The 72,089-nt window shown below is 45.8% G+C and overlaps 1 protein-coding gene across 1 annotated transcript; it reads left to right on the top strand.

Moving 5' to 3' along the window:
* Window positions 1-32,480: 32,480 nt before the first annotated feature.
* Window positions 32,481-58,991, top strand: LOC119463353 (exocyst complex component 1-like). Its single transcript, XM_037724163.2, has 7 exons — window positions 32,481-32,966; window positions 34,248-34,431; window positions 36,545-36,742; window positions 40,728-40,907; window positions 42,199-43,152; window positions 51,956-52,171; window positions 56,494-58,991. The coding sequence occupies exons 1-7, from the start codon at window positions 32,671-32,673 to the stop codon at window positions 57,001-57,003; spliced, it is 2,538 nt and encodes an 845-aa protein (XP_037580091.1). The 5' UTR covers window positions 32,481-32,670; the 3' UTR covers window positions 57,004-58,991.
* Window positions 58,992-72,089: the final 13,098 nt, after the last annotated feature.

Raw genomic sequence — 72,089 nt, 5'->3', positions numbered from 1 at the left:
CTGTCTCCTCTCGCCGTACGCGTGGAGACAATTACACGCGACTGAGTCGCCGGCACGCGTTTGTTGTCAATATAGACTGTCGCCCGGAGCTCTCGACGCGCACTCCGTCGTCGTCGCAGCTTCAAAAGTGGTCGATGTCACGGCGAGACCGGATTTGTCGGGGTGGTGGGGGAACGAGGTGTCCCGAAGCCACCCTAAAGTCGCTTGCGCGTATACGTCGACGTCGCGGCGCGCGCGCCCCAGCCGAGTCGCCTCTGAGACGGTACCGTCCTTTTGTGTCTTTGGCGCTCCTGTTCTGTTTCGAGCAAGAGGGTCGATGGTCACGGAACGGCGTGCGCGTCAGACGGGCTGTCATACGACACCTCGCTGGCGGCGAGCGGTCGAGGAATGTCGCGTATTCGGGAGTGTACGGCGAAGCGACGCTGTTCCAAGTAAAGGGGGACCTTTGAACAGTACACATTGTGTCTGGGACACAATGTGTCTGGGATTGAACAGTACACATTGTGTTCGGGATTGTTGCAAGCATGCAGGTGTCGAATGTGAGTCTCGAAGCTCCTTGCATTGCCCGCTTGCTTGCAAGAGTCCGGAGAATGTTGTGACGGCCGTGCAGAGAAATCGCGTTAGTAAGTTTTCCCAAAATCCTGGACGAACTTCTTCGCCATTGTTTTCTGCGTCGTGGTATAACATTCCCATATCGCACCCGTCTTTTGTTATTGCTTCTTCGCAGGCTAACCTGTCCTTCTCTCGTGGTACAATGCTATCGAAGCTGAGGAATTTGCTAACACAGTTTAACTTAATATTCTTTAACTTCTTTTATACATGCTGTAGTAGCCTCAGTGGAGGCTGCAGCAACAATTGGGACATTACATCGGCACACAGGTCCAAACAATAAGACACAGCAAAAAGTAAAGTTAAATTCGATCAAACTCCCATAACAGCTCAAAAGGCAAACGTGCGTAGAAAAGTAATATATAGTACACTTGCAATATAAACATTTCACACTTATGAAACTAAAGTAACAATGAAACTGTACGAACAGATATAAGAAATTTACATGTTGTGTAGCAGTTTAGGGTGTACCGAAACATAGATGGGGCAGGTGATGGGGATGATGATTTGTTAATGGCATCCCCTTTGAAACGGGACGGTGACAAACAGTCATCCAGCCTGCTTGATTTAATCAGGTATGCTATACAATTTTTTATCTAGCATTTTTGTGTGCATCTCCTCAATCTTATTCTTTTTTTTTTTTGCCAGCAGAAGCACTAGAAGCGTCACCTTGTGGCTGTCTGCTCAGCCACAAAGTGTCAGATACATTTTCTTTTTATTTCGTGCTGTCCTTGTCGGAGGAGAGTTAAAAAAAATGCACAATTACGCATCTGCCGACACCTTTGAAACCGGACTTGAGTGGCAGATAGCCCGTCGTTGCAACAACAGTTTTGTACGCTCTGGTTGAACTAAACATCGCGAGAAGGCGCCACCAGCGGTGCTGTTCATGTCTACATCAAGTCAAACCTTCTATAGTCTATTAGATGTTGAGCAAGTTGGTAGGGATTCGTGGCATTGAAAGGAAGACGCACAAACATGTAACACAAAGAGGAACGGAAAGGACAACACAAACGCCCACTTTCAAATGCAACGTCGCAGAGGTGGGGGGGGGGGGGGGGGGAGGAGGTAAAGGAGGAAGATGCAGAACTTATCTGCGCATGCTCGAGGGAAGGCAGCGCCAGCTCGTCAATCATGAACACGAGCGGGCAAATGCGTAAGATAACTGTTTAGGCGTGACAATTCCTCTTCACGCGAGATAATTGAGGGCTCACTTACGCACAAGCTACCGCCATTATTGAGATATATATCATGTCTCGACCTTTTCTTCGTTCTTATGTCTGAACAGAACTTTACTGTCAGCAGATTTTTTACTAAAATTACACTCACGACAATGTAATGATAGGTTACTGATGTATTCTACTGACGTTTGCTTTTGATATTGCTGAATATTTTTCCATTGTGATCCCCTGTATTGTAACACCCCTACGATAATTCCGTACAGGCGATGCAGGTATACCGAATAAATAAATAAATAAATAATAAATAAATAAATAAATAAATAAATAAATAAATAAATAAATAAATAAATAAATAAATAAATAAATAAATAAATAAATAAATAAATAAATAAATGATTGATCCAACACCCTGTCTGGCCTAAATAAAGTGACCACAGCTAAAACGATCTTTATAAACTGTGCCCATACGAAGCATTCTGCGAACTTGCTGGTGGGCTTTACGTGACACCTGTCAGGTATTTTCTCGCAGTTATTCTGGTCCTTTCTCTACGCAGCGGCGCCTATATTTCCTAACTTATTGTCAACTGTAGACACAACACTGAGCCCGTGTTGACTACTACGTATACTACTAGAAGCCTATGTGACAGAAAGTGAATGAAAGATATATCCACGTCCAGTGGCGTGGCCAAGATTGTTTTTATGGGAAGGGGGGGAGGGGTAGGCAGCATGCACTTGACCGAAAGAGGGTTGCGGGGGTGCTTTCGCATGCTATTTTATGCCAGGTATCCCTGGTACACAGAAATTTCGGAGAGGGGGGTTACGTAGCCGGTGTGCACCCCCCCCCCCCCCCCACCACCCTCCCTGACCCATACCCTCTTTTTCTTACTCTCAATGCATTCAGCAACCACGCGCGAAAACTGGACAACATGATTTACCTTTTTAAAGATTCTCAAACAGTGGGTTTGCCCACCCAAGGCAACACTGCTTTATAATAAACGAGTGACCTGCATACTGAGGCTGATGCTCATCTTGTACACATTTACGTGCCGAAACCACAATCTGATTATGAGGCACGCCGTAGTGGGGGACTCCGGATTTACTTTTGCACGCATGACTTGATGAGGGAGGACTTAAGGCGCAGCATGCTGTTCCATTTTCGATGATTTTCAATGCTTGAGGCAAAAGTTCGACAAAGTTCATGGGGGACAGTTTTCCCAACACACTACTTAGTGCCCTAAAGAGTCGAAGTTACGCTAGTTACTTCCTGTATGTCCTGAATGTCCATTACTTACGTAATGTCCCGAAAGCTACGCTAGAAATTGGGTACTGTTTTGCAGAGGCAATCCTTTGATTGACATGCACTGTAGTTTTTTGGGGGTTTTTTTTGTGCGTGGAAAAAAAAAAAACAGTATCATTATTGGCAAATTTCTGTTTTCGTTGTTATCTGTTTCTTACAGTTTGTGTAGTTTGAATTGCCATTTTTGTTGATGGCTTTTCCCGTCATTTTACAGAAAAAGAACTTACGCCATGATTACTCCCTTATGGAAGTCACTTTTACGCCCCTCATGAAAGAGTCAAACGCTGGGATGCGGTTGTACCAGATCATACAGGTACAGATAAGCACGCTACATAGAACATATTAGATTTGACACGACGACCGGCGACAAGACACCCATCACTACGCGACACATCCAAGCATCATCTCTAACAGTACCGTATAGACTCGTGTAAGGGCCGCACTTCTTTTTTTTTTTTTTTTGCAATTTTGACGAGTGGCGGCCCTTACACGGTACCGACCCTCTTGGTCAAAATGGTGGCGGCGCAGCCGGCGACTTGTGCACACCCCGGATCCCCGGATGTAGCCTTGCATCTGAGGTCAACTTAAGGTCAACGCACAGCTCTTGCCATCTAGTAGCGGCACGCGGAAGTACGCGGAGCGCGACAATTTAAAATTTGCCGATGCACGGGCGCGCAATCAGGGCACTTTACCGCGATAGCTTCTCCTTTGGAACTTTTTGTTCTTCAAATTTTAGGCTGCCAACTTGGGGGTGCGGCCCTTACACGAGTCTATATGGTATATATCGTAATAGTATAATGCCATGCTCTGTGTGACGTCACTCACACAAAGAGCAGCTGCATCTTTTTCCATAAATTAAGACCTATTGGCTCGCGTATATGAAATTTATCTGCGCATATTTACGTTGCTGGTGAAACATCAGGAAAGAAATATTAATTGGGAATAGTAAACAAACGAACAAATATCATTTGGCCCACAATACCGATGACAATTTTTCTCACTTTACCGTACAGAGACCAACTCTCTCAAGATCCAGTAAATCTTTGTCTTTAAGCATAAGCAGAAAAAAAGTTATTAAGTCAACAATTTTTAATGTTTTTTTTTCTGTTGAAATAAATCGTCTGTAGCAACAGTCCAAGTCTCCCAGCTTTTTTTCACACAGGGGTGGCCGGGCGCAGGTGGCGACCAGAACGTAACTCCAGGTAGGGCATGAACGCAGGAGGAGGTCGGGATCGTGACGCACCTCCAACACTTTGAAAGGCGGAAGACGACCAGGACAGGCAGCACTGGCAGACCCGTTTATTCCGCAGGCACGGCCCAGGCTCAAGCCCGAAGAAGACGAAGAACAGGGACGATGATGGCTATATACAAATGGGAACGATGAAGTACGGTAAATGTGCTTACAATATTTTTTTACACTACAGCCTCCCATACTTACTTCGAAATTTTCAGTCAAAAAAAAAACAAAAAAAAAAAACGATGCCACTGCCAAAGGGATCACTAGAACATAACATCAAGTAATCGTCCCCGTAAAACGATCTTGTTGACACCGTCACCTCGAGTTATGGTCAAGCGCGAGTTATGACGTGCCGTGGTTGACAGTATATTTCTTTTGTTGTCAGTTAAATTGTCTAAGAGTTTAGCTCTGCGAAGACCTGAGAATGAAGACGTGCGCCTTATGGTCGAGGCATATGGTATATCACTGATAGCGCTAGTGCATCCATAGGTCAGCCTTACATTATTTCGCACAAATAGGAATTGTCATGCCTAAGCAGTTATCTTTCGCGAGTGTCCGCACGTGTCCATGTATGACGGGTTGGCAATAGCTTCCCTTGAGCATGCGCCGTTAAGTTTTGCATCTTCCTTCTAGTCCCGCCACTGTTCGACCTTTCACTTCAAAAGTCGGCGTTTGTGTATTTTCCTTTCCTATTTGTGTTCACGCCTGCCTTTCAGTAAATTGAATCTGTACCGACTTGATGAACATTCATTCATTCCGTATTTCTTCATTTCTAGTGCATTGAGTACTATTACACGCACTAGTACATTTTCTGCTAAACGCCTGTACTTCCCAACTAATCCGCGCAATCCTTCAACTTTGGCTTCATTCATTGCCATTCGCATATGTGCCGTGCCAGGAATTTGCCCTGGTTTGCCCGGGACCGTGTCGCTTGCATGAAGTTAATTTATACATTGCGTGGCTCTCTGCTACCATCGACTGGTTCTAATAGAAGAATATGTGCAATTCTGTCCTAAGAACTGTGGCGACAAGTTATATAGATTCTACAAGGAGCGCTTGGGAGTTAATTGTAAAGCTAAGGGGGAGATGTTCGCCACCTATGGAACCGTTCATATACGCCGAATGGTGCAAGATCCCTGACCGCCATGCCAAGTTTCTTTTGAAGATGAAGTTGCGAGAGCTCCTACCAAGTAAGAGGAAATATTTTTATACTTCTGCACCGGGTGTGAAACTCCGTCGTTGTCGGGAACGCCGTCATTGATGACAGGCTTAGCCGAAGTTCACCTCTAGATCCAAATACTTGAAAGCACGCTTGATACACGTAGATGTGCTAAGCCTACAAAGCCGTATTACTAGATTTGTTCCAGAAGAACAAAGAACGCATTCGTTGTGTTTCAGAATGCATCGCCAGCATCAGGGCCTCCGCGGTGCCCAATTGAATGGTTCATAACCTGTACGGCCATTGGGGACTTTTTGTCTTGTAGAGAAGTAGGTTAGACCCTGTTATATCGAAGAAGGAAGATCACTGCAGTCATTTATGAGTATATGCTTTCGGAAAGAGCATTGCCGGCATTTCAGAGGAATTTGAAGATCACGAAAACACAGCCGCCTGTTGTCAAGGAACGGGCTACTGATCTCTCAATGAGACATAAGGTATATAATGTGTATATAATGGGTAAATAAGGCCAAATCGCTCACTTTAAAATAGTTTTTTTTCCTTGGTAAGAACGCATAAGCATGGAATTCTTTTTCATGCAATTGTTCATAAGAAAGGCACTTGGCAGCATGTTGTAGCTGGTTACTTACACAACTACTTAGCTTACTAAGCTTTCTGTGCCAATTCCGCACACCTTGTTCCCAAGAACTAGTTCATACAGTTTTTGAAGGAAGAGAATCCTGGCGCAGATTGCTTAGCTTTAGAACTGGTTCATGCAGTTTTTGAAGGAAGAGAATCCTGGCGCAAATTGCTTAGCTTTAAGTACGAATATATGTATTGAAGGTCTGTATTTATATCTGTCGTATGACGGGTCATTAAAGTTTCTTAACGATTGTAATGATGTAATAAATTCAGGAATTCAGGGTCATTAAAACATGGCTTCTTCAAAACAGCATTCAATTGTTCACGTTACCTTGACTTTTGTGGATTTGTGTCGGCAGTACTGTCCGAGATCGTCGAAACCTATGCTAAACATTTTCTTAAAGCATTCTAAAGTTGTAAAAAATTGAATGGCCATGTCGTGCATTAATTAGATCCGCCATCACGAAGTCATGTGTCCCCAAGATGAGCATCAACTTCTGTATGCAGGTTACTCGTCTATTAGAAGCAGACTTTTCTCGTGTTGGCGTAGTCAGTTTCAGAACACTTAAACCCTTTCTGCGCCATTGATACCTGTAGCAATCTATCTTTTGTAGGAGACATCGGAAATCAAGAAAAACAAACAACAAAGTTATTATCAGGAATGTGAGTGCCAGCAATGCTAATTCCATATTTTGTCGACTTTGGGCCGCAAATACATATGGCTCTCCCTGTTATCTCACAACTGCCTATATGTCACATCACGCTGAGGTTACGCTTCTGTGCTGTATTACTGAAACCTGCTGTATAATGCGTATTACTTGCCTTGGGTGGCCCAAAAAATGGTCTTCAAATATTCTGTGGCCATATATATGACAGTGTTATGGTTGCGAATTGGAAAGCGTGAATAACCACGTGTTGCTTAGAACACCTTGGGCTGTGGGTCGCTTATGAGAAAAACCTTTGATCGGTGTGCAATAATTACATTACTTTTTTTTCTGTTTTAACAGCGGAGCTGTTTAAGCTTTTCGTTTCCCCGCGTAGCGTTCGCAAAAACTCGCCTAGCGAAGACGTCACTGCGCGTTGCCTAGCAACCGCAGTGACGCAAATAATTCTCAATTGAAAAAAAAAATTCGGGCCATAAATGGAAAGTTGAATGAGTCTTCCAGTTCGTACATGGCTGCAGAAAGCATTGAAAGTAGCAAGTGGGCTGTGCGTATACCTTAGATTAACTCTGTCATTTAGACTTAAAGAAGTATACAGGAGTCGACACGGGGTCAATGCTGTGTTTACGGCTCGACAAGAACACTTAACGGCTTTAGTAAAGCACGTATAAGCGATGAAAATCCTCTTTGAGTAGTTTATTTATTAGTACAGGCATCGCGTAGCGTAATGACTGCTTGAAACCCTATATGCTCTGGGGGAGGCAACTATTCATGGTTCCTTGATCCTCGCATCCTTAAAATATTCTTTGAGGTTTGCTAAAGAGAGAGTAGAATTCTCGTCATTACGAAGGAAACACTTGTCCGTCTCTGCTATTCTGTAATCAAATAGACAAAACACGGGTAACATATTGCCACGTTTTTGTAGAGATGGTGAAGAAGAACGCAGTGTCAAAACTGTGAGTTACATATTTAACTCTTTATCGGGCGCGCTTGTGCCCAGCAAAAGAAGTAACACTCAAAGCACAACGCCAGCGGCGAGCAAAGTCGGCGATCGTCGAAAATCTGATCTGCTGGTCAAACGCGTCAACTTTTGTACATAACTCGTCGAAGGTTTCAGCGTAATCCCTGGTGCCCGCGCGGCTTTCCGAAAGTACTACACAATTCGCGTCGCGCATACAATCAGATTACACAAGGTTCGGTGACAACAGCCACAACAGATAGAATCAACGATAACCATCGAGTAAGTCCCAAATCATGCAGGCGCGTCTTACGCTGAGCGATAAGATTAGGTTGTTAGCAGGGGGAAACACAGTCCCAAAGAAAAGGATAAATAAGTACATTTGTCAATATCATATTTAGGAAAAAGGTCTCACTTATAGGATATAAAGGTAAGGGACGTTTGCTGTGCACAGAAAAGCTCTCCTCTGAAGTAGATGCAACTTGTTTAGATTTGTAACACTATTTGTGCACCGGACAACGCCACAATACTATAGACGTGAGGTGACAAATCGAATTATATGGCAAATTGTCAACTTTAATGGGAAATATGTGCATCAGTCCTGATATAGTGCCAAAAAGCACAATACGAATGTGCTCAGTATATATGCTCATTAGGTTAAGTGCTTTAAAAGCAACAACTGGAAGAGACTTTACACAGGGCTCAGAAAATCTAGTGTCATTACCCTAGCTAACGCTAATTGGTTGCCATATTGTTTTCTTCTTTTGAGTAGGTATAAGATCGCCTGTGTTTGCTCTGAGTTAATCATTAGGGTATTCAGGTCTGCCATGTCTAAAAACTTTTGAGAACCTCATTGGTTCTTCGCTCTAATTTGCTTTCTACTGTTTGATACAAATACTGCGATATCATCAGCGTACGCGACAAACTGTGCTTTATTTGATATGTGTACGACGTCATTCATCTATAAAGAAAACGATAGTGGTTCTAATACATTCCCTTATCGACTACCTCTTTAACAGACTGCGTGGAAGATTTCGCAGTGTCAATATCTGCGTATACAGTGTGCCTTGAACAACATCGCTTGAGAAAAAGGCACCACCTGACAAAATGACGTTGAGAAAATCACGTTTTGAATATATGTGAATAGCATTGTTTGATGAGCATGTTCTTGACGCCCCCGATTGAGAAAAAGTTCTATTGACTCTTTTAATTCAATTTTTTGTGGCATCTTGTACCACTGTTGTTGCAGGTTTTCTGTTCTTTGTGCAACACAAGTGCACCAATACTAAGGCGTACTGGGTTCTTGGGAACTTTCAGAAATAAATTAAATGAAATGAATTTTTTTGGTGTTTATTGTGACACAGTTTGATGTTAGCCGCTGGTGTGTATTGTCCGTTACTTGCCATTTCTTGTTATAGGTTTTTTTTTCGTATATGTAGAAACTTATTGCTGCTAGCAGTGTTTTTAATTTTTTGGTATATTGCCTTGACATTTCATATGTATATCTCCTTACGCAATGTCTAGGAGCCTGTAACGTATATGTTTTAAATAAATAAAGAATATGCGTGACGACCAGGGATTACTTGTAAAGGACATCATTAACTATACGGGGCCTGCTTGAAGTCAATCTGCGTTTTTCTTAGTTTTTTCTGTTGTTAATTGAACTATAACAAAAATAAAACTTCTGGGCAACTAGCCGGGGTGATAAAAAGTGAGCCCGGGCTATTCTTTCCAATTAGAAAAATGTTACCAGGGAAACGCTTTGCAATATTTTAATCATTTCAGTCGCTTGAATGACTGTGCAGAAAAATGCCGTGAAGGCAACCGCGAGCGACTGCACTGACAGCTGTCTACCTTCATGCCGGATGCTACCTGAGATAGCTGGCAGATGGTTTGGGTGTAGAAGCACGTTGCGTCCTAACACCTCTGATGTATGTGTAGTTCCGTCACAAAATAAGTCGACAAAATACGAATCCCTTTCTACCTTTATCGCGTAGATCTCGTAAGCTAAATTTCTATAGCTTTGAATGCTGCTAACAACGCTGGGTCCTTGGTTTTCACAAATCCGGTATACAAAGCGTTTTTGTGCTGTATCGTTTAATAACAACTGCGAGTGATACAGGCCTTGCATGCCTTTTCAGGCCTGTTTAAGATAAAGCGTTATGCGTAACGTCTCAAGTTTGTGATTAGGCTATGAACTACCCATCATCATCATCACCACCGTCATCATCATCATATGACACCCCCACCACTACCACCAGGTGGCGGAGGCGGCAGCGGCCTCCCCCAGCGATCTCCAATTTTCCTTGTATTGCGCTAGCCGATTCCAAGTTTTGCCGGCAAATTTTCTCATTTCATCGCCCCACCGAATTACTTGCCGTCCTCAACTGCGCTTTCCAAGGGAGGGAAAGCGCAGGAGCTTGTCTAGGAGCCTGTCTACGCAGGCTCCTGTCTAGAGCCTGTCAGCCACCTCCCTGCAGCCAAGGAAGGCTGCCAAGAGAGGTGGCTGCCAAGGGAGGTGGCTGCCAAGGGAGGCGGCCCTGGCTTCGGATCGGAACGCACGCATCTTTCAGATCGATAACTCCCTGAGGAGATTCTACGTAATTTTTTTTTGTATACATGTCCTTTCCTCTTTTTCTTCCTCAAGACAGTCCATCCATTTCTTGCCCAATCCCCCATAGTGGGTGGGTCGCATATTTGATAGAAAATAGAAACTACCTATGGAACCAACGTTACTAGATTAACGGTGCTATGCAACTGTCACATGGCGTGCCGCCTGGTGTAAGAATATGCAACTGCAGTGCGAAGTGCGCACGGGTCGACGCTACGCGGCGCGCATCTCACATCGCGTGACAAGTGGCACGATACGATGCACGAATGATGATGATCTATTGGCATCCCCTTTGAAACAGGGCGGCGACAAACAGTCGCCTAGCCTGCTTGTTTTAATCAGGTATGTCATACATCTTCTTCATTATAGCATTTCTGATACATCTATTTAATCTTCTTTTTCTTCCTCAAGACAATCCAACCATTGCTTGACTGATGCTCCATAGCGGGCGATTGGCTTCTAATAAAAAAAAAAAAAATACGCAATGACCATCTCTGTGGCTTCGCCAAGATTACTAAAGGGGTGGATACTATTCATTTATAGCCAATTTACGCAAAATTAAATTTTGATGGCGGGGAGGAGGAGGGCTTTCCTTCCAGAGCCGCTCCACGTCACAGGAACAGCATCTATACCCTCAGACACCCCAAAGCTCTCACGCTACAGCACGTGCGTCTCAAAGTGTTATAATAATTTACGTTCGTTGATGAACGCGCCCTTGGCATCGGCGGTGAGAGTCCCGGCCACCGTCGTCCACCAACAACCAGAAAAACGGGCGAGAAAGCCAAAGAAAGACATTCGCTTTTAGAACCTCAAGGAAAATACAGAAAGCGCACGGCTGTAACGCGTGACATGCAGCGTCGCAGAGACGGCAGCAGAAAATTGACGCGCCGCGGTGATTGAAAGAGCCGAGCGCAGCTTCCACATACAAAGTATCAAGGGGGCAAACGCACTCGTACATTATACGTACGCCCGACGTCTCCGATAAGCGTCGGTTCGGGGCGGCTTTTCCGAGCCGCCGCCGCCCGGCCCGCTTCTGATAAGACACGAATTCGGTGGAGACGCGCCTTCGGCCTATGCATCGCACGTCGGTGTGTGACCGCGCACGTACTCTTCGGCAGCACTGGCCCAAGTGACGTATAGCGAAACGTATGGTGAACAAACACAGCACGGGGACCCTTTCAAAGGGTGGGCACAGTGTAAATACGTGTAATACTGTCGACATATATATATATATATATATATATATATATATATATATATATATATATATATATATATATATCGCAAGACTAGTAATGCTTTGCGGCATGAAACGATGATGCTGCTGCATAGCCAGCTACCTGCGCAATCTTTGTGACATTGAATCCCACAGTGCGTGGAATGCGCATATATATATATATATATATATATATATATATATATATTACGCAGGTAGCTGGTTATGCAGCAGCATCATCGTTTCATGCCACACAGCGTTACTAGTCATGCAGAGTGGATGACGTCACTGCGAAATCTTTACAAAAGGATTGAAGTTTGTTCATCGATTGCTCTATCAAAATGGTTTTCCCTGTCCTTAGAATCTTGTTGTTTACCAGGTGATTCATGGGGGGGAAGGTGGTTCTGTCGCATAAATCTGGTAATGCACAGTCTTGCAGACCGATATCTCTCAACAGTGTCCTCTGTAAAATATTCGACCATAGCGTTTGTATCCACCTGGGTGACTTTTCATGCGAAGCATTCGATCCTTGCCTCAATCCGGGCACATTAATTAACTCGGCAGGTAGTTATAGGACTTTCCTTTCTCGACACACCACGGACCTCTGTACTAAAAAAATTGAAAAAGAAGAATCGTGCAGATCCCACGGGCTGTGGGAATCATTGTTACGCGAAGCATTTCGCAGATACCTGGCTATCCAGCATTGTTCGGGGTTTCAGAAAGTGATACCAAGTGAACTAAAATGTTTGCATAAATTGAGTATAGTTGTGTGTGGGGGTCACGTGTCTCTGACGGCAGCAGCACGACCACGACCGCGTTGAAAACGACCCTTATGGTGGCAATGGCATGATTTCTATGCCAGCCGAACCGACGTGAGCTTACGACATGGTAATCGTTCGTTTCTACACCGGTAGTAGACGAGCGTAAGCGAGGAAAACGCAGATTGTGACGTCATCAGTGACGACGTGTTATGCAATCGTACGTAGTATATACCTATGGCTAAGTCATGCGGTGAATGTAAAACGACGATGGACATTTGTACTCCGGCGAAGAAATGTTAAAGCACATGACTAACTTGGACGATCGTGAAGTCGGTACAACGTCGCACAATGTCGACGTAGCGTGCTACGAAGAAGGTACTGTGGGAAATGGGCCGGTCCCGGAGATAGTGCAGACTAGCACGGCGCCGCAGAGCGCGAGCTTTGAAAGAAGACGGGGAAAGTGGCACAGCGCGCATGGGCAGAGTGTTTCAAGAGCTAGCAGGCTTTTGAACGAGGGAAGAGTATGCGCATGCGCATGCGATCACGGCATAACGGGGTATAAGAGTGCCTAATGGTTGATAACGAGGATGACTCTCCATTTGATATTATACAATGTTAGTGGCTCTGCATAGTATTTCTGCATTGCGAAATCATGGATCACAGAAGGCATACGTGAATATCTCGGGAAATATCTACGAAGATTACACAGCTACCTTGGTTCTCCCCAAGAAAAGTAAAAAAAAAAAATTACCTATCAAGAATGGGGTCGTGCAAGGAGATACAATATCTTCAGTGCTATTCACTATACGCTTAGAAGTACTCGAGCTATTAAACTGGGAAGACTTAAATGTGAAGATCAACGGCGAATATCTCAACAACAGTCGGTTTGTAGATGACATTGCCCTCTTCAGCAACAATATGGATGAATTTCAACAATGGAGCACCTTAACCGAGAAAGTGTAATAGTAGGGTTGAAGAGTAATATGCAGAAGACAAAAATAACGTTCAATAGCCTGGCAAGGGAACAAGAGTTCATGATCGCCGCTCGGCCACTAGAGTTGGTGCAGGAGTACGTTTATCTATAGGTCAATTACTCGCAGGGGAGCCTGATTACGAGAAGAAAATTTACAGAAGAATAAAGAAGGATGGGTTGGAGTGCATACGGCAGGAATTACTGAGTCACGACTGCTATCATCATGGCTATCGTGGCCTAGAGCACTGCACGGGCCGATTTTTTCAGCCCGGGCCCGGTCCGGGCCCGTTTTTACGTTGGGCGGCCCGCCCGAGCCCGATCAAAACTTTTATGGCGAGACCGGGGCCCGGCCCGGGCCCGAAAATAATCTACGTTACCCGCCCGGCCCGGCCCGACACCCCTTTACCTTAGGCCCGAGCCCGGCCCGAGCCCGACTCGAAACCGGCCCGAACCCGGCCCGAGACCGAAAAATAATGCTTTTCAGAGTTGAGACACCCGAGAATAACTCGCTGCACGTTACATGCACACCACCAGAAAGCCCGAGCCCGGCCCGGGCCCGCGTCAAAAAACCCGAGCCCGGCCCGGGCCCGAGTCAAAAAGCACACGCCGAGCCCGAGCCCGGCCTGAGCCCGTGAAAAAACTGTGCTACCCGGCCCGGCCCGGCCCACGGGCCGGGCCGGGCTCGGGCTTTCGGGTAAGCCCGAGCCCGTGCAGTGCTCTATCGTGGCCTCTATGTTTGAAATGAAAGTGTATAACCATTGCGTTCTACCGGTGCTAACATATAGGACAAATATTTGGAGGTTAATAAAGAAGCTCGAGAACAAGTTAAGGACTACGCAGCGGTCGATGGAATGAAAAAATCTCGCCATCTCAGTCCTGCGAGAGTGAATGTCCAGCGAAGCTGTTGAAAACCACCACTACAACTGCTGACGGGGGTATGCAATGATTTATGGCTTTAGAGTAAGGGTAGTACAAGGAAGTGAGAAGGTTACCCGAAAATTTTCAGATGCTTCTTACGTTTATATGGCAGGTGGATAAGTCAACACGTACTAGTTTTGCTTGTGATATACAGCTAGGGTGTTCATTTTTAAGTTTTATGGAATTTTTAGAAATCGCCTGTGGCAGGTAGCATATAATTCTTATCGTTGAGCTGGGTTATTCGATGAGGCGGACATCAGTAGCACGAGAAATCAAAACACATATTCAACAAATTACCAAAATGTACTAATTAACTTCTTAGTTAATTAATTTACGACACATATAGCAATTTACGAATTGTAGCCGGTGATCTTGTCAGGCGTATCCACTTGGAATGAATTTCCATAATGACGCCAGTTTGGAGATATGCGCCATCAAACTCGCCGTAAAAATGCACTGCTGTTCCACAAACATTTTTACCAAAATGCTGTTTTATACTTTGAAGCACATAAGTAACTGGAACGCCAACGGAATTTTTAGAAATTGCCTGTGGCAGGTAGCATATAATTCTTATCGTTGAGCTGGGTTATTCGATGAGGCGGACATCAGTAGCACGAGAAATCGAAACACATATTCAACAAATTAACAAAATGTACTAATTAACTTTTTAGTTAATTACTTTACGACACATATAGCAATTTACGAATTCTAGCCGGTGAGCTTGTCAGGCGTATCCACTTGGAATGAATTTCCAGAATGACGCCAGTTTGGAGATATGCGCCATCAAACTCACCGTAAAATACACTGTTGTTCCACTTAATTTTTACCAAAATGCTGTCTCATACATTGAAGCACGAAAGTAACTGGAACGCCCACGTATTTCGTCCCACACTTTGGGAAATAATATCTCGAAACTGGTGTCATCCTGGAAATTCATTTCAAGTGGATGCGTCTCGCAAGCTCGCCGGCTACATTTCGTAAATTGCAATATGTGTCGTGAAGTAATTAACTAAAAAGTTCATTAGTTAATTTTTGTTAATTATTTGAATATTTGTTTCGATTTGTCGTGCTACTAATGTCCGCCTCTTCGAATAACCCAGCTCAACGATAAGAATTGTGCTACCTGCCTGCCACAGGCGATTTTTAAACATTCCGTAAAGCCTAATTTTGAACACCCGGTATATTTTAGAGTAATGGTAGGAATGGGTAGCCGATATTGTAGTTGACATTACGGGGGAAAATGGAGCTGGGCTGGCCATGTAATGCGTAGGGTAGATAACCGGTGGACCATTGGAGTTATGGAATTGGTGCCAACGGAAGCGCAGTCGAGGACGGCAGGAAATTAGGTCCGGTGATGAAATTAGAAAATTTGCAGGCGCAAGTTGGAATCAGCTAGCGCAGACAGGACTAACTGGAGGTCGCTGCATGGGAGAGGCCTTCCTCCTGCAGTGGACATAAAAATACGCTGCTGATAATGATGATAGTATTCGGACGTCACTTATGGCTGTTTTGGCATGCCGGCTTCAATGCTCGTCCTGCTATAGAGTACTTTCGTGAGTCGCTGATTTCATTTCTAGAAATGGAATAAAATGCAAAAGTGTGCGCCCGATTGTATGCCCCATATGGAATCTTTGTTGCGCATGAAGCAATTGTGAAAATACCAATTGTGATTACAGCTGCTTGACAACCTCAATGAAATAAGAAAAGGCGATCATTGCCGAATGGCAAAAGCACCGGACTGCTCTGCTCGTCGGCAGAAGTTCGATTCCACCGTAGGTCACACTATATTTTTCTTTTTGCTAATGCGAAACGAGACAGAAACCTACCTTCCTGCCGCGAAGGGCCAAGAATGAAGGCTATTTCACATGCTGCGACTGTAGCGACAAAAATCGGCGCAGTCGCATGCGGCACAATGCTATTTTTAGAAGTCTCGTTTCACATGACGGCGATTTCAACGATGCGGCTGGTGCGGCGCCCAGGGTTGCTTGCTGCCACCTTTTGTGGCATACGCCGCATAATTTTTTTATATAAATGAAAAAAAAAAAAGGACGCCTGTGCGTTATGATATTAACGACCTGTCTTTAATAGGAGCAAAAATACGCATCTTTTGTAATATTAAAAACGCTTCGAAGTTTAAATTTGTTATCGAGTGCGCAACGACGGTTCCTGAAGTTCAGTTCGAGGAGACATGGCGGACGTTCGCAGCTGTTCGCGGTCGTTCAGCGCTGTGCGTTGGCTCTTGTGCCTTCTATGTCCGTGTCGTTCTGCCTGTGCTACAACAAATTAGAAGACGACCCATCAACAAACCCACATAGCTACCCGCATCGCATAAGCTGTGTTCGGCATTCGGCTACAACGAAGACGCCGTGCGCGCGCAGGGAGGTCCTCGCGCTACCCGTGCTTAGCGTCAGCTTATGAAGAAATGGTTCTCTATTTCCATAGATTAGGAAAAAGCATTTGATTCAGTAGAGATACCAGCAGCCATAGAGGCATTACGTAATCAAGGAGTACAGGAGGCATACCTGAATATCTTGGCAAATATGTACAAGGATTGCACAGAAACTTTGGTTCTCCACAAAAAAAGAAGTAGAAAGATACCTATCAAGAAAGGGGTCAGGCAAGGAGACACAATCTCTCCAATGCAATTCACTGCATGCTTAGAAGAAGTATTCAAACTCTTAGACTGGGAAGGCTTAGGAGTGAGGATCAACGGCGAATATCTCAGCAACCTTCGGCTTGCAGATGGCATTGTCCTATTCAGCAACAATGGAGACGAATTAGAACAAATGATTGAGGACCTTAATCGAGAAAGTGTAAGAATTGGGTTGAAGATGGATATGCAGAAGACAAAGATAATGTTCAATAGCCTGGCAAGGGAACAAGAATTCAGGATCACCAGTCAGCCTCTAGAGTCTGTAAAGGAGTACTTTTATCTAGGCCAATTACTCACAGCGGACTTTGATCAGGAGAAGGAAGTTTACAGAAGAATAAAATTGGGTTGGAGTGCATAAGGCAGACATTGCCAAAATCCTGACTGGGAGCTTACCACTGTCGTTGAAAAGAAAAGTGCACAATCATTGCATTCTACCGGTGCTAACATATGGAGCAGAAACTTGGAGGTGAACAAAGAAGCTCGAGAACAAGTTAAGAACCGCACAAAGAGCGATGAAACGAAAAATGTTAGTCCTAACGTTAAGAGACCGGAAGATAGCGGTGTGGATCAGAGAACAAACGGGGATAGCCGATATTCTAGTTGACATTAAGCGGAAGAAATGGAGCTGGGCAGGCCATGTAATGCGTAGGATGGATAACCGGTGGATCATTAGAGCTACAGAATGGATACCAAGAGAAGGGAAGCGCAGTCGAGGACGGCAGAAAACTAGGTGGGGTGATGAAGTTAGGAAATTTGCAGGCGCAAGTTGGAATGAGCTAGCGCTAGACAGGGGTAATTGGAGATCACAGGGAGATCACATGGCTGGGAGAGGCCTTCGCACTGCAGTGCACACAAAAATAGGTTGATGATGATACGTGGTTACGCCATGATCATCACGCAAACTTCCTGGCATTCAAGAAAATATTATGTATATAGGGGTGATAGTTAAGTGTAAACAAGATGTTGCTGGTCTGTTTTCAATTCTTTGAAATATAGTACCGTGCTCTTTTAAAAATGTTTCTTATGGCTTTTAAAATTATAGATATATTTGGTGATTAGATGGTTAGCGTAAACAAAAACCTAGAAAGGAACCTGGTGCCACTGTTGTTGCTGAAACTAATGAGTCGTACGTTGAAAAGCATGCACTATCGGCTCCAACCACATGCAGCGTTTCGTAGGTCACGGTAGGTGTGCACCAAGGAGGTTGGGGTGCGCGCTCATGCATAATCACACAATTTAACACTACTGCTTATGTAAATATTCACTGGTGTATCATCTATTGGTCAAATCACGTCTTTGCGCGTTAAATATTACCAGAAGAAGGACTCTGATATTACGTAGCGTACTTGCACAAGTATAACATTATTTGTTTAACGCGAGTAAGTTCTCTGCAGATCTGCATCTACAATCTGACCCATGTGTGTGCGTCGAGCTAATCATCGTCACGCAAATATTCTGGCATTCCCGCGATGTGGCACTAGTTTGCTGTATTAAAGCGAAAGCTTTATTAACCTAGTCGAGCCGAGTTTCGCCGTCGCCAGCAATTTGACCTTCATTTGACCGCAGCTACGCCGTAGCCTTGACAACGCATCACGTGACTCGCCGCGCCAAGCTCCGCCGGTGTCTGACCACCCCGCGGATATTGCCCGGCGAGCTGATTCACTGGAGAAGGTTCGGAATGTCAAGCGCGTTAAGCTAGCGTCGGAGGCTGAGGAAGAGCGAGCCGTTCTGCTCGCAAAAGGCTTGGACTTGTCGGCTTATAACTTCTACCTGGCTTATAACGATGAGTGCATACCTAAGTATAATAATTACAGCTAAATCAAAGGTTAACCAAATGAAACGAAGATTTAACCGGCTAAACCAAGCTTTCGCTTTGCATATCCAGGGTTAAGGGCGAGACACACGATGCGATTTTGCGTGCGATTCGTCGTACGACGCGCCGCATCGGCCGTCGCACTCATGAAGTTTTCAACATATTCTCCTGCAGGCGGCGGCGGACCGCCGCCGCCGCATGCGACCAACCTGCTGGATATAGTCGTACGACTGTGCGATCGGTCGGACGGCCGCGGCCAATGACAGCGCCGCCAGCGTGTACGTCATGGTGACGTGGTAAAGCCGGCGGGGCGGCGCCGGCGAGCAAGCGCTCCGATCGTCCCGGTGCTGTTTTTTATTGCGATAGCAATTATATGGACACTTTCACCGGATTTCTGCCGTCGGCGTCGCCGTCGTCGTCGCCGTCGCCGTGAGGTTCCGTATAGATAAAATCTTCGCCGCGCGCCGTATGCCCGAGCGGAAGCGTGCGGGGACGCACGCTGTCACGAGCGGCGTTTACATGAATACGACAGAAGCGTATCGTATCAGCTTTCAAGCGTATCACATCTCATGTAAACGAGGTAATTCGCTAGGAAGGCGTATCGCATCCAATGCGCCAAACAAGGGTAGTTTGAGATGGAGAATGCGCATTTCAGCGGCGCATGTAAACAGAAGCGTATCGCATCAGGAATTATGGGAAAGCATTCACTGCGGGATTACAACCGGCCAACCAACCAGCGGCGCGGCCGCTGCCGCACTGCGAGACATCAAAACAAACATGGCGGCTGAAAAAGCAGGTGCGTTGCACGGTCCTGTTGCTCGCGAGTGTTGTGTCTGGCGGTCCTTCGGGACAAAAGAGGCCTCATCGACAGACGTGAACATATCAAGTGCTCTTCACGCTTGTCGTTTCTTGCGGCCGGGAAGTGTCACGACGTCAGTCACCTGGGACTGATGGATGTGGAATTAGTCCCCCAGACTACAATGGATCATCGGCCTCGTGCGTAGCTAAAACGACAACGTCGCTCTTGGTGTGTCTCGTGAAGCACCAGCGCCCGCCCGAGCTACGACGAGGCCCGGCGCCGACTGTGACGCGCCAACCTGGAGCCCCTTCTGAGACAACAGCCACCGCTCTCCCTGGAAATGGTGGCTTCCGCGAACTGACCGCCACGGAGAGGCGACTAATTTTTGCAAGGGGCCAGCGTCAAGCATTACCGTGGGAACGACATCGACGTTCGGTCCCCAAGGTGTCAACCGTTGCCTGTGTGCGGGGGCGATCAGGCAAGATTGGAGGCGGAGCCCGGCGGGAAACGATGGCACATCATGACCGGGATATGACGAACTGGTCGAAGATGGTCATTGGCTAAGAAGAACCAAAGTGCATTCCCTCGTCGAGTGAAAGATGGAAACGAAAGTGATAAAAAGCGCGACTTGTGTGTTTTGAGACCCTCGGAGATGTAAACGCTAGAACATGCAAAGATGTTAGCATATAGACGGCTCCAATATCATGGAGCCCACCTTGTAAAATATGTACATTTGTATATAAAACCGTTCTTCTGATCTCTCTGGATATCTCCTCCTCTCGGCACTTGCCACGGCACCATCCATGGAACCTTCGCGGTCGCTCGGACTTCGCGACACGAGTAATGGCGAATTCCATTGGGAGAACAGGAGCACTCAAAAGCACGCTGAAAGTGCTCGTTCCAGAAGCGACGTGTTCCAGTGGTCGAACAGGAGTGGGAGAGCCGTCATCCAGTGGTAGAACAAGAGCAGTTTCGCTGCGCCAAGAGCAGCCGGGAGCAGTCCGGACTGCTCTCGCTTGAAAAGCGGAGTACGGAGGAAGTCACGTGACTTAAACCGTCATATCCTCCTAATTTCTTTTTATTTTGCTTCAGCCGGCGCGCGCGGCGTTAATGGCGGCAGCCAAGCGTAGTTGGTGTTTTGGTACCGCTGTTTTTGACGTCGGTGATACGAGCGAGCTTCGCAGCGATTTAGCGACAGATCCTGGCATTTCTAGTCCGCCTTGCTTCTCGTTGGATGCGCGGGGGACAGCGGCAGCAAAGCGTCGTCGCCTTGTTGAAGTGCTTGAGACGCTCGACGGTGACAGCAGCGAAAGCTGCTGGAGCTCAACTTCAGATTCAAGTTGCAGTTTGAGATTATCTTCGCAGGCGGACACTTTGTGGGATGCGTCGGCGCTGCACAAAAGTATGTAGTACGTGGCCGCAAACGGTGACATTGTTACGCCCGACAGATTACAAGACGATCACGCGTGTTTTGCCGCTCTCCTGCAGAGAATGGTGGGACGTCGATTGCTTTTAGTCACATGGTACATTTCTCCTCACACGTCCCCCTCCCACCTGCTCTCCGAATGCTCGCCGTATTCCAGTGGCGGGTCGAGTGTGCCTGTTCTCACTGCGCTGTCGCCCGACCCCGCACTGCGCGGCGCCCTGCTCCTGTTCTCCCAATGGAATTCGCCATAAGTGTCAACTCGCGTTTCCTTTACGCACTCGGCCCACTACCGGAAACCAGTTACGCCGGAAGTGGGCTGCACTTACCTCATACGACACCATGTGGCGCTACGTTCTCGCGAAAGTTAATCCGCTACATGTAAACGGCGTCGCATCGCCTTTCCCAAATGCGCTTGGAAATGCGATGCGCTACTGTCGCATTCATGTAAACGCGGCTACGGAGAGCGAACGCACTCAATCTTCCACGCGCAAGCAAGGAAGCGGGAAGCGAGCGCCGGAGGGAGCGGGGGGGGGGGGGGGGGGGGCGCATTTCTACTCTGCCAACAACCGTGCTCGTCGCTCGCTCGCACCGTCTCTTATCTCCACACGGCTCTGACCTTTTTATGCGCCGTGCATTCGCCGCTCAGTTTCCGTTGAAGCGATAGACCGTACGTACCTTCGCCCGCTGCGACTTATATGCGCTTACTGCCAGCGTTTTGACAGTCGTTGTCTGCAGTCACTCAGTGTGAGCTATTCATGTTTGTTTGTGCGCGCTCACACCACAGTTAGTAATAGTCGGGCCACATTTTCCAACGCACGCTACACATGCAATGCTGCCCGGGTCGGCAGTGCAGCGCTACAGGTGTGTCCCTTCGCACGCGCTGCCCACGGGAAGCGCTTCTCATCAACACCACCGTTTCACACGCGCCTTCTCGTGGTCATCGAGTCTCTCTTCATGTCGGTCTATATACTTACGCCGCAGCACACCTGCTTACTTAATCAGCTCATGTTTACTACAATTCATATTGCTACCAAAGCCGCTCACCTTACTTCGTATGACATTACTGTGTTGCTATCGCATTCATTACTTCGCCCTTAGGGCGAAACTGTCACCTTTTTTTTTTTTTTTTTTCCCTGGTCGAGGCGCTGGCCTCTTTGCCGCTAACGGCGTCACAAAAATTGGGTACACTTTGTTTCTGACACGAAATAACCTATAGAATGAAGTGAACTCAAAGTTGCGCATGTTATAAAACGTTGCGCTAAGTAGTAAATCTTTGACGTGGTATCGATTCGGAAGCGGTCAGCGCAGACGCCGCAACAGTCGTCTATATGCGAAGCGGCTCGGCTGACTGGCATGTTTTCTCATCGCTACCAACGGCGTCGGGAAAACTAATTGTATTGCCACTTATGAGCGACATAAATGTTCAGACGTTGATTGTGTTGACGAATATGGGCGCTTTATAACGAGCTGCGGACGGATCGCAAGGGCTGTCGACCCCGGATCCGACGGCCAGCGAGCTAGGCCTATATACCGTCTCCCAGCGATCGCAAGCTCGCCTGGCTTGATCGTTCGCTTTCGTCCGCGCCGATAAAATCAAATGTATCGCAATTTAAGCGTGACGTAACTGTGTGCACGTTGTGCTGACCGACGTAGGAGGTTTATTACGAGCTACAAGCAGTCGTGTCGCAAGCGACACCGGTCTCGGATTCGACGGCCCAGCGAGCTAGGCCTGGCAGCTCCTAGCCATCGGCGGCTGTCGACGGAGCCCACACTGCGGACGCGGCCTTGCGGAAACACGTCTACGCTGCTCGCACAGACGCGCTTTTATTGTGATCGTTTGTGCGAAACTAGAGAACTGTGCAAATACGTTTGTTTTCACTTTGCGAAGTTCCGCAGTATTCCGAGCGTCCATGCAGGGCCGCCGGTTGTGGGCGGAGCTACGCATCGCACGTCGTTCGTACCATGTGTCCCGAATCGTCGTAGGCGGCAAGTCGGACTCCGACGCGTCGTACGACGGATCGCACGCAAAATCGCACCGTGTGTCTCGCGCTTTACCTGAGCTAACCGCAGCCATTTTTTTTTTTCAAGCGGTGAGAGCTGAAAGGGGGATAGGTCGGAGCAGAGTAGAGCGACACGAAGGGGGAGGAAGGGGTCGCCTGCGGAAGGGTGTCGGGAGGAGCGGTTGGTATTAGGGGCGGGCGTATAGGGGAAACAGCGCTCCCGCACCGCCAAGGTCGATCGCTTTTCACCCCACGCTCGCCTTCAGTCTAGACACCGTACGTTCAGCCTAGAGATGTATACATCGATGCGCAGCGTTCGCCGAACGCGCGTCTGCTCACATTTAACGGCGCAGTTTTGCCACATAAGCACTCACCGTCACGTCCGATATACCTGTATGACGCCTGATATATCCTCTGGGGTGCTGTTTACAGTACGCAGCGCCACAGGCCTCGCTTGCTTGTGTCATCGCTGCCATTGCCATTCATCCTTCGAGCAAAACTGCAATTAATAAAATACTGTGCACATTTATGGACTTGTATTTGTGAATGTGCAAGAAAGCTGGCACTGCTTCTTAGAATACACACGTTTCACTTTCGTGTTATGACCAATTCCTCTGAGAAAGGGTTCAAACATTTTTTTACTGAAGAGGTCCAAAACGATACGAGACCAGAAACTACTGCAAAGTGCCTAAGATGAACCGAAGAATGCTCCCAATTAAAATGTCACAGGCCTGCGCTGCACAAGCGGCACAATCACTGCATAAGCTAGAGGAGCGGCTGCATATAGGAGCTCCATTTTCGGCAGTACACAATATACAGGCGGATCTTCGCGACGAAGTGCCTCTGTGTCGTTTTCACGAGAACGAACTGAACTGTCCGCCGCCCGCCGTCGACGGAGAGATGCGGCTTGTGCTGCTCTCTGCACATCGGTCTGCTGAGCCCGACGTTGCCTGGTTGCAGCCGCGCGCGTAGCTCTCCACGATTCGCTTCTTTGATGATGATTTATTGGCGTCCCCTTTGAAACGGGGTGCTGACAGTCACCTCGCCTGCTTGATTTAATCAGGTGTGCTATACATGTTTTTCGTTCTAGCATTGTTGTATACATCTCCTACCTTTTCTTCCTCAAAACTTCTCTATCCACCTTGTACCGCTACCCATGCAACTGCTACATGGCGTGCCACCTGGTGCAGTAATATGCAACTGCAATGCAAAGTGTGCACGTGTCGACGCTACGCGGCGCGCATCTCGCATCGCGTGACTACTCGCGCACTAGGACGCATGTATAGAGGGCATTTTCTGCAGCAGCTAGTATACGCTGGCGTGGCGTAATGGTACAGCGCCGACTCCCGCGCAGAGTGCCGGGTTCAATCCCGGCGGGAACTGGGTATTTTTTTTATTCTTTCTCATTCCTGGCAACAATAGGTGCGACTGACACCGGCGGCGACGGCGGCGGACATTGCCAACCTAAACGCCTATTGAAATAGCCCATAACAGCTTACGCTGTAAAATATTACACGGATGTCAGACACCGCTTGCGAGATGGGGCGGTGTCCGCGCGCACTTGATTAACAAGAACGCCGTTTTCCTCTTTTCCAAGGCAGACGACTGTTTCTTCCGTTTTTCTGCCAGCCATTGTGACCAGATGTGCAGCCTAGATGCCAGTGGCCCATACCCACCCTGGGGTATAGGCCAAGAACCGGGTAGTTCCATGTAAAAATAAGAAAAAAAATGAAATGTAAAAGAATGTCGACAAAATTTGCGAAGTAGTTTAGAATTATTAGGTACACTGTAGCTAATGGTTTCATTAGAGCGAAGAAGTAAATGAAAGCAAAAATAAAGCTAATAGTACTTGATTTTGTAGAAAGATAACGAAATCTTAAGTTCTGATTTTAAAGTCAAAATCTTATTGACCCTGCAATAAAATCCTGCATGGCATCGCCAACCTTGCTGTCGTTGAGCCCAAGCGTCGAGACCCCCAAAGATAGTAAATTTTGAACACTAAAGTCAAATCTAAGAAGGCGAAACGGTGGTTCCAAGGTTCAATTTTTCGCAAATTAGAATATATTTCACAATCAATGAGAAAACCGTCTATTGTTTCGTGTTACCCACAAGAGGAACAGTTCGGTGAGGGAACCAGACAAGCTCTGTGTAAATAAAAAAAATTGAGAAATGGCATTCGATAGCGTAGTCTAGTATGCGACTTGAAGTGTTCGCGTTTGTCATAGTTCACTGTTCCAATAATGTGGGAAGTGCTGGAAATCTGCGGAGTTTGTTATAATGTTAACAAACTCCACAGTTCGCTTCTGGTAATATGCAGATGTGAAAAACGCGGCAGATAAGTTTCTTTGTCGTTCTCTCTCTCGAAAAGCTAAGAAAGCTAGCCAGCGCTTCCCCTACCAGAAAAGGGGGGTAAGCGAAGTTTGTCCTTTGTGCACCTAAACTAACCATGATGCGACGGCTGCGACGGAAAGAACGACTAATCAATTGCAATATGTGGCGCAAAAATAATTAGTCTAAAAGTGAATTAGCCAGAATGTGTTAATTAATCGCAATTTAATTTCATTTTTTTGCGCACATAATGTCTCCCTCCGAGAGTAGTCCAGCTCAAGAAGTACTACTGCGCTACAAAGAAAAATTCTGTTAACAATAAAATAAAACACCGCGTATATAGCAGTCGTCGGAAATAATTGAGCCCTTCATACCTCCCTGCATTTCCTATTCCTTTTTCTCTCTCGAGCAGTGTGTGTGAGCGTGGGGGGGGAGGAGGATTACATCACGCCAACCGATCCGCATGTGCCCTGTCTCTTGGTGTGTTGAAAGCATTTGACAGCGGTTAGTTACGACATGCTATGAAACAAACTATATCACAAACGGCTTACGTTGGGGCGAATTCATAGCGGTTATCTTCAGCTTCACAGTGACGTACCTCAGGGCTACATGTTGACGCCTCTATTCTTTAAGTTGTACGCAAATAATTTAGGAATACCATTTCACATTGTCAAGTGTTCCAATATGCTGACGACACTCTGCTTATATCTAGAAAAGAACTATGGTGAAATTACAATATGTTTCACAATAAATTGTGCATCGGTTTAGCGAATGCTGCTAACCACGCCACCGAGCAAACTCGAGACATCGAACGCAAGCGACAACAGCGACGAGCAGAGAATCGTACAACGCAACGGAAGGAAAAGTTGCGCGAAAGGGAAGGAAACGTAGAAGGAAAGGGAAGGACAAGTAGTACGAAAGGGAAGGAAGAGTAATAGGAAGGGAAGGAAAAGTAGTAGGTCAGGTACAGAAACAACAAGCTTCGCTTACCCCCATTTTCTCGACAGGCGAAGGGCTGGTGATTTTTAATAACTTGTCTGTAGAGACGTTCTTCATGAATACCCGCAAAGCTGTTAAGAAAAAAAAAAAGTTTGAACCTTATTGCATTTAAACCTGTTGTTTATCCATTTTCGTTCACTATACGTTCTCACGTCTGCCGGGTACTGCCCCTCAAGCCATCGTTTGGCTGTGTCAGGTGCGCTGTTGTAAACTCCTATTATATTCTAATAAGCATTATTGTTATCAATCCTTCGCTGGGAGCACCCTCTTGGAAGCCCTCTTCAAGTGACTCAGCATCGGTGGTCATTGCCTTTGAATTTTAGTCACAACCCACAACTGTCACTCACGTAGTACCAGTTTGCATATGGGGAACAACCCCCCAAAAAGTATCAGGGTGCTAAATACGACAAGTATGAAGGGTGGTTCTAGAACAGTGATATAACTGCGTGTCAGAAACTCACGCATGATCAATGGAGACTGCGATTAGGCATTATCTTTTTCGAAAATCCAGCCGCCCTCTTTCGGTAAGTATGATCGCACGCGGCGTACACAATTCCTAACATACTTCAGGACCTCCAAGGAGAAGGCCGCCTTGACAGTTTGTCCTTCAGGTGCACATTCCTGGTGGAAATTTCAATGGCACTGAAAAAAGAAAGAAACACGATCAACATATATTTTGACTCGTGCTTTGTTCTTCCGCACAGTTCTTTTTTTTTTTTTTTTTGGCTCAGCTTTCTTTTTCCATTCATTCCTATGAAACTTCAGCTCGGTGTTGTGCTAATAAATTTAAGTTTCGTCGCCGGTGACGAACTTTTGCAGGAATATATCGCTGTCGTCTGAAGCTTTCCAATCAATGCAACATTTCCGTCGCAACTTTTGCTCAGGAGTCAGCAGTTTTGGCAGCATCTTCGCAAAAACCTTTTCAACATTTTAGACAAGATTGGTTAAATTTATCAAATGAATTCTTGCACCATTCTTGCCTCATTAATTTGTCAAGAAATTTGGTATTGATCATTTGTTCTGTCGGTTCATCGATCTCGATTTCGACAGATAAATAACTCGGAGGACGCTTCAGCGTCGCCTTAAAGAGTGGAACGCCATAGCATTCAACGATCCCTGACTGCTTCTCACGCTTCCCGGCAACTGCAGCTTATGTAACCGTAATGTTTACCGGGAAACGCCTGCGACGAACGCTATGCACGAAGGCGAGCGTTCCGGTTCTTTTTGTTTTCTTTCCCCCGCACGGCGGGCGCCGCCGCTGCCGCGGAGGCGAGCGCCGCTCTGTGATTCGTAGAAGTGCGGCCCCTTGCGTGGGCTGGTCCCGGAGGTAGTGCAGAGCCGCGACAAAAAAATTTCACCATTTTCAGGTTTCCGTTATTGTTTCGCACTTTTATATTTAAGTATACGAAGATTTATTATAAAAGGCATGCGCTGTCGCTGTTTTGTTTCATGACATTTGTTTGTGGGCTGTCATTCTCAAAATTAGGAGGAATAACTTTGTCAAGAACGTAAGACACGGTATGCGCAACTTTAGTGATGTAATGGTGTGACAATATAACCCGCATATGCCGCATGTCATATAGCAAGGCGTGGCATATACACATACCTAAATATATACGGAAATTTTGCTCACTGACAACGTCGCAGACACCGACATGGGGTCTTTAACGCTGTCTCGTTAATGTTGGTTGCAAAATACTGCACGCATACAATTATGCCGTGTGATACAGCAGTGTGCGGCCCTATGGAGGCCAACCGGTGTCTTTAAAGCGCAGAAAGCGAGCCTATATACTGAACCCTCTCCCACTTCTTTGCCGACTCCCTGCATGAACATTTAGAACAGACTTCATACGTGTTGTAATGGTTTGAGAAAGCGTATGTGAAGAAAATAACGAAGCCCAACCTGAGCAACAGGACTCACGACCGTTCAACACAACTTCCATCGGTAGCAGTTTGAGCCGTTTTTTTTTTTTTTCTAACGAAGCCCAACCTGAGCAACAGTACTCACGACCGTTCAACACAACTTCCATCGATAGCAGTTTGAGCCGTTTTTTTTTTTTTTTTTTTTTACATCGAATGGCTGATGTTGTCTCAAGGAAACCCCGTCCATGGACCGCTTTTATCAATGATATTTTTTTTAATATAACATTCAAAATGCATCGCATCCTTGCCAATAAATAAAACTTATGGAAGCATTTGGTCCAGCAAATAAGCCTTTTATATAAGTATGCTGAACATTTATATTGTTTTTTTTTCTAAACTTTGATTTGTAGTTAAAATCATGGCTTTCGCACTTACGACAGGGAGAGGTCAAAATGCTTGCTTCTTGCTGGTTTGTTCTAGGGAGCCTACATTAAAAAATTTTTTAATACATACGGGAGACTCAAGGCCCAAACAAGGTATCGTTATGGTCGATACCCTGTTGACCATCCACGACCATCCCAACCCGATGGGATGGTCGCGTGCACAAAGAAACCGTAGTCACCCTTTCCTATACGCACATTGGGTTTTTCATAGATAGCTACGTGCTGTGTGTTTCTTGTTTTTCAAAAAAAGCTTTAGAAGGTAGCGATAATGTATGCTTTTCTTAGATTTTTCTTGTCGATGCGAGGTATCGCCAAGTCGCAGAGACGACTTCCAGATACGTTCCGTCACTAGGGGTTCGAACCTACCTTCTTATTTGTCAACGTATAGACTCCAATGCTGGCCGCAATTTGAACACAATAAATGCCGAGGACGCCAGGTACGGCATTCCCAGATCAACTTTAATATAAACTTTCTTCAGTCCCGAATTACGACACCCTGTCAATAAATGTGTCAAACTCGCATAATTTTATTCCAAGATGTGACGCCCTCTTCTGAAAAAAAAAAAAGAAACGAATCGATAGTATGAACATCTCTGAATTTTCGATCGAGTCATCGTTCGGCTTTATTATCAATGAAACCAACCTTGAGCATATAACTTCCTAAAAATATCTCGGAATCCAGCTAAACAGTAACCTTTCGTGGTATGCGCACATCGAACACATCACTAACAATGAAAACAGATCTCTTGGCTACATAAACAGGAAGTTTTCTAAAGCCCCACCCCATTTGAAATTACTGATCTACAAAACACTAATTAGACAAAAGCTAGAGTATGCGTCATCTGTCTGGGACCCTGGTCAAAGAACATTAGCAGACACCATTGAGTCAGTTCAGAACAGGTCAGTAGGTTTCATTTATTCAAATTATTCCCGCACAGTTAGCATTTCTCTAATGAAGTCAAACCTTGGCCTTATTAATTTGCAGCGTTAGAAGAAAGATTTCCCGTCTCTGCCTTTTCGAAAAAAATTCTTTACCAAAATAACTCACTTAAACAAGAATTCATTTCAGAACCTTCGTACATGTCGTCGCGTCTTGATCATCGGCTTTAAAGTGTTCATTCCTTTCCGTCGCACAAATGTTTTCTCCGATTCATTTCTGCCAAAAACCAGTGCCGAGTGGAACCGCCTTCCCCCACTCCATAGTCTGCATCGAGGAGGCATCATCTTTCAAGATTGCAATAACTGATTATATTTTGAGTTTATCACTCTATATACTAATACTTGTAACGGGTTGCATTTTTTATTATTTATTGTACCCACCCCCTCTGTGACGCCCTTCTGGGCCCTGAGGGTACTGTAAATAAATAAATAAATAAATAAATAAATAAATAAATAAATAAATAAATAAATAAATAAATAACGACAGAGTACTTAAATTTCGACTTAGCGTACAGTCGTTTAGAAATTAATGTACAGAAATGACACACGAAAAAAAAAAGGGGGTGGGGGGGGGGGGGAGGCACCGATGCCCCATTGAAGTTCCCGAACCAGTTCGGCATGACCATTCCTTCGATTGATTTTGACAGCGTATACTTATAGCGTCTACAGCAATTGTTCAACGCTAAAGAGGGACTTCTACGCATCTTAATAACAGCCAACTTGCTAAGTTTCCAGCACATTTATCCCAGGCAAAACCACCCACGTACTCGAAAGCTCATCTATATAATATATTATAGCTACGGTAACGATTGCTTTTTTATTTCCACTTTGTATAGTTAGTTTTTTTCTCAATGTGTAGTAATGATGCATAAGGTTTGCCTTATAACTCCTTACACGATACAGATGCGATAAATGTCATTTATTAATTAGTAGAAATGCGTAATAAGTGACCCAAATGTATGCTTTTCTCGACTTACTGTATGATATGCAAGGACATCATGGTTTATGATTTGACTATTCTGACGTATGCCGCTATCCTGCTTTGCACGGCATTGGCATTTCTCAGGCAGATTTTTGCCTTTAACCTTATCAATCATAACCGGAGAGTTTCTTAGGTATCGAAGGCCAAGAAAGATGCCCTGAAATTCGTGAAGTCACGCTGACCTAGTGATACCCCGTGTTGGAACTTGGGCGTGATATTCAAATACAGAAACGTTGGTCATCGAATCATTTTATGCGCTATACTATATATAGACATTATTCTAGCCAAATCAATGCAGATCGGGTGCTGAAAGAACTATTCGCTAGTCTAAAAAAAAAAGGTATTCTTGCTCTCTAATTAGTGACCAATTAAGCCCTGAGCCAGCGGCAAAGACTGAAATACAGCACAAAGAAAAGGGGAGTAAGGAATAAATCGGTGTTTCTGCAAAGCCCATATTGTTCGCGCGTGCCGCCCCAAATAATTAAAAGAAAAGAAACGAAGCAGAGAAGCAATTTAATAGTGGCAGTTTGCCGCAAGCAAAAATGCAGTGTAATGCAACATAATCCACCACATGTCTGCGATGCAGCTGACATGTGGCGCGTAATTAAGCGATATAGCTGCGTCACGAACACGGTGGTCACGACAGCATTTACGTCGTGTGTGTTACCAAAACTTACGACATGCTCTACTGGCGCCGATGAAATTTTGCTGGCACAAATATAGTTGAGACGCAAAGAGAAAAAATACTTTGGAGCAAGCTTCCATATTTTAATGCTATTAGCACTCGATCTTTGTGAAGTTACCCCAGTTTGCGGTATGTCTCTATGTATGAACCTCCTTCCCACCAACTGGGGTCACTATAGCAGCCCATAGTCAAATGGGTAGAGCACCCGGCTGCTGTACCGGGAGAATTGGCTTCAAAACCAAACGTCGGACTAACTTCGGTCGCTGGGTACCTGATTTTGGGTGTGAGCTGCTCTGCTGGGTATGAGCTGCTGCTCTGCAGTGAACCTCTTTCGCGCCAGTTTGGGTCGCTGGGCTAGTATGCTGGGTATATGGTGCCCCTCAATAAACGTGTAATAATAAACGTCTAATAATAATCGGGAGTTGTGACCCCCCCCCCCCCCCCCACCTTCTCTTTGTTTAACCCCATTTCTTTCCTTGCACATTTGAGTACTGCAACTAAGATGTAAGACGCGCAATAGTCTGTACACTCGAAAAAAGCGCATTTTTTTTACAATTTCCCGTGAAGAAATTGAAATTAGTGCTGTTTAGATGGTATTGCAAGCTGTCAACCCCCCCCCCCCCCCGCCCCCCGCCCCCCTGAGCCCCCTGGCAGAGATCCTGGGTGCGCTACTGGTGGGTGTTAAATTCTCTTCGATTGAGATAGAAATGTTTTGCGAGCTCAAAATTATATCTAGAATTCATTGAGTCTGTGCTGCCACCTCGCGTCAGGCAGCTAAAATACTCGCACTGCTGGGTAGCGTAGCCTCAGAGATTGCATGACTGCTGTTGCGTTGTAGGAGGGAGAAAATAGTGTTTGTACGAACACAGCACACCGAAATACAAAGGCGAAGAATCTCTTCGCCCACCTCAACGTGCTTGGGCAGCGATGGTGTCACGCCGGTCGAGGATGAAACATACGGTTTCTGGCGCTTCATAACAGATGGCGCAGGCGTGTTCCCAATCTGCAGGCTGCGCCAGTGTCCATATCGCCATATCCTTTGTTAGAATTAGAGTGTGCTAGAATCTAGTTAGATTCTGCAATATTTTTTCTGTAAGGGCTTCCTACTCAGTTGTAAAAAAACAAAACAAAAAAAAACAAAAAAAAAAACAAAGAAAACATTTCTTAGGAGTACTGGTTCCGAAATCTTCACAATATTTGCTCTCCACGCATCAAATTAAATTTCAAATTTACCGCTGGTAAAGGAAAGCGAAATTAGCGAACGTACAAATCTAGACGTCGTAATTGCGCGTATAATATTCTGAGGTACCGCACAGCACAGACGTCACAATTGATATCGTACTATTCTCACGTCCTGAGGGCCTGTCGGCGAGTCTCGCCCACCGAATGCGGTCAGAATTTCGAAACACCGCCTCCTCGACTCCGTTGATTCCGGCAACGAAGCGACAATACTTTCGGGGCCGGTGATCGCACGCCGGCGACCAAGAACGACGGCGGCAAAGACCGGCTCGGTGCGGCGGAAATGGCAGCGATGGCGGCCACCCGACACTCGCTGCAGTGCGAGCTGTTTCGGCCGAACGACGAGCGTCTCGTCGACGTCGTCAACGTCGTCGAGGCGACGAAGCGCAAGAAGATGAGCCTTCTGTGCGCCGTGGTCAGCACGGACAAGCCCGTGCGCGTCAGTTTATGCCAAGTGAAGAGCACCGACAAGGATCTCTACAAGAAGAAACACAGCTGGTCCTTGCGCGACCTACGCCTCGTCGACGGCCGGAAAGCCGACAGCGCCGAGTTTGATTTGCACTTCGATAAAGTTTACAGGTTGGTATAGAGCATTCCCTGTCGCCTCGTCAAGCGGCACGTCGTTGAATTGTCTTCGAATGGCATGGCGCTTGAGTGAAGCTATTGCACGTAGTACGTTACTTTCGTTTAGCCAGATGTATCCAGCGGCGTGTGCATATGTCACTTTCGCACTATTGGCTGTTTGCTTCACGGTAAGCTCCCAAACTGCAATCGATAGCGTATGGTTATATAACCTAGGTGACGCTGCTGCGTTTTTTCGTGTTACAAAACACTGTGGCATAAGTAGGCACAAGAGATCAATCCAATGAAAAAAACAAACAAAAAGCAAACAATACTTTGCATGTTAGGATGTTTTCGATAGGATCCGACGCGATCCGAAGCTTTCTATTTCTGTAATAGATTCTTTCGGGAATAATGCAACTGAAGCAGTTTGATCAACGCTGCCGCTGCTCTGAAGGTATCTCTGCTGCTGTGGGACCTAAATGTTTGCTACGAAGTAATGCTTCGTATCTTGTTGGAGGATAAAAATTTGAGGTTCAGCTCGACTGAGCGTGTCAATTCACTGCGACATCGTTTTCCTAGACAAAGCCGAGCCATTCAGTCCTCATCACTGTAAACCTGCGCTCAACTTTTCTTTTTGTTTGGCTAAATTAAACTCCCATTCCAGCTGGCTACGACGTGCGACCGTGTCAGAGCTTGTATAACATGTCTTAACTATACGAAGAGCGGATGCAATGAAATGAATGTTGTGCACGATGACTCTTTTCATCAGCATTCATTTGACATTGTATATTAGTAGAGCACGTAGACAAAATGGTTGGCGGAATGCGACATCAATGAAGCCAGTTGCTGCTGTGATGCATTGCTTAAATGTCGCGTCCTGTGAAAGTGAAGTTATGTCCTGCTCAGGTACTGCTGCTGCAAGCCACGTCACTTTCTCTCAGTCATGATTGCCTTGGTGGCAGCACTGCGCTCTCACATCCTGTCGCCCCTGAGACTCGAGGCACAGCATCCGGTAATAGGAACACTGGCAAGTGCCACAGAGCGTAAGATCTCGAGTCAATCAACCAGATCACCTGCAGCTACCAGGCCGTACACTTCGCTTATAGCTGAACAGTGGGATTTCTGAAATACATAATGTGGCTGAAAGTGACTGATGTAAGGATGAGCGTTGTGCTATGTGGAAAACTGCGACATTGCTTCGACAAATTGACTGGTTGGTGCAAGGCAGTGTTGCCCAGTGCAGGATATGTGTCGGGTTTGAGGAGCCTAGTAACATCCCATTCATTTTTTTTTCAGGTGGCAAGCCAGGAACATACAGGAGCGCAATGACTTTCTGCGCTGCCTATACCGCTTGTGCGTTCACTATGCGCCGCAGCAGCAACGTCCCCGTTTCGAGAATGTGCCCAAGACGCTGCTGGAAGACGATGGCCGGGCGCTGCTTTTGGAGAAGGTGGTTGCAGACGAGGTAGATGACTATCAAGTAAGTGCACTTGCAAGACCAAGCTTCTGGTCCTTCCTGAAATTGATACTACTAAAAGGAAGTCTTAAGTGACGCAACAGTGATAAATTAGTGCTGCATTATGTCGATCGTTGGGAATGAGGCTTTTGTGAGTGAGAAAATGAGAAGGAAATAGCGCATTCACTTGTGCCACCATAATGGTAGCTTGGGCAAGTTGGTTGAGCAAGTGATTGCAGAAATGATTAGGAATGGTATAACAGCACCAAAGACATGGACAAAAGGAGGATGCAAGACACATACAGGCATTGTGTGCGTCTTGCATGCAATGCCACGTCTTCCGCATTTCTTTACTATTCATAATGTCTAACCAACTGTCCCAAGCTTCCATTCTTCAGGAATTAGACTCCAAGCAACACAGACATAAAGAAGAGTTGAAGGCAACCGCTGCGATTCATTGCCGAGACTGTGCACTTCAAATTTTGGCTCATGCACTGTAGCTGTAGGAAGCCACGGCAGGTGGCCCGAGTTAAATAATAATAATAATAACCTTTATTTTTTTTCCATCAACATGATGGGGGAGGTAAGGGAAAAAAAGCTGAAACAGACAGCTTGACTAGTTCCCGCCCCCCCAAAGAAAAAAACATTCCATAAAGGCATCCATCACAGAGTCAAGAAACATCATTCAGCTTGGCTGGCAGAGTGCTAACTGTGGTGTCAGTGCCGTCGTCACCTAAAAAATTGCGATTTCTCAACGGCAGTGCATAGTTGCGTGTTTATACGCACTCTTTTCTATGCTGCTTATGAAGCAAAGAAAGTTCACATTAACAAGCAGCACGGCCTTCATGCTTTAGTGAGTCGCCCAGTGTTCTGTGGTCACACTCTTAGGATACAAAATGCTGTGAACTCGTAATGCTTTGAAAGTGTATCAGCACTGCCAGAAACCAACTACTGGTGGAATTCAATTTTTTTTTACTTGAAATGGGCTGGAAATGTTAAAGACAATGTGACAGGAAATAGCAATAACATATATATATATATATATATATTATCAAGGAAGTAGCTTAACAGTCCGGAAGTGCGGGGCAGGTAAGGGTTGCCTTTATAAATAAAGGATGAATTTCTTGTGGCTGGGGTTGGTTGCTGCTATTGTGACCACTTATCAATGTTTAGTGTTTTCAATGTGGGACTACATAAAAGTTATTGTGATGACTGATAGGAACATGTTCCATGCTGTTTTTAGTGTAACTGCTGCAGGCTTTGCAATTACGAACAGTAAGCTTTCCATTGTGCCATAAGTATAATGAAGATTAGTCGTCAGTCTCTATAGCAATTACTTTTAGCATTCCTTTAACTCTAATTATAATGTTATAAGGGATCTCTCTTGTCATCCTGAGAACATGTATGAAAACGGTAGTGTGGTTTGTTCCGCTATTTGTTCAGATTTTTGGAATTTGGATGTCAGTGGATAGATGTGGGAGCCACAAACTAAACTTCCATAGAAGTTATCAGCGGTTTCTGCTATGACACAGATACTGAGGAGCAATTTTTGATGTGCATCTACCCTGTCAACCATAAAAATCGCTCAACCCCAGCCAGGACATGGTTTCGACATACTATTATTTTTTTACCTTGGCTACCGTCCCACTAATAACCAGATGCAGAGGCCATGTATGGCATTATGCGCAGAATATAAGCTGACAAAGTTTTCAAGATAGTGGCAGCCTTTTTTGCATTGTTTCATTAAGCACTCGTAATGAGACTGGAGCCACCTGCCCACTAACATTGCTTCTATCATGAATTTTTGTTCTGTTGCCTTTTTTTTTTCATTGTATTTGATTATACTACATGACTGCCTTTCTTGCTTTTATATTAAATTGCTTTTATTTGGTTTGTTTTTTAACTGGCTTCGATATATTTTCTTGTAATGTGGAAGTAAAATTTTAACCTGTCTATAGTTCTACCGTGTCAGTGTTTGTCATGCACTAAAACACATCAATCTTTTTTGCCCACATTGTCTCTGCTAGCATGTTCACATGAACATGCTTTGTTTGGATTGAAGGATTGAATTAAATGCCTTCCTGTCCAGTTCAATGTGAGATGTTTGAAAGGTTTTGGATGCCTCCACTATTATCAGGCACTGACAGCACGCGAAGAGGCTGACCTGGAGTGCCTGATGGCCAAGTATGAGTTTGCCATTCACAATGCTGAGGAGTTTACCGAGCAACTTGCCCGCGAACTGGCTGCGCTAGACGCCTCCAACGTGTACACCATCATGGAGTCTGAACGGCGGGTCCAGAAGCTCATGGAGATGACGCAGGTGGCACTAGATGAGGTGGGTTACTGCTACTGCCTACTATGGCTATGGATTCAAAGGAGTCACACTTGCACCTTAGTGAGCTCTTTCTGCACATGTGGCTTAGAGGGACACTAAAGACAAAGAAAAAAAAATGATTCAGCTGCATTTGTAAGTCACCTTATGAGAGCTGCATTTGTAATTTTTCTTAAAAAATGAAGTACCGAAAAAAAAAATTACTTTTCTACAAAATGTTACCCGCTGTGGTAACTTAGTGGCTCCAGAACCTCATTGATAAAGTACAGTAGAAGCTCGTTGATACAATTTGCCAGCGCGAAGGTTCATGATTGAGAACACAAAAAATGACCCAATAGAGTTGTGCTTATTTTTTACCGGTTCATACGTTCCCAGAAAACTAGATTTTTCGGCATCAACGTTGAGTACATCGCCAAACTGCGATCGTATGATACATTTCCCGGCTCTGAGATCCTGTGTAAAAAAAATGCGGGAGGCACGCGCGACTGAGAACAGTATATAACCGGCCACTGCAGCAGCTTCACTGCAATACTCTCACGTGAAAACGCCGGCGCACACTCACTTTCTTATTTCGGTACGAGCAAATCTCCGGGATCGTCGCACGCTGAATTTACAGTTTTTGCCGCCAACACTATTGGGATAAGCATCTTAGCCTATCTGTTTGACAACGTGTGGTGTCATTGGAAGCACACTGCAAGCTTTTAATAGGCCATGACTAGGGGTGTGAAAATATAAAAATTTTCGAATACGAATCGAATACGAATACTTAGCTTCGAATATCGAATCAAATATTGAATAATGATATGCACATACATTTATTATTGAGTTGGGTTAATTTGATATGTTAGAACATTGCAATTAAATTGTCAATGTTAAAAAACTAGACCAGTAAGCCGTTATGCTAAAACATTGTGCATTTGGCTCATGTTAACTTGGAAAATGGAATAATTTCCGCTAGCTGTCCTCGCCAACCTGGACCCCGTAAACTCGGAGGCCCTGACCCTGTGCTAGTCATCACTAATTGCACTTGCTGTCAAGCAATAAGCTCTGAATTGGGGATGGCGGTAAAAAAAAAGAAAGGTGTGCCCTCCGCTGTTCCAAACTCGTGCCCGTTGCTACTGAGAGGCTGGCTTTCCCACAAAGTTTAGACGTTTAGTGGCTAAGTGCTCTACAGGTGAAATTTTACCAGCAGCATGAAATCACAAAATTTAGCACAAAATCGCCCCAATATTCTTAGATTAGATAGAAACAAATGCTAAGAACCGTGTTTGATCCTGCACAGCCAGCAGTATATTCGATTTGATTCGAATATTCATATTTAAACGAATATTTGAACATTTTCGAATATCCATTTTTTGAATTGAATACAAATATTAAAAATACTAAAAAACACTAACATCACCACCCTGAAAAACATGCTTAATTGGGACTTGCTTGGATATTCGTTGTACCGTATCTAGGTGTTCACTATTAAGTCAAATTGATCGAAATAATTCCGCCATCAATCACCGCATTTTCCTAAAACCACCAATCTGCGTATCACAAAGACGTGACCACAACAAAAAAATATGCGAAATTTCTTGCCGTACAAAAGTATTTCCGTCGTCTTTCTTGCCCCGCAGCATTAAAGAATGGAACAGACTGCCTCAGGCAGTGGTGTCGACAAACGACAAAGATTTTGTCTATGAGCTAAGATAGTATATTTGTGATAGCACGTAGCGCTTATCCTAACTTGAAGAAACTACGTTCTGGGTATGGTTGCTTTTGGTTTCTTTGCTCTTGCTATTTTTCTTGGTGTGTTCACCTTGCAATCATTATTCGCGTTTTCCCCCCCTCTGTAACATCCCCCCCTAAGCAATGTCTTCGGGCGATTTGTAGTATCATAATGAACAATAAATAAATAATATTCGATAATATTTGAACTTTTTGAATATTTGCACATCCCTAGCGATAACCCAACCGCGCCGCCGTTCCCTGCTGCAGACTGCGATCGTATCGTTTTCTGACTGCTAGATCCCATGTAAACAAGAAAAGGCGCAAAACACACGCGATTGAGAGCAGTAGTCACCTGCTGCATCAGCTTCCCCGCAATACTTGTCTGTCCGTCCGTTCGTCTCGCACAAGAATGCTGGCGCGCACTCAGTTTCTTATTCCGGTACCAGCAAATCTCCTCCTGGGTCGTCACATGCTGCATTCACAGCCATCGCCGCCAAACCTATTGTGATAAGCATCGTCACGTATCTGTTTTACAGCGTGTGAAGCATTGTGCGTAGTGCTGGTGGTAGTAGGTGATAATCCAAACTCGCCGCCATTTCCTGCTGCAGGCGGCGCGATGCGAGTGACACGTTTCTCTTTGGCGGCATCCGGCGTCGCCTACCAGCTTGATTTCGTTTTGATTTCCCATCGCTGTTTTTAAACACTGCTCATTAGGAAAATAACAAAATGTACCTACGTGTCTTGGGCATTCAAAGCCCCACCAGCTCGATGTGCGTCGGCGTCGCGTGCCACGTGCGTAGCAATTTGTGCAACACTTCGTATTACGTAGATGTCAACCACAGTTGAGTCTGTCCAGTTTTTTTAGTTACTTCGGATCGCACGTTTTCTTGGTTAGTACATTTTTCTCGCATCTTTTTCCCAGAACGTGCGAACGAGGTTCTATAGTATGAAAGTGTACTGTCATGGTGAAATAAAATACTCTGCGCTACTCTACTCTGCCTTTCTACAATGCCAAGAAAGCCACTCTTACCGTGACAAGTGGCTTAGTAAGGCAGAAAAGGCACAAATACAAAATACAGGTGGCACTGCTGCCTTGCAATTCCCGCACCAGCTTGCTCTGATATTGTGGGTTCTGGTGGCATTTGTTTGTTAAACTGCGCTTGCCTAGTTAAACATTTATTAGTCAGAGATGAACTAACTTCATTGTAATAAATACGAGGCAACGACTGTGCTTACCAAGTCTTCAGAAATTTTATGGAGCTGCAACGGCCCAAAATGGCGAAAAGATGCTTTGAAGTCCACTACGTGATGTCGCTGTGGTTTTGGCTCGAAATTAGGAAATGTGGCACTTTGATCATTATGTTCTTTTTTAATAATCAATCTTTGACAGCAAAATTATTGAAAATGCAGTTTTGAAGCAATAATTTATAATTCTCAACTGATTTAGTGTTTCTCAGTAGTGTCCATTTAAAGGGGTCTCTACATCTAAGTGGTATTCTTAGGTACCTTCAGGGACCCTTTAAGAGAATAGACAGGTGTGCAAGTTTGCTGACGGGAAGAATGTGGATGCTGAATCAACTGCAAATGCGACAAGTGAACAATGGCTGAGGCAGTACGCACAATGCTTGTATGGCGGTGCAGAGCTTAGGAGTCAAAATATATGGCTGTCACATTCATAGAGGCTTGCGCGCCGCTTGCAGACAATACCGAGCGCATGTGCTGCTCAGCCTCCACAGCCATAGAGGGTTCAGCCCTGGCGCTTGAGGACCTACACCGTGTCCATAGCAGCAATTACTGTATTTACTCAATTATAACGCGGTCGCAATTATAAGACGAGGGAGCAGTTGGGGTACTCGAGAAAAAAAAAAAAAAAACTAGCATGCACACTTATATAAGTCAATATAAAGTAGCTGAAGGATTATTCAGACTTGGCAGGCACTGCCCGAAATACGGAATTATTAACACAGCCAGAACACAAAATAGCGACCATTAAATAGGAGGTAAGGGAGCTTCAACACACGTGGTGTAGGTTATATACGAATTTCGCCTTTAGGTGTGGCTTCACGATAGCGTGAATTTAGTTTTATAGTGTGGCTTCACGTCATCGTAGCGTGGGCTGCTGTGAAGCCGCCTTTAAAGGCAAAATTTGCGTATAAGGCGGGGGGTGAATTTGAGGCTAAGGAGCCTGGAAAAAACCTGATCTTCTATTCGAATAGATACGGTACATTGGATTTGCATTGCGTGCTTTGCACGCGCACGTCTTTATTGACAGGTGTGCCGCCTTGAGCGCCGTCTGGATGCGTATGAGCATCTGCTGCGCACCGTTCGCGACAGCGTGCTGCGAATGGAGGAGAAGGATGCCCTGTTGCACGTGCAGAACGAGAACAACGGCCGCCTCCTGCACGAGCTTGAGACGCTGGTCAATCAGCTCGACCTGCCGCATGCGCACCAGGTCAGAGCAGTGGCCTGTCGTGGCTATTGACAGTGTATTAGGGGTGTTAGAATAGTGAAATTTCAGAATGAAACTGAATACAAATAAGCATTTAAAAAGAATAATAAACGAGCTTGGAATATTAAATTGAATGTTGAATATTTTCTTTTTTCTATGCAAAGTGAAAAAACGAAAATTGTGCAGAAACCATTGACTCTAATGTGAGAAAATAGCCCAAATTAACGAACGAATGACCAAACGTTTTGCTTGTCGAGTCTGACCACTCACCAACCACGACAACAGTCGGAAGAGCGAAGGAAAGCTATTTGGTTTTAAAGGTTGCATGAAGTCTATTTGGTAAGAAAGAGAGGGTTGTTTAGATTAACCATTGAACTTTGTTGTAGCGAAATCGCAGTTGACTTAAAGGTACCTTAGTTGTGTCCGATAACTTCTTGTATCTGCGTTGGTTACATCAAGGTTTGATTACATTTGATACATGCATGTAATGCTATTTTCAACTGGATGTCTGCCTACCTGAGGAGCTAGAAAAGAGAAATGCCTCCTTTCAATTATCTGGTATGCCATGACAATGACTGTAATAAAAGAAGGGAGCAGTACGTTACTAAATGCACGCGAGTGTTGTGTTCATCGAAAAAGACGAATGGGATGCTGTGGCACGGCATATTGTGTTAAAGGGAAGCAAATATGGTGGGACTGGCAAAAGAATAAATTGGTTTTCCTTAATAGAGATAAAGACATCTTTTATATGGGATGCCTTAAAGCGAAAAGTTGTTATCAAATACGTGGAAATTATTCAGCAGAAGTTATTTGCCCTGTACTTTCGCTCAGGAACTGCTGCATTTCTGAACCAACCATGCCTCTCCTGCAAGAGAATAATTTGGAACAGTCCTCACTTGTCTCTTATACAGGTTATATGGTCTTATATTATTATAGGTCTTATAGGTTGCATCTAGAAAGTTTCAGCTATGCCTTAGTCTAGCTTACTATTCCTGCAGGTTCGTATGTGTGCTGACCTCAAACAGTTTTGCTGATCTTCCAGTATCCCGTTATACAGCAAGCTGCATAAATGAGTAAATTTTCCCAGCAATGGCTCAGTGGCACCATTTGTGACTATTTTGTTGCTGAGAAAGTTGAAACTTTTTTACTTTGCAGCGCTGCATGACGACTGCTGGTAGGAGGTCTGAGAGCATTCGTGCTGCTAATCTCGCTGCATCATTTCTGATGTCGTTTCTGCTCTGAACGAGCAAGATACGGCATCCCTAGATCAGCACATTGCTTGGCATCATTGCAGGTAGCCCTTCTTAATGGAGACTTGTCCAGCCAGGATGGCATTCGGGCCTGCACTGCAGCAGCCCGGGCCCTCGAGGAGGCGTGCAGCGCACAGACCCGCCCAGGCCTGTCCAAGATGGCGGCCGTCCAGGAGCAGACGAAGCTCCTTGATAAGCTGCGAGACAAGTTCAGCACCACGCTGTCACACCACCTCAACAAGCTGTTCCTGAGATTGGCCTCAGAGACGAGTCAGTGTGGTGAGGTGACACTCGTCAAGCACACAGGCTGCCACAATGAGCTGCGGCCCTACAGCGAGCTGATGCTGTGGCTCTCGCGGGCGCCGGACCCCACGCGATTCGCGCAGCTCCAGAAGAACTACATCAACACGATGAGCAAGCTCTATGAGCGGGAGCTCCACATCTTCTTTGAGCAGGCCAAGGACAGGCTCACCTCAAAACCCATGACGGGCACGCTGGACCGACGGTTATCGAGCATCCAGCAGGCAGAGACGACGGAACCGATGGAGAATCGCTTCGATGCAGTTCTGGAGCGTCTGCTCAGCATGCTGGAGCCGGTTTGCCTGGCTGAGCAGCAGTTTTGTGCGGCCTTCTTTGGGCTTGGCTCGGCTCGGCTTCCTGGCTCCGTGAGCAGCCAGCCAGCCGCGGCAGGCGTCGGGTACTCGACGCCCGTGCGCGCCGCCTCGGACGAGGCCCTGGCTTCGGTTCACCGCAAGGAACGCCAGATCAACGAGGAGCTCCGCCGCATGATGTCGGCCCTCTTCCCAACGCTGGAGGCCAAGCTGCAGAACTTTCTTGAAACGTATGACAAGTTGGATGGGGTCTACTCGATGCACCTGCTGGTGCGGCTCAACCAGCATGTCATGTCGGCGCAGGACACCGGTTCTTTCCTCAGTATGGCCTTCGGCACCGTGGTAGTGCAAGCCAAGCGTAACTTCGACAGATACATGGCTGACAAGGTAGGTATCATCAGCATGTGTGGTGTTTTGCTGACTTGGAAAGAAGCATACTAACAAGCAGACACTGAATCAGCCATAGCTTATAGCATGCTTTTGCAGATGGACAGGCAGTAAACGTGAAAGGCGCATTCTTTTTTCGTCATTCCATAATAGTTTAATAACTGGCCAACAATTTTCAGTTCACCCAAGCTGCTGTACCGCTGAATTAGTATAATGTTGTGGATTGCTCCTTCAAGGCTGCATTTGCATTTCTTGAAGAGAAATTGTTTGTTTGCAGAAAAAATAAATGCTGTACCCTTATTTTGGAATTTTGCCCTCCAAGTGCATTATCGTAGCTATCAGTGAGAAGTTACAGATTTTACAATATCTTCACGGAGCGAATGGTACGGGAATGCTGTGGCAGAAGCGAGGGACTCTATTTTATAAAGTGAAGCGTTTGCATAGAAAATGGCTGGTTGCACAGTTGCACGCATGTCTGGTTCTGCACGCTGGTCGGTGCCATACGCAGAAAGGGTTATAAGTAAAGCGGCACTCTGATTATATGACTTTCACGGGACCGTACGAGAATGTGCAGTCCAACAAAAATTATGTCTGTAATACACGGTGTTGTGCAAAAAAGTTGCGAGGTGCTTCAATTTAGAGGGGTCCTGAAGCACTTTCTATTGAAGTCAAGATGTGCATTTGAGGTTATATTGCACTATTTCAGAAATGCTTCGCAGCAAAAAGTACTTCAATGCGTTCACCACAAGCAGTGTTATTGGCAATCAAAGATCGCCTTTGATCCCTTTCGCGGTGCTCCCGGTCCTTCTTCAGTGCCTTGCACTGCGAAGGCTACGGTGGAGCGAAGTGGTGCCCGCAACGCTCTGGCTACTAAATGCCACCGTGGCACGCAGTTCAAATTTGATTTTGGATGTTCACATAGACGCCACTACTTCCAATTTTTGTGCCTGCGACGTGACAAATTTGGAGGCTATCCCTCGGCTTAAGGTTGAGTTCACGGTGTCTTATTCCCTTGCAGTGCTACAGTGTACTAGATAGTTATGCGTAGCTATTCTCGCACCAAGCAGCATGATTAACACATTTTCTTTCGTACTTATCTCTAAGACAACCACACAATTTCCGAGGGTCGTGCAAACTTCATTTTAGTGTTTGCTCGTCCGAGTATGTTGGCAGCATACACATCGGGCTAAGCGACGGATGCCACACTGTGGACTCCCGTTGAAAGGCTTCCTAATATAATGAGCTTCGACCATGATTGAGGCACACCTCGGAGGTTTGCAAGTCGGGAAGCAGACGACCTGTTCGTCATGTGTGGGCGCTTGAGCCTTGAGTCACGTCACCCACAGATACCAATCCGAGCAGGCTGTTGTCCTCAGCAAGCCGCAGCGAGCTCAGTGAGTGCGCTCGTCACGGAACCTTGCCACGACTGTGGACCCTATATGGCCAACTTTGTGCACGATAAGGCTGGATTGCTCGCTCGCACTCATGTGATCCAGTCTGACCATGCTATTTGGTGCGTACCAGCTCTGTCCAGCACCAGGTTGACCGATGGATAGCAGCCACATCCAAATTTCACATTTTGCACGATAGCTCAATACGAAGTAAAGTCTGTCAAGGTGTCTAGACAGGAGCAGCCAGGAGTGAGCATGCGCTGGCAGGCATACCTTGACCTTAAGTTTCGCAAGGTTCGAGGCTAGTTCAGTGTTCAAAACTAATGAAATTAGCAAGACCCAACGAGTAGAGTCGCCAAAGTTTCATTTATACGTGGGTGGGCACGGCAGAGCTTTACCAGAAAATATTCGGCGATAGTACAATAGTGGAAGTGCAATAGTCGTACTTTGGAATTACGTAATTTCAATTGAAGTTCAAAACACAGATTTCGGCTTACTTCAGCCTGTTTATTAAACTGTGCCAATAAATATACACAGCAACAGTAGGAAGATGCGCACTGATCCAAGCACCCTTCTTGATTGAGGTCAGCTATCTTCTGTTTAAGAGAGAGAGTTTGAGAAAAGGGTGACTTCACGCTCAACTTGTGAGCTCCACATTTCCCACACGACTGCAAATTTTGCTGAGATGTTCTCAGCAGTGTATGCTATCCGCAGACTGTGCTTTTTCACTAAGCCCGAGGGATGGTTCAGTACCCCTTTAAGCTATAGGCTAATACAGTGTAGACCGCTTAAAATGTAAGTCGCCGGAGTCGTGAATATCTGCACTATAAGCGATACCGCGCTATAACCAAAACAACGATCTTCAAGCACTGCACATATGCAAAACATGTAGACCAAGCAGCCGAGCGTGTCAGAGAATCGAAGCGTGCGACTGTTAGTTTTGCATCCGTTTAAATTTACGAACGTTGAAAGGTTAATGTCCAAGTACCCATGATCTTCGCATGAAGCAGACAAAGTAATAAATAAAAAAAATGTCTCAGTTTCGCCCGAAAGGCGAAGCATCAATTACGATAGAAAATTAGTAGAAAGCTATAAGGAGTAGTATAGTAGTTTTATCGGCAGCATAAACTTGACACATTCGCTTACTAACCGAATTAACAAGAGTGGTGTCAATGCGCACAAGCAAACATGAATAGATTCGATGAAACGCAGCCGCCGCAGCGAGCGAAGGTTCGTACGGTCTATCGCTTCAACGGAAACTGAGCGGCGTAAGCACAGTGCATACAAAGGTCAGAGCCGTGTCGAGATCGCTTTCAAGATACGGTGCGCGCGTCGACACTGACAGCTGGCACAGGCGCGCACGCATTTGTTGGCAGAGTAGAAGCCCCCCCCCCCCCCCCCCTCTCCCTCCCTCCCGCGCTGCCTTCCCGTTTTGCTCCTTTTGCGTGGGAGATTGCATTGTCAGTTTCCCTTGCGCCCGGTTGCAAGATACGCAGTTGGTGCTGCAGCACAGCGTCGCCCCCCCTCCCTTTCTCCCATACCCCCATGACCTTTCGCGCGATGGAAGTCACGTTTGCTCTCTGCTGTGCATTTGCTCTCCGTGAAGGCGCGCGTCCCCCGCACGCTTTCACTCGCACATACGGCGCGGCGACGATTTTATCGCCCTTGGACTCATGCTCCACGTCTCATGCTCCTCTTCTGCATTGCCCTCGCTGATCTCCTCTCCCATCGGTGGGCGCACCTCGTTGAGAAGCGTGCTCGCTACCGCCCTTGTCGGCGAGATTTTCCCGTGGAAGCCGCATTATAACCGGTATTTTTGTCTCACGCGGCTGCACTGTAAGCAGTATGCATATACATGGAGTGCTATGGGAAAATTAACGGGAGTCTGAAAAGACTGTACTATATCCGGTCCTGGCACTATAAGCGGTTACTTTATAAGTGGTCTATACTGTACTCCGCAACACTCGGAAATCGAAAATGCCAAAAAGTAAATGCAAATAAGATACTGCATTGCAGGTGCAAATCACGCATTATTGGAGAGATTTAGCATGCCGTGTACTGCGATTTGGTCCTGCCAGCATACTAAGATATTCTTTTTTTTATTTACAGGCTTAAAAAACATTGGTCGTATTCTTATAGTTTTTCTTTGAGCCGTGCAGCGAGAGCTTTCTTTCAAGCGCAGCAGTGTTCACAAGAAGGCCACCTATGGTGTCGTTGCTTGTACAGGCAAATCTCTGAATGTTGCCGATGCTATGCAGCACACGTGTGAACGTAGGCACGTGCATGGCAGCATCTGTGGCGTCGTCCTTGTCCGTGGTGGCAGCCAGCAGTGTCGGTATAAGACCACTACCCACCCGAAACTTGAAACCCAACGACAGATTCATGAGAAGTCTTGTGTGCTCGTGCATAACCAAAGCTCCAAACTGCAATCGTGGACACGTGTATCTGATATGATCTGCATTCCTTCTGGTTGGCTTGATTTTTGCACATGCTTTCGTGCTTTCCTTACGCACTAGGGCGGTATTCTCATGTGATCACTTTCAGAGATAGTTTCACTTTTGCGAGACTTGGCAATGAAGGCATTGAGGTATGTGGTCAACAGTGCTCTTGACACTGTACGAAATAACGAGCTTGGCACAACACCAAAAACGCTGTTAGCTGTAAATGCGAAAGTGTCCGGCAAGGGAGCAGGTGCTTCCGAGAGATGGCGTGAATGAGATGGCAACGAAGGGGCCAAAGCGGGCGGCGGTTGAGCGACATTTAGATGGGGAAGGAAAATGAATGATGAGAGGGCAGCGAATGTGAGGGAAAAAAAAAGGAGGCTATGAGAGAGCCCGAAAACCAGTCTGAAGTTTCTGAATGCGAAGGAATGTTTTCCCTTTCCTGACAGAGGAGCGGTGCCACGAGAAAAGTTGGCGGCGCTTCTCACGCTTCCACCGTTGGGTTCACAGTTTCTCGCGTGTCGTCGCATGAGACCGGACGTGCGTAAACATACATCAGTGTGATGTTGCAGATATCAGAGTGCTTTGTCATATTGGCCATTTTTGGCACTGGTAAAGTGCTTGATACTTTCAAGGCCTAGTCTTGAGCTGATTGAGGATGAAGTAGTTGTACATCTCACTGTGGCAATTTGTAATTTCAAACTTCAACCTTGAATCTAGAACCTATGCAAGAAGACAAGCATGAAAAAACAAAAAAAGTTGTCGCAGTTTCACCTGAAAGGCGAAGCATCAATTGCGATAGCAAATTTGTAGATAGCTATACGGAGTAATGATAGTAGCTTTATCAGGTGTATACCCTTGGACATGCAGCAGCACCGGCAACACGCAGAACTGTTGTCGACGCCGTCAGCGTTTTGCCCGCTTTCGCACAAAATGCGTACGGCGTTGGTGACTGTTGCCGGAGCCTCTGATATAAATAGGCACTTGATGCCGCAGCTAAACGTCGCCTCCCTTCCCTCCCCCCCTCCCCTCCACGGCCTTTCGCGCGTCGGAAGAAGGCGCGTTTGTTCTACATATATGGTGATTGTAAAGGAGGAAAGAGACTTCTGCAGCCCTTAAGGGAGCACGGCGCAGAACGCGCGTTTTTTCTTTGCCGTGCGTTCACTCCCCGTGAAAGCGCGCGTCCCTCGCGCCCTTTCACTCGCACATACAGCGTTCGGCGCGCGGCGACGATTTCATCTCCACTGACGTCATACGGAACCTCACGGCAACAGCGACGGCGACGCCGACGGCAGAATTCTGCTTTGGAGTGTCCATATAATTGCTATCGCAATAAAAAAAACCAAAGGTGGCGCCTTAGAGGAAGCTTTTGCTTACCTGTGTCCTTGTCTTGTTTTATTGCGATAGCAATTATATGGACACTTGAACCGGATTTCTGCCGTCGGCGTCGTCGTCGCCGTGAGGTTCCCTATAGATAAAATCTTCGCCGCGCGCCGTATGCCCGAGAGGAAGCGTGCGGAGACGCGTGCTATCACGGAGAGCGAACGCACTCAATCTCCCACGCGCAAGCAAGGAAGCAGGAAGCCAGCGCCGGAGGGAGCAAGGGGGGGGGGGGGGCGCACTTCTCTGCCAACAACCGCGCTCGTCGCTCGCTCGCACCGTCTCTTATCTCCACACGGCTCTGACCTTTAAGTGCATTCGCCGCTCAGTTTCCATTGAAGCGATAGACCGCACGTACCTTTCTTCGCCCGCTGCGGCGTATGCTTGCTGCCAGCGTTTTGACAGTCGTTGTCTGCTGTCATTCAGTGTGATCTCTTCGTGTTTGTGCGCGCTCACACCACGCTTGTTCATTCAGTTCGTAATAGTCGGGCCACATTTTCCAACGCACGCTACACACGCAATGCTGCCCGGATCGGCAGTGCAGCGCTACAGGTGTGTCCCTTCGCACGCGCTGCCCACGGGAAGCGCTTCTCATCAACACCACCGTTTCACACGCGCCTTCTCGTGGTCATCGAGTCTCTCTTCATGTCGGTCTACTTACGCCGCAGCACACCTGCTTACTTAATCAGCTCATGTTTACTACAATTCATATTGCTACCAAAGCCGCTCACCTTACTTCGTATGACATTGCTGTGTTGCTATCGCATTCATTGCTTCGCCCTTAGGGCGAAACTGTGACATTTTTTTTTGTCCTTGTTCAGGAAGTAGCACTGTTATACCTTGAATTTCTACTAGCATTCTTAATCAGGGTTTCCCAGTATCACAAGAATTCTCGAAAACACACACCTTTTCGAAAGCCTCAAAGGCTATACATTTGTGCATTGTGATAGTCGCTGTTAAGACACGAGGAAATGAGATCTAAATTAAATGCTATACTGTTACGTGCTAGCATCAGCACCTGGTCCGCAATATTGTCAGTGTAGACCACTGCTCATTTTGTTGCGCCCACTATTGAAAAAAGAAGGAAAAAAAAAGTCTTATGTAGTTGCCGTGGATCAGTTGCTTCACTTACAACAGCGAACAGCAGTGGGAGGACACTACAGAACAAAGGGGAAAGCAGCAGCTATGGATGTAGCTATGCTGTTGAGCGAGCAGTTTCATTTTGCTATGCCGTACGTCATGGGTTCTCAAAGTGGGTTCCGCGGACCCCTGGGGTTCCGCCGGCCCCTGCTCGGGGTTCCGCGAGCCACTGATAAATTTTCCGTGGTCCCGCGCTAACCAAGTGGCTAAAACGGCGAAAATGAGGTGCGCTCGACCTACAGAACCTCCATTACTCACGCCCCAGTGTCCAAAAGCACTCACAGCGCGTAACGGCAACGCGCGAACTGAGTAATAAATTCGCAAGCCGCTTGGAGCCACCCAACCTCCGAAAACGGGCATTACGCCTAAGCTTTCGCACTTAAATCTCGGAGGCCGTAATTTACCAATATGCGCATTTCTGCCGTTTGTGGATAGTGTAGGTGCCGATTGCGTGCGCACTGACGTATACGTTGGAGGAATAAAAAAAAATGAGGAAAAGAAAATGCGCGGAGCATCGCAAATACGCGCCGCAGTAGAGCAAGAACGGCGCTAGCGTCCAACCGAAACGAACCGGCGCAGTCCGCATCGCCATGGTCCTCAGTGGCAAGCGTGCGCGGCACGTGATTGACAGGAACGCCGGAGCGCTTCGTGCCTAATTGCGCCCTTAAGACTTTATTCTTGTGTTTATCGCCGCGCGTAACACCGCATTGGCGGCATGCCGCGTGCCTTCATAAGTGCGTACCTAGTTGCCATCCATGATCGCATCGATAACCACCGCAGTTTCGTCCACAGCAGTTGAGGCAAACAGTAGTTTCGTTTTCACTCGGTGCGCGTGTCGGCTGCGTGCCTTCACAAATGCGTAGTCACCAACCATGTTAGCGTCGACAGCGACCGCGGTTTCATCGGCACTTCTTGCAGCGAACGGTAGTTTCGTTTTGACTTGGTGCGTGCGTCGGCCGCCTGCCTTCTGAACCGCAAGGTCGCCGTCCATGATCGCGGCGGCCGTGGTTTCGTGTGCAGCGGTTGCGGCAAGCAGTAGTTTAAAGCTGTCGAAGATTAAGAGCCCCGGCTACATCGCGATGGGCGGACAATTTGTTGGCGAGCAGCTGACTGGCGAAAAAATAATCGGGATGTACGCGCGCGAGGCCTTCGCCACTGCTAGCGCAAATCAGTCATGAGATGCCGAGAATTTCAGCTTCTGCACTGGTCTTGTGCTAAATAAATATAAACAGAATTTGCTGATTCATTGAGTAAATAAAAGCGTGTTGATGTAGTTAAGCATGTGTTTATTGTTTTCTTGATACCCTCGATAATTCGACATTTGGTTAATTAGGACATTTTAATTCGGTTAACTGGGGGGGGGGTTCCTTGGCGGATCATGGAGCTTATCAGGGTTCCCTGGAACGAACATGCTTGAGAACCCCTGCCGTACATCATTAAGCTGATGGATGGTGCTTTGTGACAAATCGTTAGATGCCTCTTGACATTTCGAATATCCCGTATTGGATAATCTGCTTCTGTAGGTGTGGGTATGGCAAATTCATATGCCTAGCCTCAACAAAATCATAATGGCACAGATTTATTGGGAAAACTTGCCTCCAGTTATTTTCCATGAACAAATGTGTGAGGAAATGGGCTTGGGCTTTTATATGTCATTATTCCAGTACAGGAAATCAAATTTGATCAAATGAGTCTCCATTTGTTGCTGTGGTGGCTTGAAGAAAGGTGGATGAAATAACAGAGTGGGAAAGGAAGAGGAAGAAAACTATCTCCACAATTGTTTTACAGCCTTGTTGATTGATATGAAAATGCATGAATAAGAAATGTTCTAAAAAAGTTAAAAAGCATAGCCCCACTGAAAATTTCAATTGTATTTGATACATTTCACCACTGTGGAGCAGTGAAGTTGACCTGAAAAAGGGGCCGATATGTATCATTGTCCAACAAAAAGTTAATATGTAGGTGCAGTTTGCAAAATTGTGATATTGTTATTTATTAGTAAGTTACAGAGCTGAAAGCTCGGTACTTCATTGTTTTCAATTTTGCAGTTTTTAATCATTTTTGTTTAAAAGTGACAGCCTAAATAAAAAATCTGCTTGCTACAATCACTATATCTGAACTTTTTCTTTTAAGAACAACAAAACCTCATCAAATTTGTTGCTGTGGAAGCCGAGAAAAACAATTTCATCATTCCCATGTATGGATTTAGGCAGGAGCTCCTAAGGTAGGTCAACCTTTTAAAGCAGCGCTTGGGAAGTAGATCTGAATGAAACATGCGTGCAGGCTATTCTACTTCTTTGTGACAAATCGGGCTGGTTAACCGAACTTCGACTGCAGAGGCCTCGCAGTTTTGGAGTAGATAACCAGCAAAGTGATGGTATGATCAGATTATGATAGCAGCAGCAGCAGTCTACGAATGTAGCCTTGTTGCTTTGTTTCCTTGTTGTCTAGGTTCGGGCAGTAGAAGAGGCCAAGGCACCAAAGCGCTCCAAGTGTGGCCTGCTGCCTTTCCTCAACCACTTTGAAGAATTTGCCAAGCAAGCAGAGGCCATCTTCCGCCAGTCCGAGCGTCGCGCTGACCTCGACAAGTGGTACACACGCCTGGTTCGTGCCATGTTTGACGCCATCGGCCGCGTCGCCCTCGAGCACCAAAGAACACCCCCTGAGGTGAGGATCCGTACCAGAGACTTTCAATCACACCACCTCCAAAACTCTGCTTTAAATTTCAGGCATGCTTGGGTACTTCCTTGAAAGCTGTTGATTGTGATCGATAAGATAAAAATCGTCTCCCATCATCTGCTGAAAAGTGTTTGAAATGGCTAAACTCTCTCCAAGAACTGTCTCCTTGCATATAGTGCATGCCGACATCTTATTTTGTTGTTGGGCTCAAAAAGTGGCGCTTTATAAGCTAGTTTTTTGCTCATTGCTCGCCTATCACCGCATCCTAAGCAGTCCTCAGGAAAGCTGGCAGCTATAAGGGAAGCAGTGCAGACTGGAGCAGTCAGATACGACCCGTGGTGCTTGAATGTTTTCTGAAGTACAAGATAGTGCAGCAAGATGAGGGCTAGCATGGAAACAACACAAGTACTGTGTTGTCTCCCTAATAGGTTCGTCTTGCTGTGCCACCTGGCATTTCAGAAGCCATGCAATGCCAACTAGCCCAGCTTTGTGCACTGCTGCATGAATGTCATCATCATCATCCTATTTTTATGTCCACTGTAGGACGAAGGCCTCTCCCTGCGATTTCCAGTTACTCCTGTCTTGCGCTTGCTGATTCCAATTTGTACCTGCAAATTTTACTAATTTCATCACCGACCTAGTTTTCTGCCATCCTCGACTGCGCTTCCCTTCTCTTGGCACCAATTCTGTAACTCTGATAGTCCATATGTTATCTACCCTACGCATCACATGGCCTGCCCAGCTCCATTTTTTTTATTTTAATGTCAATTAGAACATCGGGAAATGCGTGAATGTGTGAAAGTTATACTGGCAGTGAGGCAATTTTGTCATTTTGATGTGTAAAGTGGCCTCAGAAAGTTGACTGCTTAAGAGTAAGCACTCTGAAAAGACCTCAAGAACCTCATAACTTGTTTCATTGCAATCATATTTTGTGTCACTACTTGTTGCTGGGCAAGTTGGTTGATAGTTATTACGATGTGCTTAGATGCACACCAAAGTGAAATACGACAAGGACAGGAAGGAGCGTCCTTGTCGTATTTCAATTTGGTTCACGTTTTAACACATTGTAATCATATTTTGGTAGGCTTGCCACCTGCACAACCTTTTTTTTTCCTTGCGGAGCTGGCTGCTGTTTTGACGTCTATGCTAGCACACCTTTGGTGGTTTTCCAGTTCTGTCTAAATCAGCACATTATAAGCTGCATTGCAACATTGTTGAAATCCAACAGTCTGAAGGTATGAAGAACGATGGGATCAGAGAACACTGGCACTGTACTTTGTTCCCATTGAGATGTTTTATTTCAACCATGTCAACCTACCAACTGACTGTTTTGATCCTGCATTGCAAGCACTTTGTCAAGGCCGACAACTGAGTTGTTGCACGTCGACTCATATCCAAGTCATTCAACTTTTTAAGCTTTCCTTAATTTGTCAAAGCATCGTGTATTTCGTTGTCATTTTGGCATTTGCGTTTTGCTGGGTTGTTTGTAGGCTGCTAATGTGCCTTACAAATAATTTGCAACAATAGCATGAAGTTTTTAAAAGTGAGCCAATATCTTGCATAAAGCTTTCAGAAATTTTTTAATCATGCAAATGTAGTACTCAGGGTATTGTCACTTCATTTTGTTTTTATTACACAGACTTTATGGAACTAATTCTTTTTTCTCCACAATAGGTGGCATTTCTTTGTGTCTGAAACCAAAAAGTTCATTTGAAATGTTCCGCAATGACTTTGTGGCTGTAACTTTCTGCTACTCAGCATGACTTTGCAGTTTCAATTCAGAGCTACTGCTGCAGCTGCATTTGGATTTGGATGGAAGCAAAAATGCTTCTGCACCACGAGCTTTTGGCTCATAAGAAGTCCCAATTACTCAAAGTTATTCATAATGATAACAGTGGGAAAAAATGATGGATGGGGTGAATGAACGCAGGACAAGTGCTGTGCTGTTCTTTCACCCCGTCCATTGTTTTTTCGCACTGTTACCATTATGAATGCTTACCAACTCGCCCACCTTTCCACTTTAATACTCAAAGTTATTCTGGAGACCTCCACTACAGCGTTTTTCATAGCCCTCGTATTGCTGTGGGATGCCTTACCTCATCACTAAATCAAACCCAGACATCACTAAATAAATCTCCGCTGTCCACACTAAACTGCACTGCACCACTTTACACCTTAGGTGTGTGGAGAAGCCCACCTGCGGGAGCGTCACATTCTACCTAAGGTTTTCTTTATTCCATAGCTCAGGTAATCTGACGTAGAGGCTTCCTCAAGAGAAAGAGAACTACTGTATTTTGTGGCGTATAAGTAGTTTTTTTTTTTTTTTCAGAATTTTTTGTCGGTGCGACTTATATAGGTCTGTTTGTTTCCGGAAAAATGCTGTCAAAATTGGATTGGATGCTGTGGTCACGCGAAACACGCTGGGACCTCCTCTGGCAGTGGCTATGGGTTGTGCGCGTGCTATGGAGGTAATGGGTTCTTCTCGTGATTGAGTTGCCGAGCGCCGTGTGAGAAGGATGGAGCAGCATTGCAAGTGGCGGCAGGCAGACTGAGTCGACCGACTCCAGAGTCGTTGTATCTGCAGACCACTTTCAAGATACGGCGCGCGCCGTTGTGCAAACTATGCCGTTGCTACCAGAGTACACGCCACATCCCCTCCCTCCCACTCTGTCTTCCCGCTTTACCTCACTTGTGCATGATTTGGCTCATCGTCGCACGCTTTTACTCGCACATGCAGCGTATGGCGCGCGGGGACAATGTTATCACCCTTGTACTATACAGAACATCGCGGCGACCACGACGGCAGAAATGCGCCTGGAGTGTACAGATCATTGCTACCACAATTATATAGTAATGGCACCCATACACCAGTGCGTGACCCATGTTCACGGAGTGAACCGTCACAAATTTTTTGAAATTGCTTACCGAATGAACCACGTATAAGTTGCACCGGTCTATACACTGGTGCGACTTATACAGTATAGACCACTTATAACGTAACCGTTTATAGTGCAGGACCGGATATAGTACGGTCTTTTCAGACTCCTGTTAATTTTCTCATAGCACTCCATGTATACACATACCGCTTACAGTGCAGCCACGTGAGACGAAATACCGGTTAAATGCGGCTTCCGCGGGAAAATCTCGCCGACAAGGGCGACAGCGAGCACGCTTCTCAAGAAGGTGCGTGCTCTCGGCTGGCGTGTGAATTATTCAATGCAATCAAACTCTCGTTAATTCGGACTTATTTGGCCGCACATCGGTTAATTCGGACTACTTTCAGAGCTCGAGGAGCGCCTCAAATGTGCGACGCAAAAGAGCAAGAACGGCGCTAGCGTCCAACCGAAATGAAGCAGCGGAGTCCGCATTGCCACAGCCATCAGTTGAAAATGTACGTGAATGACAGCAACGCCGGAACGCTTCGAGCCTATTTGTGTCTTTAAAGCCTGTATTCTTGCGTTTACCGCTGCGCATAACACCGCGTTGGCCGCGGGCTTTCGTAACTGCGTAGTCGTCATCCACGATCGTGTCGATAACGGCCGCGGTTTTCTCCACAGCGGTTGCGGCGAACAGTAGTTTAGTTTTTACTCGATATGCGCGTCGGCCGCATGCCTAAAAAAACTGTGTAGTCGCCATCAATGATCGCATAGATAGCGACCGCGGTTTTGACTGCAGGTGTTGCAGATCGAGAATGGTAGTTAATTCGTCCAGACTCGGAGCGTGCGTCAGGCGTGTGCCTTCAGCACCGCATTGTCGCCGTTCATAATCGCATCGATAGCGGACACGGTTTTTTTCGCAGCGGTTGTGGCTAACAGTTTCGTTTTGACTCGGTGCAAAGCTGTCGAGCTTGAAGAGCACCGGCTACATTGCGATTATGTTTCTCACTGGCGAAAACGTAATCGCGATGTGTGCGCGATAGTACAAGTGTGTCTACATTCTTGGTCTACACATTTTGCATACGTGCAGGGCTTGAAAATCGTTGTTTTGGTTATAGTGCAGTACAGCTTATAGTGCAGATATTCGTGACTCCGGCGACTTACGTTATAAGCGGTCTACACTGTATATGGGTTCTTTCGGAAAAACTGCCATTTTGAGGGGCTGCGACTTATACAAAGGTGCGAGTTTTAGACCGGAGAATCTGGTACATTGTTTTTAGTGCAATTACAAATGTGTCCTGAAGTGAATTGTTAAGCTGCAAGTGATCTAAATTAAATGATTTGCAGTCGCACAAAGCAGTCACTCAATGTGCTTTTTAAGTGCGTCTCAAAGCAGTCGCCCAAGGAGCAGTGTGTTATGTACGATCTCTGCAGGTCGTTCGACTCGAGAACTTCCACCAGCTGTACACGTTGCTCTACCAACTCAAGATCAGCTGCCTCGAGGCTGAGCGTCGCGAGGCGAAGCAGCGCTACAGTGAGGCGCTGCAGGCCTACGTGACGCACTACTTCGGCCGGCCCCTAGAGAAACTGAACCTGTTCTTCGAGGGCGTCCAGAGCAAAGTGGCGCAGGGCGTCAAGGAGGAGGAGGTGGGATACCAGCTGGCGTTCAGCAAGCAGGAGCTGCGCAAAGTGATCAAAGAGTACCCGGGAAAAGAGGTGAAGCGCGGACTGGAGGCCCTGTACCGCAAGGTCGAGAAGCACCTCTCGGACGAGAGTAGCAGCCTGCTGCAAGTGGTGTGGCACTCGATGCAGGACGAATTCATCCGCCAGTACAAGTCGCTCGAGGCGTTGGTGCAACGCTGCTACCCGGGGTCCATGATCACCCTCGAGTTCACGATAGACGACATCCTCGCTTTCTTTTCGGACATTGCTCGCTCCCACTAATGGCCTTTTCAATGTGACACGATATTGTGCACTTTAAATGGACTTCAACTGCTTCCGCCGAGGAGACCTGCTCATTTAGAACACTCCTGCGGAGGAAGCATGAAAGAGTGCATGTGCGGCCATTAAGCTAATTGTTATTGCCTCGTACCAAAGGTGCCGATTGAAAGCTGAAATTTAATTGTACGTATTGTTTGCATCTAATTGTGATATTGAATGATGTTTCAGTGGCACCGCAAGATAGGTTGAACTGCGCTGCTGTGACAATAAGAAACGAGTTTTTGATGCTTCAAATAAACGAGAAATAAGCCATATTTATGTATATTGCAGGGTGAGATGTAGCCATTGGAAGCTTAGTTTGCTGTGTTACCTGCAATGCTTTCTTAGTGGAATAGCATTGCCTTGATGCTCTAAGAGCCAGGTTGCACAGGACAGAGTATTGCTAGAGGCTTACATGACACACTGTTGTGGCTGGCGTCTGGAGCGGTACTCCCAGTCGATAACTTTCGGGGTCATGGGCACATTTATGAGAGTTCATGTGACTTGGCACTGTACATGTTAGCAACTACTAGCAAGAGCATGCTTGTCACTGTGTGAGAAGACGCTGATGTATCTGGGGCTAAGTCATGCGAAATATCATCAGAGATCATTACCTCGAAGCAGATTGATTGAGAGTACGGCTCAGGCAAAATATTTTAAGAGACTGTAGTACCAAAGTCTAATCATGGGTCACAAGAACTTTGCTACGAACTTTGGAGGTTACCAGCTCATTAGTATGCAAATGAACTGGAAGCAGCTCACACATAGTTGTTCAGTCTTCAACAAACGCAGTGTGACTGTTCTGTTTTTGCTTAACTGTCCAGAGGCAAGGCAATGATATGGCAAAGATTTAGACATGAAACATTATATATAATACCTCTGCCATTTTGAAGTTTGTGTGGCCATATGAAATGTGAAGCTGCAATGCAGCCACCATGTTGAAAGCTCAAGTGCAAAGCTGGTAATAGCATGGTAATGCAGGCTCCTAGCACTTCCTAGATGACAGCGAGCCTGCGTGTTTTGAACCATGATGTCATGATGAGATTCCAAGATCCCATGAATCTCGACAGGAGATGTAGACAATGCCTCCTACGGTCATATTTTTTCTAAGTCATAGTTTAACTGTTTACCTGTGCTCTTTGAGCCATGATGTCTTGTGGGATAAGATTTGAGGTTTATGGGATGCGAAGGCCCCATAAACCTCAACTGTCCTGGGACAATACCTCGTGCAATCGCATTTCTTCTAAGGCCTGGTTTGCAATGGGAGTGTTCTCTTTTCTAGATGATGTTTTGGTCATTCAGAGATGAAAGCTATTCAGCTACCTTGTTGGTTTTGAAGCTACCAGCTCGCATTCAGTGACTAGGAGCTCCATAAGGTAATGCATATGTACATCAGGGGGATGGAAAATAGGGGGGGGGGGCCTTTGCGATTTTCACCAGCTAGGCGTCATTGACAGGGAACAGCTGCAAGTATTCCACAACTTTGACCTTGTTGCTGGTTTACTACTGCAGTGTGGCGTAGTGCTGCAAGAGCTCAAATGCACATTAAAAAAAAATCTAATGCAGGGCCTCATGAAACTTGAGGGCATGTAAAGGGGGAGAGTTACCAGTGTGCAGACAGAAACCAAGCGGTATTGATGGCAGATGTGGCAAAGACAGCTATTTGCTGCATCATTCGGTAATCCAAGTATCCCAAAGTTTACAAGCACCTATAGGATGAAAAACAGCAACCTATGGCTAGTTGAAGCCTTTATTGCGGAATGAGATTATGACTCGGTACAAGTCGTTTGAGGTGCTGGTTTAACTTGCTGCTGAGGACAGTTGATGACCCTTGAATTGACAGTGGACGATAACCTGACCTTCTTTTTTGGGCAAAACCTGTCACTCGCAAACTTTGAGAAATGCAATGAAAGTAATGGGTTGCACCAACCATCTAGAAGCAGTTAGCAGAAGAGGGGCTCGGTCATTGTCTGCTGCTGATCCATTTGTTGTGGCGCTGGTTGAATGAAAGATAACAGGTGTAATAACAGCACACAATGGGCAAGTCATCCTGCTTTCTCTGAGATGTACAGGGGGTTCTTAATAGACAGTTTTAGCAGAGCGCCGCTTATGCTTCGCTCCGCTCAGATTTCAGGCTCTGAGATACTGCAGGGAACTGCGTAGATTTCGCATTTGATAAGCGCGTCTTGCCGAGACGCGAGCGACGCGCTACCAACTCGGCTTCAAAACGACGAAGAGGTCAAGTAGACACGCTGTCACGCTCCGCTCAGTCGGCTTTGTAGCGGAGCGAGGGATGCGGTCTTCGTTCCGCTGCCGGTATGAGCGTTGTGCGCAAGCGCAATAGCGTTCCCGCTAAGCGGTTGTGTGACATTTGCTAGCATATGCCGGTCTGAGCGGAGTGGGCAGCAAGCGCTCAGCTAAAACACTCTATTGCTGACTTTCTGCTGCACTCTGTAGCTTCCACTGCGCTGTGTGAAATAGGCGAGATGGAGTATGGTTTACTTTCACTGGTGGCCTTTGCATGTAGCGGGCTTCTGCGCTAAAGCCCCAGCTTTTGTGCTGCCTTCGGTAGTATGTTGTACCAACCACGTCATCCACTGACATGCATTCAAACTGGAATTGAAGTGCTTCTTTAAGAGAGTATGTGCTTTCCATAGCTTAAGCTGAATGCTATGTCGTGGTACGGAATGCATCACACGAAATTCAAGAGTCTGAGTTGTATCTTCCTACTGCATGTAATTGTTATGTCTTAAGAAGGATTGCACGACTCTGTGGTCAGTGGAAGTAAATCGTGGGCTGGAAGAGGGCTACAGGTGAGGCTTACATATAGCACACCTTGCCCCTACTGCCAAAGGTTTCTAGCCAATGCAGTTAGTTGCATATTGCTTGCTATTATCGATGTTTCATTCTGATAGTATTGCACGGCTGTTTTAGAAACGTGCCTAATGCTTGGCCAACAGCAATGTTAAGTGGCATGTGCTAATGCCAGTGTGGTTGTGGCCATTTCTGCACTGCACACTTTCTTGAACAATCTACTGGTCACAAGCTGCGAATATGCATCTGAGCAATAGGTGCCTGGTGCTGACATGTTCAAGCCTAAAGGAAAGCATTACTTCAGGTTTTAAATATCTAAATGCACAGGGACAAAAAAGTAATTGTGCTCAGCATCCACTGAGCTAGTTTTGAATAATTTTGTTGTGGTTAAAGAAAAATTCAGATATATGAGCGGTTTGGACCAGATTCCTGACTTCTGTCAATGTTTTTATGAAGGTTGCTCAAAGTTGGAATAGGTATGAGATAAGCGTATAACTGTAAATTGGCAAAGAAGATTAATATCGGAGTTCTGCAAACTGCATCTATTATAATGTCAGACTTAGACCTAGGGTATATGTTACCTATTGCGTTGTTTTACCAGCAGTTTCTCAATAGAACTTTTTTGCAGAATTATTGTAAACAAAGGAGCAATTTCATGTAAGCTGTTAACATATCATGAACTGTAATAGATGCAATTTATAGAACTTGTAATATCTGTATTTATTGAAGGTTTACGTAGTGGTAAAACTTGATGCGTATTATTTTTTCATTTACTAATATTCTGAGGTTTTGATAGAATATGCAGGACCGACCCTGAATGAAAATTATGCTTCCAACTTTTGGCAGAATTTTACTTTCTTAAAGGGACACTAAAGCAAAATAATAAATCAATTTAGACTGATAAAGTATTCTTTGAAAACTCTGCTGTCGTTAATTACACTGCGATAGGTCAATTATTAGAAGAGAAAATGAAGCTCAAAGTTAATCTTTTTGAATTTCGCGCGGACACCTCAACGTCAGCACTTCAGTGTGACGTCACGACTTCTAAAGTAATTTTTCGTATTTGGGCCACGTTGGCTCAGTAAAAGATTGCAAAACTTGTCATATTCAGTCTTGGGCTCCTTTAGAACACAATGTAGTCAATCTTCACCTCTAAAGAATTAACTGAGACCTAGAAGACGCTGTCAAAATCCATGACGTCACGGTGAGCTGGTGTGGGAACACAGGTGGCGTCGCCACTCATCTGTGTTTTCGTTTCTTTCTGGCTTGCTAAGCAGCTTCTTGCAGTAAGAGTGGTGTTTTCGGTATTGTGGAAGGGTAATCTACTGATACAGGAGAAATCATTTTAACCTTTAGTGTCCCTTTAAATGCTGCTTATGCAGGGAAATTCTATTTGAATAGAGAAATCAGAGCCTACCTTGTGCCAGAGTGTCCTCTTAATCATGAAGCTGGTAAGCCATCATCTTGGGCACTTTGTTTTTAAAGTGGGACAGTTTGAATACATTGTGCGTGTGTGCCTGTGTGAATGGCTAGCATTAACTTTATTTTGCAGGATATGCTGGTAGGACCAGCAAATAATGTTATTTTAGGAATGTAGGAAAGTGTTGGCTCATCTGTTGCATACTGATGCTCAAAAAGAATTGTTAGCCTGCATTGCTTACCATTTTCTCTAAAGTGACACAGTAATCTTGTTAAAGATATTAGGCGAGCATGCACTTGCCAAAAGAAATGGTACTGTATACAGAAATGTGTCCAGGGTTTTTCAAAGATGTAATAAAGACTTTCTTGCAGACTTCTCTTAGCACGGATGTAGAAGGCAGAGTGACCAAATCTAGATAATGTAAGCAGATTTCAGTGTGTTGCTTCGTTGCCATGTGTTGGATCACCTGCTTATGGCTTTAAGGGTTGCATGTTGCATAGTTTTGTTGAGACCGCTATTTTGAGAGCTCTTGCAGAATGAAATAAACCCAGAGGTAAGAAATAAAAATATCTACACTGGTAGGAGCTCTCTAGCTATCCAAGCTGTCGCTGTTGAGCACTTCAGCAAAACTGCATTTTTTTTACAATGCCTACCTTGAAACAAGCAAACCAAACTTTGTCACTGGTGCACCAAGAAAAGTGAGCCAGCAACAGCATGAAGATTTGTCTGCCTACGCTTTTGTCGCTGAGAGGCTATAGAGAGACTCTGCAGACAGTCTACTGACCCACAGGTGCACATATATTTACAAGCGATTTGTAGATATTGATATATCTGTGAGGGTTCGGAAATGATACGAATAAAGCCCAGAAACTGTACTTTTGGCACTTACTCTGGCTTGCTTGGTCGTATGTTACACTGGCATTTATTGCGTGACCCAATGTAGCAGCTTCACAAAACGAGCAAGCGAGCTGGAGTGAGTGCCAAAATGTAGCAATGTCTTGCTGATACTTCCTGGAAAACAAAACAAACTGTCTTGCAGAAAAGTTATTTAGGGCACTTTCAATCTTGCTAAATATTTTTCTTGGCTTACAGGTATTTGATTTCCATTTAAGCAATAAAAGGTTGTATTTTTTTTTATTGTTTGCAGGGACAGGTACATCCAAAGACGCAATTTTCTGCAGACAGACAACTTAACATGTGATGAATATATTGTGACAGTACATGTTAGGGTTGTCACTTGTGCTATTAGGGAATCGTGTGTGGAAAATTGCTGTCTGTATCTGTACCTAGCTGTGATAATTTAATTGTTACCGGGGAATTGTGTCTATACAGTGTGTTTTTTTAAGGTGAAGTTTTCTTTGGCTACCATTCAATGGTGTAGTCTGGGTCAGTCGGTTGGTGGCAGAGTTCTCGACAAATAGATTTTTATTCACTTAATAAAAAATGAAGTGCTTCCGGCAGCAGGATTTAAACCTCGGCCTTCCATCAGCAGTATTTGAATGTCGGCGCGCCAGGTCCAGTCACTACTATGGAGAGCAGTAGTTTGGTGCATGCATCACACCGCATGCTAAAACACGTGCTCCCGCCACATTACGTGATGAAGAAGTGGATATGTGCAGATTGGCCTTATACCCCATTTCAATCTCGGCCAAGTCGTTTATTTGAAAGGCGTTGATTCGGTGCAAACACTACTACCGATGCTAATGCACGTGCTCTCGCCAATTTATACCAGGAAAAAACGGATATGCGCAAATTGGCTTACGCTTAAAAAAAGGCAAGCCTGTATAGCGCATTACAATTTCGACCCAGCCATACGCAATCCTTTCTCTGGAATACGCTGGTTCGCCGCAAACAGCACTTCCCCTGCTAATAGATGTGTTCCTGCCAACTTACATGATTAATAAACGAATATGTGAAAATTGGCTTTCACGGAAAAAAAAAGGGTAAAATATTCTTTTGGCCTAGCCAGCTAGGTACCATTATTTCTTTTGAAAGCGCTTATTATGCACAAACAGCGCTCCCCCTGCTAAGGCATGTACTCCCGCCAGTTTATATGATGAATAAACGGGTATACAGCAGGTATGCCGAAATTGGCTTTCACAGAAATAGAAAGACAACAATTTCGGCGTAGCCAGGTACAACCATTTCCCTGGAAAGCACTGATTCGGCGCAAACAGCATTCCCTATGCTAATGCACGTGCTTCCGCCAATTTACATGATGAATAAAACGGAAATGCTGAAATTGGCTTTCGATGAAAAAAAGGTAAGTCTATGGCTCATTACAATTTCGGCTCAGCCAGATAGAACCATTTCTCTGGAAAGCACGCGGTTCGGCGCAAACAACATTCCCTCTGCTAATGCACTCTGCACAGGGGGATGGGGTAAGGGCAGAAAAGATAGTGCTTCAAAGGATCGTGCGCTGCAAGCGTGACTGTATAGCCTATAGGGGTAACGACGCTCGTCTTCGGAACGTGGGTACGCGGGTTCGAATCCCGCTTCGGCAAGAAATTTTATTTCTTCATAGTTTCTTGATATTAACCTCAAATTACGGCTGGCCTCAACAGCTCTTCCCTCTTAAAAAAAAAAGGTAATTTCGGCCCAGTCAGATACAATCATTTCCCTGGCAGGCCCTCGTTAAGCACAAACAATCCACCCTCCCCTGTAAATGCATGTGATCCCGTCGATTATTCGACATTGATCAGGCAATGTCAGCACGTGCGTGGGGAGTGATGTATGTGAAGAACCAGTGGTTTAGAGAAAACTTTTGCGACATCGCTAGGATATGCATCCCCAGCGCAACGTGGAAAGAAGGAAGGCCAGGGCCGTGGCGCTCCTACGCCGGGCGACAGAACCCCCTGGCGGCAGCTGCTTCGTTGACGCGGCCCAATATGGCAACAGCAAACATTTCGCAGTACTGTCCATCAACCACAGGGGTTCGACCGTTAACGCAGCTTCGGTACGAAGCACGACGTCATGTGCGGCCGAGCAAGTAGCCATTGCCTTGGCCCTCCTGGACGAGAAACATGCGAACATCTTCAGCGACTCCAGGACAGCCATCCGCGCCTTCAGCGTTGGCGCCGTGTGTAAGGAAGCCTGTCGCATCCTTTCGGCAAAAGCATCGCCACCCACACTCTCACGTGGTTCCCCGCTCACATGGAATCCATCATGGGAGGCCCGACAAACCTCAACGAGCTGGCCCACTCCAAGGCGCGAGGTCTCGCTTTCCGCGACCATGGAGAACTCCCCGGCCGGCCCGCAGTGGTGGAGAACAGAGATCAACCGACAACATATAATGAAATTACGCAGCACTTTTATCTCGGCAGGAGAGATTTTCCCGGTCCTCACAAGAAGTTAAATAGAGCGCAGGCATTGACCCTCAGATTATTGCAAACAGGCTTGTATCCCAGCCCGAATTTATTACACAAGCTTTATCCCGACACTTATGCCAGTAATTCTTGCAGGCACTGCAATGACTTCGCTAGCTTAGACCATATGCTCTGGCGTTGCCCCTCGTTGCGAGGCACAGAACAAATAAATGAGGACAAGTGGCTCTCGGCTATCAAGAGCCCCGATGCCGGGGCGCAACTATGGGCTGACCAGAGGGCCCACGATGGGGCGGTCGGGCATGGCCTGACTGTCCCAACGCGGGAGCGGTGTCAGCACGGGCTTAAGGAGTAATGTATGCTAAGAACCAGCTGTTTCGAGATAACTTTTCGAACGTTGCTGAGACAATATTTTCATGGGCTATAGGCTTGGTGTTTTTCATTTTTATTCCAGAAAATTATTCTACGCTTATCAGTTAGGTTATCACGTAAATCGACGTCAGCACGGGCATGGGGAGTGACGTATGCGAAGAACCAGTGGTTTAGAGATAACTTATTCGACATGGCTCAGACAATATTTTCATGGGCTATAGTCTTGGCGTTCTTTCATTTTTATTCGAGAAAATTATTCTACGCTTATCAGTTAGGTTATCACGTAAATCGATGTCAGCACGTGCGTGGGGAGTGATGTATGCGAACAACCAGCGGTTTAGAGATAACTTATTCGACACGGCTTAGACAATATTTTCGGGGGCTAAAGGCTTGGTGTTTTTCATTTTTATTCCAGAAAATTAGACAATATTTTCATGGGCTATAGTCTTGGGGCTTTCCTTTTTATTGGAGAAAGTTATTCCACGCTTATCAGTTAGGTTATCACGTAAATCGATGTCAGCACGTGCGTGGGGAGTGATGTATGCGAAGAACCAGCGCTTTCTAGAGAACTTTTTCGACGTTGGCGAGACAATATTTTCGTGGGCTACAGGCTTGGTGTTTTTCATTTTTATTCCAGAAAATTATTCTTCGCTTATCAGTTAGGTTATCGCCTAAATCGATATCAGCATGTGCATGGGGAGTGATGTATGCGAAGAACCAGCGCTTTCGAGAGAACTTTTTCGACGTTGGCGAGACAGTATTTTCGTGGGCTGGCTTGGTGTTTTTCATTTTTATTTCAGAAAATTATTCTACGCTTATCAGTTAGGTTATCACATAAGTCGACGTCAGCACGTGCGTGGGGAGAGATGTATGCCCAGCGGTTTAGAGATAACTTATTCGACATGGCTCAGGCAATATTTTCATGGGCTATAGGCTTGGCGTTCTTTAATTTTTATTCGAGAAAATTATTCTACGCTTATCAGTTAGGTTATCACGCAAATCAACGTCATCACGTGCGTGGGGAGTGACGTATGCGAAGAACCAGCGGTTTAGAGATAACTTATTCGACATGACTCAGACAATATTTTCATGGGCTACAGGCTTGGGGCTTTCCTTTTTATTCCAGAAAATTATTCTACGCTTATCAGTTGGGTCATCACGTAAATCGACGTCAGCACGTGCGTGGGGAGTGACGTATGCGAAGAACCAGCGGTTTAGAGATAACTTATTCGACATGGCTCAGACAATATTTTCATGGGCTATGGGCTTGGGGTTTTCCTTTTTAGTGGAGGAAGTTATTCCACGCTTATCAGTTAGGTTATCATGTAAATCGACGTCCGCACGTGCCTGGGGAGTGATGTATGCGAATAACCAGTGGTTTAAAGATAACTCATTCGACATGACTCAGACAATATTTTCGTGGACTATAGGCTTGGTGTTTTTCGTTATTATTCGAGAAAATTATTCCACGCTTATCAGTTAGATTATCACGTAAATCGATGTCAGTACGTGCGTAGGGAGTGATGTATGCTAAGAACCAGCGGTATCGAGAGACTTTTCGAACGTTGCTGAGACAATATTTTCGTGGGCTACAGGCTTGGTGTTTTTCATTTTTATTCCAGAAAATTATTCTTCGCTTATCAGTTAGGTTAGCGCCTAAATCGATGTCAGCATGTGCATGGGGAGTGATGTATGCGAAGAACCAGCGCTTTCGAGCACGGTGGAAGAATAAGGAGAGGTGCTGACACTCTCCCCCCAACGCTCGCGAAAGCGCCGCTCGCTCGCGTCCAGATTATGTTCAGCTTGGTTGCAGCTGGTTCGGCGCCGTCGTAGAGGGCGCTGCGGTATGCGGTCCCAGCCTCGGCGGCAAGGTGCGTGCTGCCGCTGCTTCGTCTTCCTGCTTGCATGTGCGGTTGCACTGTTTTGAAGGCACGATTCTTGTTCGCGTTCGTTTCATGAGCTTGTGCTTGTGTATTGTCGCCACGGGCCCTCGACGAAGGTGGCAGCGGCCTTCTGAGGGGCGTTTGAAATGGCTAGAAAGTGCTTCGTTCCGAACTGCAATTCTGGGTATACCTGACTTGTGCGGAGCGTGTGCCTTTATTCAAAGCGCCATCCGACAGCGGTCGTCTAGAGCAGTGGCGCCGTGCAAATCTGAGGGCAGACCGAACTCTAACGCCTACCGACCATGTCTGCACCAGCCATTTTTCAGAGGATACGATATCGATGGCATATTGTCATGACGTCGAAAGCTCGAGGGACAAACGAAACGCACTTGTCGGCAGAGGCAGTAACAAGAACGGACGGTTTTAAAATAGCGCGCGCTAGTCACTGCTTCTTCTTCTTCTTGCTATGTTTTTCATAAGTGCCGATGTGTCTTATGCCGTCGTCATCGCCGCGCTAGACACGTGGCAATATTACGCGGAGCGCTCGATAGAAGGATTCCCACCTTATTTCCAAACTGTCCAAAGAACCTCACACGGTCAAATAAACCTCGAAAGCCGCTGCGGAAGAGAGAACCTCCTGTGTGCCGCAGTAGTTTGTGCAAATTTTGCTGCATGTAAAAGATATATACTGGGTGGTTTACTATCATGCAGCAAGATTTGAAAATATGTAAATGTCACGTAGCTGGACACAACCAAGGTAATGTTGTCTGCCGTCTCTTGGAGATACTCAGATTATTTTTTTATTCTGCTTCATTACATAATTATTTTCATAGTTGATTAATCAACTCTTTTAATGCTATAATTGGATAAAAAGTATGACCAAGAGAATTGTACAGCAGCGTGGAAAACTCCCAATATAACTTTCTGTTGCTCAATACGTGATACATAAAAGTGTTTTCCGAGCGTGAACGTAACCCGCGAATACAGCAATATTGCCGCTAGACTGGCCGCTCGAGGCACTTTGCGTGTATTCGTGAGCTTATTTCATGCTCGGAAAAACACTTCTACGTAGCGCTTATTGAGCAATACAAAGCTGTATCGGGAGTCTTTGATGTTGCTCTACAATTTTTTCATTGACACTTTTAATCTAAATATAATAATTGAGAAGTTGATCAATAAATACGACTAATTATCTAATTAGGCGAAATGTAAAAAATAACTGAGTATCTCCAAGGGACGGCAACAACATTACTATGGTTCTGTACAGCTACGTGACATTTGCATATTTTGAAATATTTGTGCACCCTGTAAAATACTGCTGTTTTCTGTGCAGATGTGTGCCTGATTTTCAAATTTGTTCCATCCTGGCTACTGATTTTTTTTACAATGCGCGTGCGGTGTATATTACACGCTTGCATGTTTTTATACATTTTTCCATTGTGGGAGTGTATGAGACCGCAAGACTCTGGGATGGTTATCACCTATTAAAATTATCGAGCTGCTTCATGCACAAGTTTTTTCTTATTGTGTCTATGAAAAAAAAAAACGGTCTACGGGATTATTGTGTGGTGGGCGTAAGTGTATTTGTGGACAGGCTGTAGCATGCATTGTCAAACACGCTTACATTGGCACATTCTCATATGCAGCTGAAGAAAAAAGATATTTACCTCTTCTTTTTTAGATCCTGCAAGAGTCACTCAGTCCTCAATGGACGAAAGCCCAATGAATAATATACACGGTCTATGTTAAGTGGAATTGGAATAAAAAAGGCATTTGCTCAGGTTTTCATCAGCAAACTGTGGTAGTGATGCTCTAATTCAAGATAGACGCCTGCCTTCGTCCCGCCTAATAAATTCCCATTTGAAAGAGTTTTATTGCGATAGCAATTATATGGACACTCAAAAGCAGATTTCTGCCGTCGCCGTCGCCGTGAGGTTCCGTATGACGTCAATGGAGATGAAATCGTCGCCGCGCGCCGAACGCTGTATGCGCGAGTGAAAGAGCACGAGGTACGCGTGCTTTCACGAGGAGTGAACGCACGGCGGAGAACAAACGCGCGTTCTGCGCTGTGCTCCCTTAAGGGCCGCAGAAGTAGGCGTCTCTTTCCTCCTCTACAATCACCATATATGTAGAGCAAACGTGCCTTCTTCCGACGCGCGAAAGGTCGTGAGGGAGGGGGGGATGGGGAGAGAAAGGAGGTGACGTTTAGCTGCGGCACCAAGTGCCTATTTATATGAGAGGCTCCGGCAACAGTCACCAACGCCGCACGCATTTTGAGCGAACGCGGGCAAAACGCCGACGGCGTCGACAACAGTTCTGCGTGTTGCCGGTGCTGCTGCATGTCCAAGTTTATACAGCTGATAAAGCTGCTATCATTACTCCGTATAGCTCTCTTCAAATTTGCTATCGCAATTGATGCTTCGCCTTTCAGGTGAAACTGCGACAACTTTTTTACATAGCTGATGTGCATTCTCATCTTAAGTTCTAGCCATGAACAGCCACTTTGCTCTAGTGCATTGCATATCGGAAGCTTGCGCCGTTTCATTTCTTAATTTATATCGCGGCCACATTAAATTCGCGCAACGATGATTGAACGGTTTTCTGAGTGTGAATGGAAGCAGCGATAAGCATGAAATACATTTTCTGGTGCAGTCACTATTTTCTTCTGATCAAGGGGTAGCACGTGGGCTAACACTTTCATTTTTTTATGCTTGGATGAACGGCTAGACCGGACGAAACAAATTGCGCGCGCGAGGGTAACTTCAGTGGGCTTTGAGTGCTGCCCGATTGATCCGTGTTCACGTCATCCATGCCCTGCACAAGAAACCTTCATGTTAGCGAAGCCTGGTACACTCATCACTTTAATGTGAAATAACGATTTTTTTTCGCGCTTTGAGATTTACTCACTCCACTACGAACGAAAATTTAGCGGAGGCAGAGGAATGCCAAGCCGCCGGCGCCGCTAAGCTGGGACCGCTGGCCGCAGCGCCCTCTATCTGCTCGCAGCAGAGCTACTCGGTGCGCCCGCGCGCGGCCGAACATAATCTGGACGCTCGCTCGCGCGCAGTGTCAACACCTAATTATTCTTCCACCGTGCTTTCGAGAGAACTTTTGTAGCGTTAGCTACACTGGCCTAGCCAAGCCCGTTTCGCGCGGCACATCAAGAGCCGTGCTGCGCATGCGCAAGGATAAGTGATGTCACACGGCTTGCGCACCGGAGCCACCGGAGACGGCACCTCTCGCGCACTCCGCCGCCGCCACGCGCGACTCACGGCCGCCGGTCTGCGCATTCCAGTAGAGTGACGTCGTAGCCGTGGTAGACGCACTGGCGCCGGCGCGCACTCGCTGTGCAGTCGCCGTCTGACACTGCGCTGGAGCCGCTGCGCTTCTCACTGGCGTTTGTGTGTGTCATTGGAGCAGCAGTAAGCATGACAATCAAGCTAATCCTTGACAATCTAGACAACCAGGAAAGCTAAGAATAATCAGCTGAACCTTTGCTAACGCTACGTATATCCTGGCATAGCCGAGCTAAGCCACTGCAACATTTTTTTCGACGTTGGCGAGACAGGATTTTTATGGGCTATAGGCTTGGAGTTTTTGATTTTCATTCCAGAAAATTATTCTACGCTTATCAGTAGAGGTTATCACGTAAATCGACGTCAGCACGTTCATGGGGAGTGACGTATGCGAAGAACCAGCGGTTTAGAGATAACTTATTCGACATGGCTCAGACAATATTTTCATGGGCTATAGGCTTGGGGTTTTCGTTTTTATTGGAGAAAGTTATTCCACGCTTATCAGTTAGGTTATCATGTAAATCGACGTCAGCACGTGCCTGGGGAGTGATGTATGCGAAGAATCCAGCGGTTCAGAGATAACTTATTCGACATGGCTTAGACAATATTTTCGTGGGCTACAGGCTTGGTGCTTTTCATTTTTATTCCAGAAAATTATTCTTCGCTTATCAGTTAGGTTATCACCTAAATCGACGTCAGCACATGCGTGGGGAGTGACGTATGCGAATAACCAGTGGTTTAGAGAGAACTTTTTCGACGTTGGCGAGACAATATTTTCGTGGGCTATAGGCTTGGTGTTTTTCATTTTTATTCCAGAAAATTATTCTTCGCTTATCAGTTAGGTTATCGCCTAAATCGACGTCAGCACATGCGTGGGGAGTGACGTATGGAATAACCAGTGGTTTAAAGATAACTCATTCGACATGACTCAGACAATATTTTCGTGGACTATAGGCTTGGTGCTTTTCGTTATTATTCGAGAAAATTATTCCACGCTTATCAGTTAGGTTATCACGTAAATTGATGTCAGTACGTGCGTAGGGAGTGATGTAAGCTAAGAACCAGCGGTATCGAGAGACTTTTCGAACGTTGCTGAGACAATATTTTCGTGGGCTACAGGCTTGGTGTTTTTCATTTTTATTCCAGAAAATTATTCTACGCTTATCAGTTAGGTTATCACGTAAATCGATGTCAGTACGTGCGTAGGGAGTGATGTATGCTAAGAACCACCGGTTTCGAGAGAACTTTTCGAAAGTTGCTGAGACAATATTTTCATGGGCTATAGGCTTGGCATTCTTTCATTTTTATTCGAGAAAATTATTCTACGCTTATCAGTTAGGTTATCACGTAAATCGACGTCAGCAAATGCGTGGGAAGGGACGTATGCGAAGAACCAGCGGTTTAGAGATAACTTATTCGACATGGCTGAGACAATATTTTCGTGGACTATAGGCTTGGTGTTTTTCATTATTATTCGAGAAAATTTTTCTACGCTTATCAGTTAGGTTATCACGTAAATCGACGTCAGCACATGCGTGGGGAGTGACGTATGCGAATAACCAGTGGTTTAAAGATAACTTTCGAACGTTGCTGAGACAATAGTTTCATGGGCTATAGGCTTGGGGTTTTCCTTTTTATTCCAGAAAATTATTCTACGCTTATCAGTTAGGTTATCACGTAAATCGATGTCAGTACGTGCGTAGGGAGTGATGTATGCTAAGAACCACCGGTTTCGAGAGAACTTTTCGAAAGTTGCTGAGACAATATTTTCGTGGGCTATAGGCTTGGTGTTTTTCATTTTTATTCCAGAAAATTATTCTTCGCTTATCAGTTAGGTTATCGCCTAAATCGATGTCAGCATGTGCATGGGGAGTGATGTATGCGAAGAACCAGCGCTTTCGAGAGAACTTTTGTAGCGTTAGCTACACTGGCCTAGCCAAGC

The sequence above is a fragment of the Dermacentor silvarum genome, chromosome 9 (genome assembly GCF_013339745.2).
Source record: "Dermacentor silvarum isolate Dsil-2018 chromosome 9, BIME_Dsil_1.4, whole genome shotgun sequence".
Classification (NCBI taxonomy): Eukaryota; Metazoa; Arthropoda; class Arachnida; order Ixodida; family Ixodidae; genus Dermacentor; species Dermacentor silvarum.
The sequence above is the reverse complement of the archived record's forward strand: the minus strand, read 5'-3'. Positions and strand labels throughout refer to the sequence as shown.

Bases quoted from the DNA above. Each gene is read 5' to 3' on its own strand.
- LOC119463353 (XM_037724163.2), top strand. From the start codon at position 32,671: ATGGCAGCGATGGCGGCCACCCGACACTCGCTGCAGTGCGAGCTGTTT. The intron at 40,908-42,198 runs GTCAGAGCAGTG...GCATCATTGCAG, and splicing joins ACCTGCCGCATGCGCACCAG to GTAGCCCTTCTTAATGGAGA. The intron at 52,172-56,493 runs GTGAGGATCCGT...CGATCTCTGCAG, and splicing joins ACCAAAGAACACCCCCTGAG to GTCGTTCGACTCGAGAACTT.